Here is a 61,275-nt window from a genome sequence, read left to right as displayed (position 1 = left end):
GTTGATAGGTGCCGTTGAGCTGATTTTGACTCGTAGTGACCCTACTATATACAACTGAATGAAACCCTGCCCGGTCCCATGCCATCCTTACAATCGTTGCTATGTTTAAGCCCATTGTTGCAGCCACTGTGTCAATCCATCTTGTTGAGGGTCTTCTTCCTTTTTGCTGACCCTCTACTTTACCAGGAAACCCTGGTGGTGTAGTGGTTAAGTGCTACATTGCTAACCAAAAGGTCGGCAGTTCAAATCCACCAGGTGCTCCTTGGAAACTCGATGGGGCAGTTCTACTCTGTCCTATAGGGTCGCAATGAGTCGAAATCAACTTGACGGCAATGGGTTTTTTGGAATGGGTCTACTTTACCAAGTATGATGTCCTTCTCCAGGGACTGGTCCCTCCTGATAACACGTCCAAGGTATGTGAAATGAAGTCTCGCCATCCTCACTTCCAAGGAGCATTCTGGCTGTACTTCTTCCAAGACAGCTTTTTTCATTCTTCTGGCAGTCCGTGGTATATTCAATATTTTTTGTCAACCCTATAATTCAAAGGCATCAGTTCTTCTGCAGTCTTCCTTATTTATTGTCCATCTTTTGCATGTATATGAGGTAATCGAAAATACCATGGCTGGAGTGAGGTGCACCTTAGTCCTCAAAGTGACTGCTTTTGAACACTTTAAAGAGGTCTTTTGCAGCAGATTCGCCCAATGCAATACATCGTTTGGTTTCCTGACTGCTGCTTTTATTTAAATCTCTCTCTCTATATTTTTATATATATACGCTTCACTGGCTTTATTCCTCTGGAGGACCTAGGCTGAGATAGATTCCATCAGAACAACTATGATGGCCACGTGGCCATCAGACATGCCAGTGCTGTCAGCAGCCCTCAGGCTTCGTGGTTGTCCATATTGACCAGCTCACCTAGCAATGTGGCCTAGCAGGAGAGTCTGGGTCCCAGCTCACAAGAAATCATTGTCAGCATTCTGGCAGGCTTAGTTCCTTGGAAACAAAACCCCATGCAGTGTTCCAGAGCCAGTGGTAGGCAGACAAATGCCTCTACCCCAAAGATGTTCATGTCCTAATCCCAAGATCCTGTGACTATGTTACCTAATATGGCAAAAGGAATTTTGCAGATGTGATTAAGTTAAGGACCTTGAGATGAAAAGATTATCCTGGATTTTTCTGGGTGGGCGCAATATAATCACAGGGGTCCCTATAACTGCGAGAGGGAAGCAGGAGAGTCAGTTAGAGAAAGAAATGTGATGATGGAAGCAGAGGTCAGAGTGATGCAAGGGGACCAGAAGTCAAGGAATGTGGGTAGCCTTCAGAAGCTGGAAAAAGTAAGGATATTAGTTCTCCCTTAAAGCCTCCAGAAGGAATGCAGCCCTGCTGACCCATTTTGGACTTCCAGAACTGTAAGATGATAGATTTGTGTAGCTTTAAGCCACAAAATTTGTGGTAATTTGTTACAACGGTCATAGGAAATAAATATAGCTAACACTATTTTAGGGTAGTTAGAAAACTTCCAACACGGGATCCCACTCTTCTCACTACTGGTCCCTGGGAGGGCCAGTCCTCCCTTCTGACTTGCCGCACAGCAAGAAGGCAAATAGATACTTGGGAACTAGAATCACAGGAAAGGAAGCCTGTTGATAAAGACTTTGGCATTCATATATTTTATTTAAATACTTGTTTTATTATTTTTGACGTTTCCCCTCCAAACCATAGCTGTGACTGACATCCAACTGTCCCCGGCAATAGCAATATCAGCTTAGGGTCTCCTGGGAATCGCAGATTATGCATTTCTAGAGTTAAAAAGAGATTGTCCAGTTCAACTCACCCACTTGACAGATGAAGAAACTGTGGCTTCAAAGGGAGTGGGTGTTTGGGCGTGGGAAGGGTGAATGGGCAGCGGCAGACTGTGCTGGAGCCACGCCCCCAGTCACCACTCTGCCCCTGGTCCTGTTCTGGCCCTGCCCCCTCACGGCTGCTGTTGGTACTGGCTCTCGGTGGCCGTGTAGAAGTCATCCAGCACACTCTGGATATATTCAAAAGTGGGCCTCTCCTCTGGGCGGTTCTTCCAGCAGCGTGTCATGATGTTGTAGAGCTCCTCAGGACAGTGCTCTGGTCGAGGCATCCGGTATCCATGCTCCAGTGCCCGGATCACCTCAGGGTTCGACATCCCTGAGAAGGAGGGTGTGGGAACAGGTGGACACTGTTGCTTCCCTAGCAACCATTACTCCCCATCTCATCTTGGGAGCTAAGCCCCTCCCACTGTAAAAGCCAAATACTCATTTTCCCAGCCTCCTTTGCAGCTAGGGCATGGGTGTGCGACAAGGCAGGGGACCCAATTTTGGCCAATGGGAGCTGAGAGGAAGCCTGCTGAGGGGTTTCCATGAAAATATTTTCCTCCCTGATTAAAAAAGGCTTTGGAATTAAGTTTATATTAATGGCGTTAGAATAATTTGGAAAAGGATAGAGAGAACGGTTGCACAACCTGAAGAATGTGATCAGTGTCTTGTAGCAATTGCTGAATTGGTGTATGTTTTGTTGTGTATATTTTGCCACCAAAAAAAGAGAGAAAAGCTTTGGAGGAAATACCCTTCCTTCCTTCCTTTGGACACTGCAAGAGGGTGTGCTACATGGAGCTGTAGCAACCATCTGACCATGTGGGGAAGATAATCACAAGAAACTAACTCCAAACCCTGATAGTTGTTGAGCTGCTGAACTAACCAGTCACCTATGCCAGGCTTATTACAATGGAGAATAATAAATTGCCTATTGTTTCATTCGTTCTTAATCTGTTATTTACTTGCAGACTAATGGATTCTAGTGGGTACACAGTTCCATAACTCATTGCCCGGTTTTTACTGGTGTACCCTCAAGACAAACTAGGTGGCCAGGCTCAATATGCCCTTATGAGTGAGCCCATTTCCTCACTCAACATGGGCTCATGTTCGTTATCCATAATAACAACCATTTACATGTCTATGATTCTCAATTTTATACCATCAGTCTTGAATTCCAAACTCGTATATCCAAGCATGTCCTTGAACATCTCTACATGGATGTTTACAAGTCACCTCAAATGTAACATGGCCACAAAAGAACTCTTGAATTTCTACCCCCAGACCACCACCCACCACCCACCAATTGCTCAGTTAAAATCAATAAAAATCAGGAGAGTCATCCTCAATTCTTCTCTTTCCCTCATCTTCCGTATCAGCAAGTCAAATCTTTCTTTTGAAATGTATCAGTTCACCCATTTATCTATGTTACCACCACTACCACCATATCCAAGCCACCACCACTGCTCAGTTAGGCTGCTGCTGCTGCTATTTCATGGGACCACCATCCTCGTCCCCCAATCTATTCTCTATGCTGAATTAGAGCATCATTTAAAAATAGGTATCAGATGATGCCATTTCCCTGCCTAAAACCCTCCAGTGGCTTCCTGTATATTTAGACTAGCCTCCACATGCTAAACAATGACCATGCATGGGACCTGCATGATCTGGCCCCTGCTGACCTTGTCACCTACGATTCTGCTCTCATTTGTTATCTCCAGCCACCTGGCCTCCTTGCTATTCTTCAGACACAGTACAGGTTCTCTGAGCTAGCAGTGCCTTCTACCTGGTATCCTTCCCTAGATCACCACTCAGCTGTCTTTCAGCTCAACTATGACCTACTCAGGCAGGGCTCCCTGCCTGTAGAGTCCTGGGTCATGCCCTCTTACACCCCCTTGCTTTGTGTTCTGTTCTTAGCAGTGATCTCCATCTGAGAGTGTTTGTTCTGTGTGTGTCCCTCAGTGCTGCAACACGAGCTCCTTATGAACACGAGCAGGTACCTCAGTGCCTGACACACAGTAGGGATTCAGTAAATACTGTTGAATGAACCAATTGTCTACATCTTTTATTTCTAATCCTCACAAAAATTTCTGCAAGGTAGATAAAATTACCTCCATTATTTACAGGGGAAAATACTGCAGTATGAAAAGTGAAGTGAATTTCTCAAGATGGAATACAATAAAACCTGCAAAAGCCAGAAATTGTGTAAGGCAGAAACCTGTCTGAGAAGGAAAATTAAAATGTTTTTCACTAAAATGAGCCATAAAAAAGTGGTAAGACTGCATCCTGTCAAAGGTGGAAAACTTGCAAGAGCCAGAAAAATAAGGCAGTCCCACTGAGTTCTGGCTCACACAGGTTTCACTATAATTGATAAGGACAGGATTCAAATTTGGGACTGTAAAGTCGAGCATTCGTTACATTGGTCTTGCTCCCTCTCTGTAGTGCTCTGGCTACAGATACCCCAGGAGACATCACAACTAAAAAAGGGACCCCCCCAAAGAAAAAACCCATCGTCATCGAGTTGATTCTGACTCATAGCGACCCTATAGGACAGAGTAGAACTGCCCCATAGGGTTTCCAAGGAGCGGCTGGTGGATTTGAACTGTCGATCTTTTTGTTAGCAGATGAGCTCTTAACCACTGTGCCACCAGGGCTCCAAAAAAGGGACAGAGGAGATTATTTATTGAGTCTCAGTCACTCTACGTGTTGGGTACATCTTCACATACCCACCATGATATACTCAGTGTAGGGCACTGCTTGTAGGCGTGAGAATAAAGTAGTCCATTCAACAAATAGTTACTAAGCACCCACTATGTGCCAGAGGTAGGCACTATGGATACACTAGTGAGGAATACAGGCATAATTTCTGGCCTCATGGAGCTCAAAGTCTGATGGGAAAAATATTAAACAAATACATACCATAAATACATAGGTATAAATTGTGATAAATGCTATGAATGAAACATTCTAGGCTATTACGAGAGAATAACCAGGGAATGTATGGTACTTTAGATGACTGGATGATGGGGTAAAGCATAAGATGAAGCTGGAAAGGTTGGGAGGGTAGGGTTAGATCACAAAGGACCTGCAGGCCTAATTATAAAGCAAGATGATTAAAGAGTTAGAGGTAGAAGAGAGACAAGATGTGATTCAGAGTTTATAAAGATCCCTCTGGCTGCATGTAAATAGACAAATAGGAGACAGGAGAGAAAGCAGGGAGTCTGACTCGGAGATGATGTTGGCTTGGACATGGTGGATGCTGTGAAGTTGGGAGTTGACAGATTTGGGATATGTTTTGGAGTCATATACCCAGAACGTTGTGAGTGCTTGGATGCAAGGGGTGAGGAGGAGGGAAGGGTCAAGGAAGTCTCCAGGTTTCAGGCTTAATTAAGCAATTGAGCGGATGAGATTTTTGTCTTTAACTGAGATTGGGAAGGCAATGGGACGTTGGGGGTGAGGCTCAAGAACTCAGCCTGGATGATGGACATATTGACAAGAGGAAGGAGCCCAGGCTGGGCCCTGGGATCACCCCCAAGCTGGTGCCTCCTTTCCTACCTGGGTAAGGGATCCGGCCGTAGGTGACAATCTCTGTCAGCAAGATACCAAAGGACCAGACATCTGACTTGATGGTGAAGGAGCCAAAATTGATGGCTTCAGGAGCTGTCCACTTGATGGGGAACTTGGCCCCTGTGGGGTTGGATGGAGCTGAGTCAGGGGGACTGTGGGGAACAGTTGGGGCTGGATCTCTGTTAGGTGAGGGGACAAGACAGTGGCAACAGCTGCCAGAATCTGCCCTCTGAAGAACTATGATTTTCCACAGTCTGGCACCCCTCTGGAACCAAGAAACATCCATTCTGATGACAGATGGCTAAAGTGGGGTGGAGTGGGCAGAGAACATTTTCATAACTCCAAAAAGAAACCTCAAACCCATTAGAAGGCACTTCCATTTCTCCCTGACCCCTACAGCCCCTGGCAACCACTAATCTACTTTCTGTCTCTATAAAAACCTCATTGCAGTGGAGTTGATTCCGACTCGTAGCAGTGCCATAGAACAGAGTAGAGCTGCCCCATAGGGTTTCCAAGGCTGTCATCTTTACGGAAGCAGACTGCCACATCTTTCTCCCATGGAGTGGCTGGTGGGTTCAAACAACCAATGTTTTGGTTAGCAGCCAAGCACTTTAACCACTGTACCACCAGGCCTCCTTTCTGTCTCTATAGATTTACTTAATCTGGACATATCATATAAATGGAATCGTATGTGTCATACGTGGTCTTTTGTGACTAGCTTCTTTCACTTAGCATAATGTTTTCAAGATTCATCCGCGTTGGGGCATGTATCAGAACTCCATTCCTTTTTATGGCTAAATAAGGTCCCGCTGCATGGATATAGCACATGTTTTTTACCCATTCATCAGTGGATGGACATTTAGGATTTTTCCTCTTGGACACTTATATGAATAATGCTGCTATGAACATGCATGTATATGTTTTGCCTGTTTTGAATTTCATATAAATGGAACCACATAGAATGCAGCTCTTTTTTTGGTCTGATTTCTTTCATGTTGACATTATATTTGTGAGAGCGGCTCGTTCTGCTGCATGCAGTAGTCATTTGTACTTTTTCACTGCTGTATAGTATTACATCTTACTGCATTGTATACCACTGTTGGTATATCCATTCTACTGTTTACGGACATTTGGATTCTTCCCAGTTTTTCACTATTATGCATTAAGTTTCTCTTATCCTTGACTTCAACACGCACTTGCTTTGACTAAGTCTAAAACTGATGAGTAGTTCTCTCTCTAGTCTGAAATCTCCCTCTCGAAGCCACTGGGTGAGATTCTTAAGTCCAGGACACTACCCAGAAGGACTCCATCAAGTTTAATGGTACACAGCTAATCCTGGGACAGATCTTTGCGTTTTACAGATCACTTTCACAGGCAATAAACTCTCAACACTCACAGCCCCCTTCCAAGTGGGCTCCACGGGCCATTTGGCAGCACTCCTTACCTTCGCGAGCCGTGTACTCATTGTCCTCAATAACCCGTGCCAGGCCGAAGTCGGCAATCTTACACACCAGGGATGCAGAGACCAAGATATTGGCGGCTCGAAGGTCTCGATGAATGTAGTTCCTCTGCTCGATGAACGCCATGCCTTCTGCAATCTCCCCCCAAAACAGAGACACCCATATCCTCAGGCTCGGCCCAGCCTGGGGCCAGTCCTACCCAAAAGCAGAAGAGGAGTGCCCAAGTGGGAGAAAACTGGAAAGCATGTGAACCACCTCCTCCTTTTCTGTCACTTGGGCCCTCGGCCGGGCTGGTGTTTCTTTATCTACCCATCTAGGTCATGTGTTATGCGGGAGACCCTTAGGGCCTGGGTCAGTTTGGGGCTTCTCTGTAGTACCAAGACTTCCAGACAGCGTTTTAAATGGTTTTCAAGGGAAACGTGATGGGACTTCCCAGGACTTACTGGAAAGAGGAAGAAGTAAATAATCACGCACACACACACAGCAGGATACTATGAAGAGCTTTTATCCCCAAACCACCTTCCCAGAGACAACCTAGGCTCACACTTTGTCATACTTTGCTGTATCTCTTATCTCCAAGTCTGGGTAGTTAAAATTCATGAATTCATTCAACAAATAGCTGCTGAGTGTCTTGTGGCTGTCAGACATGTTACTCGAACAGGTGTTGAAGCAGTGAGCCAGGAAACCACTACAGGTGGTGCTGGGTACCATAAAGAAAAAAAATAAACCAGGGTAATGGGACACGAACTATAGCAGGCTTTTTTGGACTGAGTTATCAAAGACTCGGAGGAGGTAAAATTTTAGCAAAGATCAGAGTAATCATAATAACATACCAGACAGAGAGAACATTAAGTGCAAAGGCCCAGCGGTGGGGATGAGCTTGGGCATTCATGGACCAACAAGGAGGCCAGAGTGGCTGAGTGGAGGATGCCATAGGGAGAGAGAGGAGAGTTGAGGTTGAGAAGGAGGCAGGATCAATCACCCAGGGCCTTGCAGGCCAGGAGAGGAGGTTGGGTTTTATTCTGAGCACAATGGGGGGACATTAGAAGGCTTTGATTTGTAATGTGACATGATCTGATGTATATTTTAAGATCATCATGGCTGCCGGGTGGAATAATAGAATGTGCGGAGGCTGCTTATTCACAATGGAGCCCTGGGAGACTTGAGAGAGAGACTTGGGATTGTGCCTTGGAGAGATTTTCACTTATAAGGGTTTGGACAAAAGAGGTTTCAGGCCAACTCTCAGAGACCCAGAAAACACCATTCATAGTTTACAAACTGGCCTATGAGCCCCTTGAGTCAGTGCTATCACGATACCTATTTTACAGAAGAGGAAACATTTATTCCAGGTCACACCACCAAGAAAATGCTGAATGTTAGCATCCAACCAGTCTGCAGGATCCAAATCTAGAGTTCTGTGCTGCCTCTAAATGAACCAGAACTACAGTGCTCTACAGGACTGTGACGGGGTGCAATCTGGTGAGATTATTTGGCAGAGTGACGTGTCGGGAGAGGGTGCTGTCATCTGGCCAGACAGACCAATCAAGGCACCAGCTGGGTCCGGGCTCAAGTGGAGTGGATGGTGCGCTTGCAAGGAATAGCCAGCAGGGGGCACTCGTGGCCATTGGAACTCAGGTCCTAAGCTTTAAGCTTTCCAACAAAAACTTGAAAGGGATTTGCTGATTTTGTTTGGGGTAGGTGGACAGTGTGTGGAACAAGACAAGGTCTCTTGGCCTGGGTGGTGCGGGCAACTTATAAGGAGTCCTTAGACAAACAATCATCAGCAGCTATTAGGATAAGGACAAGTGTATTAGCTTATTCATGTATTATAAGATGATACTTAACAAACACTTCTGTAGCATTTACTCTGTGCCTTGGGGGAAGTACTATCGTTATTAAGGAGCCCTGGTGGCACAATGGTTAAGTACTCAGCTACTAACAGAAAGCTTGGCAGTTCAAGTCCACCAACCACCCCGTGGGAGAAAAGACCTGGTGATCTGCTCCCGTAAAGATTGTTGTTGTTATATGGAAAGGAAAGAGGTCCCAGATAAACAAAGCATTACTGAAGAAAAAGAACAAAGTAAGAGGCCTCACACTACCTGATCTCAGAACCAACTATACAGCTACGGTAGTCAAAATAGCCTTGTACTGGTATGACAAACACATGGACCAATGGAACAGAGTCAAAAACCTGGATGCAAATCCATCCAGCTATTATCAGCTAATCTTTGACTAAGGAACAAAGTCTACTAAGTAGGGGAAAGACAGTCTTTTTAACAAATGGGGCTGGCAAAACTGGATGTCCATCTGTAAAAAAAAGAAAAAGAAACTGGACCCATACCTCACACCATACACAAAAACTAACTCAAAATGGATCAAAGACCTAAATACAAAACCTAAAATGAGGGGCGGGGCCAAGAGGACAGAGTAGTCAGATGCTTCTGGTGAACACCCTTACAACAAAGACCCAAAAAAACAAGTGAAAAGATTACATTTATAACAAGCTAGAAGCCCTGAACATCAAAGGCAAAGTTAGGAAACAGACTGAGTGGCAGGGGGAGGGAGAGACAGTTCAGAAGTGGAAAGTAGTTGACAGACCTGCATTGCCGGGAACCCTCAGGCACCATTCCTGGGAGTGGCTGCGGCGGGCTGGTGGTAGCGTTCAGCTGCAGTTTCCTCAGGGGCAAACATCCAGCCACACAGCCTACTCACACCTCCAGAACCAGAGAACAACGCTCTCGGCAAAAGCAAAGTACTTGCTTATATTTTACCATGTCCCCCGCCCTGAGGCCAGCATCAGTGGCTGTCGATTTCCCTGAGCCTCAGATAGGTCCTCTTGCATGACCTGAGCCATTCTCCCGGTCTTGGAGAAGGAATAAATTCACAGTTCGGGGAAAAGATAATTTGTCAGCTCCACCAACCTGGGGAGCTCAGGAGAGATGCAGCTGCTGTCCAAGCATAAATGGTCCGTGGACTTTGAATACCTTTCCCCCCTGTATGGACCTGTGTAGGCGTATTTCAGTAGGACATGCCCTTGTTGGCAGACTGTTTCAGCTGTGCGGTGGAGAGGTGGGTGTTTGACGTTTGACACTGCTTTGCCTATTAAACAGGGTCTTCACCTTTTTTTTCACCTACCCACATCAGGGGTCTAAGGACTGGTGGCTCCATTCAGGTCACCCAGCCATCCGTGACTGGGGTCCAAGGATAACTGGTACCTCCCAGCCCTTACAACCAAAAGCATTGGGTGCCCAAGGACCATCTGCAGAACCCACCCACCAGTGTGCTCTAGAGAACAGGGATGTGCTTTCTTCACAGACACTTGGGGGATGGTCGTCAGCCTCTTCTTTGTTCAGAGCATGACCCCCTGCTACAACCAGATACTGGTACCTACACCAATCACCCCTGCCCCTCTAAGACTGTAGGACAGAGCCTGTGCCACACACTTGATGACCAACTACATGGACACCTGAGCTGAATCCATTCAAGAAAAGTGAATGGACTCCTAGGCTCATATAGCTGGTAACGGCTCTAGTCATCTGGTGACAGGACGTTAGAGCTTCAAAGGCTAAAATTATCAAGCTAGCTCACTTAAGCAACCTATTTGGGCATATCAAAATAAAACAAAAAAGCAAGAAGCTAGGATATAGTAAGAAAACATAAAATAAAGTAATACAATAACTTATAGATGGCTCGGAGACAACGGTCAACATCAAGTCACATAAAGAAGCAGACCGTGATTGGTTCAACAAGCTTTCAAAACAAAGAATCAAAGGATCTTCTGGATGAAGGTACATTCCTGGAATTACTGGATGCAGAATACAAAAGATTAATAGACAGAACTCTTCAAGACATCAGGAAAGAGATCAAGAAGGAGATCAGGCAATACACAGAACAAGCCAAGGAACACAAAGATAAGGCAGTTGAAGAAATTAAAAAGGTTATTCAAGAACATAAGGAAAAATTTAACAAGCTACAAGAATCCATAGACATCAATCAGAAATTCAAAAGATTAACAATAAAATTACAGAATTAGACAACTCAATAGAAAGTCAGAGGAGCAGAATTGAGGAAGTGGAAGGCAGAATTTGTGAGACTGAAGATAAAGCACTTGCCACCAATATACTTGAAGAAAAATCAGATAAAAGAATTTAAAAAAAATGAAGAAACCCTAAGAATCATGTGGGCCTCTATCAAGAGAAATAACCTATGAGTGACTGGAGTACCAGAATAGGGACAGATAACAGAAAATACAGAGAGAATTGTTGAAGATTTGTTGGCAGAAAACTTCCCTGATATTGTAAAAAATGAAAAGATATCTATGCAAGATGCTCGCTGAACTCCACATAAGGTAGATCTGGAAAGAAAGTCACCAAGACATACTATAATCAAACTTGCCAAAACCAAAGACAAAGAGAGAAATTTAAGAGTAGCTAGGGATAAATGAAAAGTCACCTACAGAGGAGAGTCAATAAGAATAAGCTTTGACTACTCAGCAGAAACCATGCAGGCAAAAAGGCAGTGGAATAACTTATATAAAGCACTGAAGGAAAAAAATTGCCAGCCAAGAATCATATATCTAGGAAAACTGTCTCTCAAATATGAAGGTGAAATTAGGACATTTCCAGATAAACAGAAGTTTAGGGAATTTGTAAAAACCAAATCAAAACTACAAGAAATACTAAAGGGAGTTCTCTGGTTAGAAAATCAATAATATCAAATATCAACCCAAGAGTAGAACACTGGACAGAGCAATGTGATGTTAAACCATACAGGGAAACCACAAAAATAAACCAAGATTAAAAAACACTCAAAACAGGGAAACAGAGATGTCATTACGTAAAAGAAGACAACATTAAAACAATAAAGGGAGACTAAGAGATGTAGTCTTAGATCTTTCATATGGAGAGGAAGACAAGGCAATATAAAGAAATAAAAGTTAAGTTAAAACTTAGAAAAATAGGGGTAAATATCAAGGCAACCACAAAGGATACTAACAATCTTACTCGTCAAAATAAAATACAAGAAAAAAATAGAGACTTGGCAGAAACAAAATCAACTACAATGAATAAGAGGAAAAGACAATATATAAAGAAAAGCTACTCAGTACAAAAAATTAAGTGGGAAGAAGAAACTGTCAACAACACATAAAAAAAGACATCAAAATGACAGCACTAAACTCATACCTATACATAATTATGCTGAATGTAAATGGACTAAATGTACCAATAAAGACAGAGAGTGGCAGAATGAATAAAAAACAATTCATCTACATGCTGTCTACAAGATACACACCTTAGACTTAGAGACACAAACAAACTAAAACTCAAAGGATGGAAAAGAATATATCAAGCAAACAACAATCAAAAAAGAGCAGGAGTGGCAATATTAATTTCTGACAAAATAGACTTTAAAGTTAAATCCACCACAAAGGATAAGGAAGGACACTACATAATGATTAAGGGACAATATAACAGGAGGATATAACCATATTAAATATTTATGCACCTAATGACAGGGCTACAAGATACATAAAACAAACTAACAGCATTGAAAAGTGAGATAGGCAGCGCCACAATTATAGTAGGAGACTTCAACACACCACTTTTGGTGAAGGACAGAACATCCGGAAAGAAGCTCAATAAAGACACGGAAGATCTAAATGCCACAATCAACCAACACGACCTCATAGACATATACAGAACACTCCACCCAACAGCAGCCAAGTATACTTTCTTTTCTAACGCACATGGAACATTCTCTAGAATAGACCCCATATTAGGTCATAAAGCAAGCCTTAGCAGAATCCAAAACATTGAAATATTATGGAGCACCTTCTCTGACCGTGAGGCCATAAAAGTAGAAATCAATAACAGAAAAAGGAGGGAAAAGAAATCAAATACTTGGAAACTGAACAATACTCTGCTCAAAAATGACTGGGTTATAGAAGACATCAAGGATGGAATAAAGAAACTCATAGAATGCAATGAGAACGAAAACACTTCCTATCAGAACCTTTGGGACACAGCGAAAGCAGTGCTCATAGGTCAATTTAAATCAATAAATGCACACATACAAAAAGAAGAAAGGGCCAAAATCAAAGAATTATCCCTACAACTTGAACAAATAGAAAGAGAACAACAAAAGAAACCCTCAGGCACCAGAAGAAAGCAAATAATAAAAATTAGAGCAGGATTAAAAGAAATAGAGAACAGAAAAAGAATTAAAAGAGTAAACAAGACCAAAAGGTGGTTCTTTGAAAAAATTAACAAAATTGATAAACCGTTGGCTAAACTGACAAAAGAAAAACAGCAGACAAAGCAAATAACCTGAATAAGAAATGAGATGGGCAATATTACAACAGACCCAACTGAAATTAAAAGAAACATATCAGATTACTATGAAAAATTGTACTCTAACACATTTGAAAACCTAGAAGAACAGGATGAATTTCTACAAACACAGCACCTACCTAAACTAACACAAAAAGAGGTAGAACAACTAAATAAACCCACAAGAAAAGAAGAGATCGAAAAGGTAATTAAAAAACTCCCAACAAAAAAAGCCCTGGCCTGAACAGCTTCACAGCAAAGTTCTACCAAACTTTTAGAGAAGTGTTAACACCACTACTACTAAAGGTATTTCAGAGCATAGAAAAGGATGGAATACTCCCAAACTCATTCTATGAAGCCAGCATATCCTTGATACCAAAACCAGGTAAAGACACCACAAAAAAAAGAAAATTACGGACCTATACCCCTCATGAACCTAAATGTAAAAATCCTCAACAAAATTCTAGCCAATAGAATTCAACAACATATCAAAAAAATAATTCACCATGACCAAGTGGGATTCATACTAGGTAATCAGGGATGGTTCAACATTAGAAAAACAATTAACATAATCCATCATATAAATAAAACAAAAGACAAGAACCACATGATGTTATCAATTGATGCAGAAAAGGGCTTTGACAAAATTCAACACCCATTCATGATAAAAACTCTAAGCAAAATAGGAATAGAAGGAAAATTCAAAAGCGCATTTATACAAAGCCAACAGCCAACCTCATCCTAAATGGAGAGTGTCTGAAAGCATTCCCCTTGAAATCAGGAACCAGACAAGGATGCCCTTTATCACCACTCTTATTCAACATTGTGCTGGAGGTCCTAGCCAGAACAATTAGGCTAGATGAAGAAATAAAGGGCATCCAGACTGGTAAGGAAGAAGTAAAAGTATCTATATTTGCAGATGACATGATCTTATACACAGAATAAAGAATCCTCAAGAAAACTACTGAAACTAATACAAGAGTTCAGTAGATTATTGGGATATAAGATAAACATAGAAAAATCAGTTGGATTCCTCTACACTAACAAAAAGAACATTGAAGAGGAAATCACCAAGTAAATACCATTTATAATAGCCCCCAAGAAGATAAAATACTTAGGAATAAATCTTACCAGAGACATAAAAGACCTATACAAAGAAAACTACAAGACACTACTGCAAGAAACCAAAAGAGATCTGCATAACTGGAAAAACATACCTTGCTTATGGATAGGAAGACTTAATGTAAAAATGTCAATTCTACCAAAAGCCATCTATAGATACAACACAATTCTGATCTAAATTCCAACAACATTTTTTAATGAGATGGAGAAACGAATCACCAACTTCATATGGAAGGGAAAGAGGCCCCAGATAAGGCATTATTGAGAGAGAAGAACAAAGTGGGAGGCCTCACTCTACCTGATTTTAGAATCTATTATACTGCCACAGTAGTCAAAACAGCCTGGTACTGGTACAACAACAGATACATAGACCAATAGAACAGAACTGAGAATTCAGATGTAAATCCATCCACATATGAGCAGCTGATATTTGACAAAGGCCCAAAGTCAGTTAAACGGGGAAAAGACCATCTCTTTAACAAATGGTGCTGGTATAACTGGATATCCATCTGCAAAAAATCGAAACAAGACCCATAACCTCAAACCATGCACAAAAATGAACTCAAAATGGATCAAAGACCTAAATATAAAATCTAAAACGATAAAGATCATGGAAGAAAAAATAGGGACAATGCTAGGAGCCCTAATACATGGCATAAACAGTATACAAAACTTTACTAACGATACAGAAGAAAAACTAGATAACTGGGAGCTCCTAAAAATCAAACACCTAGGTTCATCCAAAGACTTCACCAAAAGAGTAAAAAGATTACCTACAGGCTAGGAAAAAGTTTTTAGCTATGACATTTCTGATCAGCATCTGATCTCTAAAATCTACATGATACTGCAAAAACTCAACTACAGAAAGACAAATAACCTGATTAAAAAATGGGCAAAGGATATGAACAGGTACTTTACTAAAGAAGACATTCAGGTGGCTCACAGATACATGAGGAAATGCTCACGATCATTAGCCATTAGAAAAATGCAAATTGAAAGTACAATGAGATTCCATCTCACACCAACAAGGCTGGCATTAATGCAAAAAACACAAAATAATAAATGCTGGAGAGGTTGTGGAGAGATTGGAACACTTATGCACTGCTGGTGGGAATGTAAAATGGTACAACCACTTTGGAAATCGATTCGGCGCTTCCTTAAAAAGCTTGAAATAGAACTACCATACGATCCAGCAATCCCACTCCTTGGAATATATCCTAGAGAAATAAAAGCCTTTACACGAACAGATACATGCACACCCATGTTTATTGCAGCACTGTTTACGATAGTAAAAAGATGAGCAACCAAGGTGCCCATCAATGGATGAATGGATAAATTATGGTATATTCACACAATGGAATACTATGCATCGTTAAAGAACAATGATGAATCCGTGAAACATTTCATCATGGAGGAATCTGGAAGGCATTATGTTGAGTGAAATTAGTCAGATGCAAAAGGACAAATATTGTATGAGACCACTATTATAAGAACTCCAAAAAAAGTTTAAACAGAGAAGAAAATATTCTTTGATGGTTATGAGAATGGGAAGGGAGGGAGGGACAGGAGTTTTCATTAATTAGATAGTAGATAAGAACTATTTTAGGTGAAGGGAAAGACAACACATAATACAAGAGAGGTCAGCACAACTGGACTAAAGCAAAAGCAAAGAAGTTTCCTGAATAAACTGAATGCTTTGAAGGCCAGCGTAGTAGGGGCAGGGGTTTGGGGACCATGGCTTCAGGGGACATCTAAGTCAATTGGCACAGTAAAATCTATGAAGAAAACATTCTGCATCCCACTTTGGAGAGTGGCATCTGGGGTCTTAAACGCTAGCAAGTGGCCCTCTAAGATGCATCAATTGGTCTCAACCCACCTGGATGAAAGGAGAATGAAGAACACCAAGGACACAAGGTACTTATGAGTCCAAGAGACAGAAGGGGCCACATAAACCAGAGACTACATCAGCCTGAGACCAGAAGAACTAGATGCTACCTGGCTACAACTGATGACTGCCCTTACAGGGAACACAACAGATAACCCCTGGGGGAGCAGGAGAGCAGTGGGATACAGACCCCAAATTCTTGTAAAAAGACCAGACTTAATGGTCCAACTGAGACTAGAAGAACCCCAGATGTCATCATTCCAGATCTCCTGTTAGCCCAAGACAGGAACCATTCCCAAAGCCAACTCTTCAGACAGGGATTAGACTGGACTATGGGATAAAAAATTATATTGGCAAAGAGTGAGCTCCTTGGATCAAGTAGACACATAAGGCTATGTGGGCAGCTCCTGTCTGGAGAAGAGATGAGAGAGTGGAGGGGGGCAGAAGCTGGCCAAATGGACACAAAAATAGAGAGGGGACGGAAGGAATGTGCTGTCTCATTAGAGGGAGAGCAACTAGGAGTATATAGCAAAGTGTATATAAGTTTTTGTACGACAGACTGACTTGGTTTGTAAATTTTCACTTAAAGCACAATAAAAATTAAAAAAAAAAAAAAAAGAAAGTGGGGGGAAGGGGAAAGAAATACACAGACTAAGAGGTAAGAGACCTGGGATCTAGTCCTAATTCTACACCCCTTGCTCAGTGAGCTTGGTCCAGTAATTTTACCTCCCCAATTCTCATGTAAACTATGGCATTAGTAAAGCTTGATTTACATTACAGAACTGTTGTAAAAATTCAATAAAAATCTACATAAAAATATATATATATATAAAAGCCTAAAATGATAAAGATCATGGAATTAAAAATAAGGACAACACTACCCAAACCAAACCGAACTCTGTTGCTGTCCAGCCAATTCTGACTCACAGCGACCCTATGGGACAGAGTAGAACTGCCTCATAGGGTTTCCAAGGAGAGGCTGACAGATTCAAATTGCCAACCTTTAGGTTAGCAGCTAAGCTCTTAACCACTATGCCACCAGGGCTCTGGGGACAATACCAGGGGCCCTAATACATGGTATAAAGAGAATACAAACCATAACTAACAATGCACAAACAATAGGAGATAAACTAGATAACTGGGAGCGCCTAAAAATTAAACACTTAAGCTCATCGAAAGACTTTGCCAAAAGAGTAAAAAGAGAACCTACAGACTGGGAAAAAATTTTTGGCTGAGACATATCTGACAAGGGTCTAATCTCTAAAATCTATAGAATACTTCAACACCTCAACAACAAAAAAACAAATAAGCCAATTAAAAAAATGGGCAAAAGATATGAACAGACATTTCACCAAAGAAGACATTCAGGTGACTAACAGACACATGAGGAAATGCTCTGGATCACTAGCCATTAAAGAAATGCAAATCAAAACTACAATGAGAAACCGTCTCACCCCAACATTACTGGCACTAATTAAAAAAAAAAAAAAAGCAGAAAATAACAAATGTTGGAGAGGTTGTGGGGAGATTGGAACACTTATGCACTGCTGGTGAGAATGTAAAATGGTACAACTACTATGGAAAACGATATGGGGCCTCCTTAAAAAGCTAGAAATGGAATGCAGGCCTCAAATTCTTGTAAAAAGACCAGACTTAATGGCCTGAGAATAGAAGGACCCCGGAGGTCATGGTTCCCAGGCCTTCTGTTAGCCCAAGACAGGAACCATTCCCAAAGCCAACTCTTCAGACAGGGAATGGACTGGACTATGGGATAGAAAATGATACTGGTGAGGAGTGAGCTTCTTGGATCAAGTAGACACATGAGACTATGTGGGCAGCTCCTGTCTGGGGGAGAGATGAGAGAGCAGAGGGGGTCAGAAGCTGGCTGAGTAGAAATGAAAACAGAGAGTAGAAAGGAGTGTGCTGTCTCAGTCGGAGAGCAACTAGGAGTATATAGCAAGATGTATATAAATTTTTGTATGAGAGGCTGATTTGATTTGTAAACTTTCACTTAAAGCACAGTAAAAATTAAAGAAAAAAAAAAAAGCTAGAAATGGAAATAACATATGATCCAGCAATTCCACTCCAAGGAATATAACCTGGAGAAATAAGACCCATCACATGAATAGACATAAGCACACCCATGTTCATTGCAGCATTATTCACAATAGCAAAAAGATGGAAACAGCCTAGGTGCCCATCAACAGATGAACGGATAAACAAATTATGGTACATACACACAACGGGATACTACGCAATGATGAATCCATGAAACATCTCACAGCAAGCATGAATCTGGAGGGCATTTTGCTGAGTGAAATAAATCAATCACAAAAGGACAAATATTGTATGAAACCACTATTATAAAAACCAAGAAAGGTTTACACACACACACACACAAAACAAGCTTTGATGGTTACAAGGGAGGGGAAATCACTAACTAGATAGTAGACGAGTGTTAACTTTGGTAAAGGGAAAGACAGCACACGATATAGGGAAAGTCTGCACAACTTGACCAAGGGAAAGTTATAGAAACTTCCTAGATACTTCCAAACACCTTGAGGGACTGAGCTACTGGGGCTGAAGGTTGGGGCCCATGGTCTTGTGGGACATCTAGGTCAATTGGCATAACATAGTTCATAAAGAAAATGTTCTATATCCTACTTTGGTGAGTAGTGTCTGAGGTCTTAAAAGCTTGTGAGTGGACATCTAAGATATGTCTATCGGTCCCAGCATGTCTGAGCAAAGGAGGATGAAGAAAACCAAAGTCACAAGGAAAATATTAGTCCAAAGAACTAATAGACCACAACTACCACAGCCTTCACCAGTCTGAGCACAGAAGAACTAGATGATACCCAGCTACCACCGACTTCTCTGACAGGGATCACAATAGAGTCCCAGGAGAAAAAAGTAGAACGAGATTCAAATTCACACACACACCCATACACAAAACCAGACTTACTGGCCTGACAGTCACTGAAGGAACCCCTGAGACTATGGCCCCCAGACACCCTGCTAACTCAGAACTGAAGCCACTCCCAAAGTCCACCTTTCAGCCAAAGATTAGACATGTCTATAAAACAAACATAAGACACGTCAGGAACTTACTTCTTAGTTCAATCAAGTATATGAGACCAAATGGGCAACACCTGCTCCAAAACAAATATGAGAAGGCAGGAAGGGACAGGGAAACTGGATAAATGGACACTGAGAACCCAGGGTGGAAAGGAAAAAGGGGAGAGGGCGGACACATTGCAGGGATTGCAACTAATGTCACAGAACAGTTTGTGTATAAAATTTTTGAATGAAAAACTAATTTGTGCTGCAAACTTCCACGTAAAACAAAATAAAAATATTGTCGTTGGTGTTAGGTGCCATCGAGTTGTTTCTGAGCTGTACTGACCCTAGGTGCAACAGAATGAAACATTGCCAGGTCCTATATCATTCATACAACTGTTGCTGTGGTTGAGCCCATCGCAGCCACTGTGTCAATTCATCTTGCTGAGGGTCTTCCCTTTTTTGCTGACCCTCTACTTTACCAAGCATGATTTCCTTCTCCAGAGACTGGTCCCTCCTGATAACATGTCCAAAGTATGTGAGGTGAAGCCTCGCCATCTTTGCTTCTAGTGAGCATTCTGGCTGTACGTTTTCCAAGACAGCTGTGTTCATTCTTCTGAAGTCCATGGTATATGCAATATTCTTTGCCAACACCGTAATTCAAAGGCATTTATTCTTCGGTCATCCTTATTTATTGTCCAGTTTTTGAATGCAAAGGAGGCTACTGAAAATACCATGACTTGAGTCAGGTGCACCTTAGTGTCCTCAAAGTGATATCTTCGCTCTTTAACATTTTAAAGAGGTCTTTTGCAGCATATTTGCCCAACACAATATGTCGTTTTACTTCTTGACTGCTGCTTCCAAGGGCGTTGATTGTGGATCGGAGTAAAATGAAATCCTTGACAACTTCAATATTTTCTTCATTTATCATGTTGTTGCTTATTGGTCCAGTTGTGAACACTTTTGTTTTCTTTATGTTAAGGTGTAATCCATACTGTAGGCTGTCGTATTTGATCTTCATCAGTAAGTGCTTCAAATCTTCTTTGCTTTCAGCAAGTAAGATTGTGTTATCTGCATATTGCAGGTTGTTAACGAGTCTTCCTCCAATCCTGATGCCCCGTTCTTCATTTATTCCAGTTTCTTGGATTATTTGCTCAGCATACAGATTGAATAAGTATGGTGAAAGGATAAAACCCTGACGCACAATTTTTACAGATTATAGCCTAGGAAACCCTATTTGGCAGTTCTACTCTGTCCTATAGGTTCTATGAGTTGGAATTGACTCAAGGGCACATAACATCAAAAGCTATTGTTATCAGCTGTATTTCACAACTGAAGCCCAGAGGAGTAAGGAAATAGTCTAAGATTACACAACTTGCAAGTGGCAGAGCCAGGATTGGAACTCGAGCAGCCCAGCTAGAGCACAAGCACTCATTCATTACTCTGTAAAATCTTTTTGCCTTGTATTTAGCACTGAGCAGTACTATTGCTGGTAGTTAACATTTACTTAGTACACTGGCAGACGTTCATATATTATTTTGCTGACTTTCACATGAGCTCAGTGAGTCAGACATGACTAAGGCAAACCAAACCCAGTGCCGTCAAGTCAATTCCGACTCATAGCGACCCTATAGGACAGAGTAGAACTGCCCCATAGAGTTTCCAAGGAGCGCCTGGCAGATTCGAACTGCTGACCCTTTGGTTAGCAGCCATAGCACTTAACCACTACGTCACCAGGGTTTCCAATAACTAAGGCAGAAGAGGGTAATGGCTAAGTGGCTCCAGAGTCAGACCAGCTCAGCTTGAGCCCCATAGCTCTGTGATCTCAAGCAAGCTATTTTACCTCTCCATGCCTCACTTTTCTTATCTGTAACATGGGGCCAACAATAGCACCTGCCTCTGAGGGGTCGTGTGGTTAATTTTCTAAGCACATGAAAGGCTTAGAAGAGTGTCTGGTATGCAGTAAGTTTTCACTTCAATGGTAGCTGTGAATGCTCCCCGTTGAGGAAAGTACAGCCCAGAGAGGTCAAGCAACTTGCTCAAAGTAACACAGGCAGATCTGGGATCAAAAACAAAGACTCTATGTGACTCCTAAGCCCACGTGCTTATGAGTGTCACTTCTCCAGGGTTTGTCCATGGATTGGTTTACCAAATTCAGGGTTGATTAAGACTTGGGTGTTGATGACATGGTGAGATTTCATGACCACCAAGCAGACCACCATGATGCCAGTCCCTGGAACTTGGGTTTACTTCCAAGAGTATCTGGAAATCACAGAATCACAGCTGGTAGGGCCTACAGGGATATTCCAGCCCAGGGCTCTTCAACCTGAATCCTACTGATGCCTCTGGGCTATCCAGGGGTAGGGGGACAAAACTAAGGCCACATGTGGTGCTCAATGCCCACCTTCAATCAGAGCAGCTCTGTTTTGACCTTTTTAAAAATATATTCAGTTATTGTATAAGATTTCATTTGGCCAGCAGAGTAGTGGCTAAAAAAAGCTTTCAGATTTAAAAAACCACAGATGTGGTCCACTTCTCTCAATTTGACATACAGGGAGACTGCAACCCAGAGTGGGGTCCAAGGTCATACATCAAGCTGGTGACAGGGCTGGGGCACCCTCCCACCACATGGTTCTCCCTCTCTGGGACTGGAGGCTCAGACCAGGTTCCCAGGCAGGTCTCTTCATGTCCCTGGGCTCTGAGTCCTCTTCTGTTTCCGGATGTTCAGAGGCCCTGAACCTCCTCCCCCTGGTTTCTATTTTTCTGTCCATGAAATGGGGAGAGTAACTCTGGTCCCAGTCCATGAGCCTCACCCAACAAAATTTCTGCCAATTCATGGGTATAATTTAGCAATAGGCCAGACTATAATTTCCTGGGGAACAGGGCCCATTGGAGTGAAAATGCCAGGTCTTGATTTCCATATTCACCCTCCCACCTCGAATTCCAGGCTCCGAGGGTAGAGCTTTTTATTATACCTTATTGTGGCCCCTGGGCCCCGGGATTTGCATAGTCAAATGAGCTCTGCCATTGACATCTCCAGAAGGTCCAGTCCTGGGTCCAAGCAGATCTCCCTCAACTTCCACCAGGCTGCAAACCACACCTCCTTTGTCTACAGCACCCTTAGGCTCAAGGCAAACAGGCCAAGATTTCCCCTGTGGGCTTTTGCACATTTGCTGTTTCTTCTATCAAAAGCACCCTTCCCTCTCCTCTTCATTTGCCTAACTTCTGCTCATCCTTCAAGGCTCAGCCTAGATGTCACTTCTCTGAAGTCTTCCCTGATTGCTCCTGGATCAGGCTAAATGCTCCGGGTGTGCACTCCCACAACACCCTTTCCTTCCCCGTCTTCACACAGAGAGGATAGAGAGAGAGAGAATGAGACAGGACAGAAGTAAAATGCACTCTGGCTGGGGTGAGAGGAGTTGCAGGGGGTGCGGGAAGGAAGATGAGAAAGAAAGGGGAATTTTAAGACATGTTTCTGTCATTTATGTACACTGTTTACTTTACTGGACACTGTTCTTTGGACCCTGAGTCAGGACCACTAGGCTCATGACTCTCTAAGCGATTCAGTCATTTAATATCTATTTTCCTATCTGGACTGTAAACTCTGAGGATAAGAACACTTTTCCATTTTATTAGCTGTTGTATTCCCTAGAACCAGCACAGTGACTGAGACAAACCACTTAACCTTACTGTGCCTCAGTTTCCTCACCTGTACTCACCTTCTTCTCTATGCCTGAATTTCCTGTTATGTAAAATGAGATGATAATTACCCACCTGTGGCAGCAGGTTACACTGGTAGCCCCCAATGAACCATGCCACCTGGGGTTTATGCCCTTGGGAAGTCCCCTCCCACACAGACTCTGGGCTTGGCCATGTGACTTGCTTTGGCCAAGTCAGGAAATGTGATGCAAGCAGGGGCCTGAGAAGGCTTGCACATTAGGGCTTGGCCTCTTGTACACTCCTCTTTGGAACCTCGTGGCCATGCTGTAAGGAGCTCTGGTTAGACTCGTGAGTGGACAGGCCACATGGAGAGAGACTGCGGAGGATGAGAAGCTGTCTAGAATGCATCCGTATGAGTAATCTCAGCTTCCCTGCTTGGAGCAGAAGAACCCCTGAGCCAATCCCAGTCAACCCACAGAATCAAGAGAAATAATCAATTGCTGTTGTTTTAAGCTACTAAGTTTTGAAAAGGTTTGTTACACAAGAATAGATAACAAAACCCCCACCTCATAAGGCTGATGTGAGGATTAAAGGAGCTAGTATACGTAACACCTCCCCCCCACACACAAATCAAACCCATTGCTGTCAAGTTGATTCTGACTCAAGGTGACCCCATGTGTTATAGAGTAGAACCACTCTATAGGATTTTCTTGACTGTAATATTTATGGAAACAGATCACCAGGCCTTTCCTCCATAGCACAGCTGGGTGAGTTTGAATCGCCAACCTTTAGGTTAGTAGTTGAGCGCAAACTTTTTGTACCACCTAGGGACCTAGCATATGTAACCCAGCGCTGTTGAGTCGATTCCAACTCATAGCATACATGCATGGTGCATACAAAAAGAATGGCACACACTGAGCACGGAATAAATGTTAGCTGTGATTACTGTCATTATTACAGTATGTGCTCAATAAATATCTGTTGAATGAAGAAATTCCTGCCCCTCTTCCCCCATTTTCCCTACTAGACTCTCACCTGGGCTGAGAAGTCGATGAGTTTGGGCAAGGGCTGCTTGCTGCCTTCTTCACTTTTCAAAAAGTCCAGCAGGCTGCCTGTATGGGAACATTATATGACTGTTAGCGTCTTTGTATGTGGCTCAAATTTTTCATAGTAATGGATTTAAATCAACATATTTATTTACCATGCTCAGCATTTGAGAAATAGAACTTGAGTGGTTTTCACATGACTTTTCAATTGCTAGTCTGGTTCTTTGACTGAGTTTTTTTTTTTTTTTTTTAAGCCTGGATAGCTGGGGTCATGGCTTTATGAGGCTGGTATAATTGCATATTTAGAAAATGAAAAAAAAAAAAAAAAGCTGAGATTTCAAATCACACTCAATGAGTTGTGTGAGGTGTTGCTGTCTATCCAAAAATGGGCAAGGGTTGAAAATGACTTTGAAATGGTGGCCTAAAAAAAAAGAGAAATCCTGAATTGTGGCAGAGGGTGGTGCTGGTCTAGAACTAGTGTTTTGCCTTAGTCTCTTTTCCAGAACATTGGTGCTTGCAGAGAAGACAGCTGGTGAGGGACAGAGCCACCGTGGTCTCTGAAGTCTTCTCGTGAACTCATAAGCCTCTTCTCCTATCACCCAAAGGGGTTCTGGCCCCACTCTCCTCTCCTGGGGGCCTTGTGTTCTCCCCTTCTCCTGGTGTCCCTTTAACATGATTTCTTCCCGTTAACCAGGAGCGCTGGGTGGCTGCATCTTAAGATGCTCAATGAGTATTTGTCAATAGAGCTTCTGAGCCCGATTGGGGCATCATGAGGGCAAGATCCATGTCAACTTTGAGTCCTCAGTTGACCAGTGAGGGCCACAGCCCTCATCCCAGCTCCCCAGAGCACCGTACCTTTTGCCATGAACTCCGTGATGATGTAGATGGGCTCCTCTGTCACCACTGCGTGCAGCTTCACCAGCTTGTCATGCTGCAGAGTCTTCATCACGTTGGCCTCTGCCAGAAAGGCCTCCACTGACATGCTCCCTGGCTTCATCGTCTTTACAGCCACCTTGGTGTGCTTGTTGTAGGTGGCTGGAGAGTACAGGAAACAGGGAAAGTGGTCAGACTGCTCTGGTTTCCCCTTTCGGCCCTGGAAGGCCCAGCTGCGGGTCTGCCTCCTCCAGAAAGGCTTCCCTATGCCCTCAGCCCTTAGAAAGGTATGGAATGTTGTTCACCATCTCCTGGCTGTGTGTTCTTGAGCACATCACTTAACTTCTCCAAGCCTTGGTTTTCTCATCTAAAAAGAGCTAATGATAAGCACTCCCTTTGAAGAGCTGTTATAAAGATTAACAAATACTCTCAAAACACAACTCAGATTATTAAACACACACACACACACACACCCCACCTTCACTCATAATGCTCTTGAAAGAAATACTAGATTCATCATGGCCCATAAGGCCTTGCATGATCTGGCCCTGTCACCTCTCCAGCTTCATTATCCACCAAAATCCCTCTTGTCTTTTATGCACCACTCACTGTGTAAGTCACTAAGTCCCTCGAGCACCCATCTCCCCATCCCACCATGGGGACTTTGTATAAGCTGTTCCCTGGTCCCACCCCACCATTGCTTCATCTTGTGGATTCTGTAAATCTCATAATTGCTTGTTTCCTTCTTTGCTTTTCTTGCCAGGAAGCTCAAATCCAGGTGTGTGGTCTTCCTCTAATGACAGTCTAGCACCTTACATAGTATTTATTGTTATACAATTTCACCACTCAAATCTGTCTTACCTTCCCACAGTTTCTCTTTGCCACAATGCCCTATTCAGTGCCTGGCCCATAGGAGGCTCCCAGTAAATGCAGTTGAAATATGTGGATTTTAAACTTACTTTATCTGGATGTATTGTTTGCATCCCTGTAAGCTGCCTTCACTCTCCCTTGGAACACTGTGGTGTGTAAACTCAGTGGGGTGCACCAGGCACTGGGTCAGGTACTTTTGTGCATGGCCTCTACCCCACAACCCTGCTGTTCTCAAGTTACTGGGAGGAAGATGGCAGGGGTAGAACGTGCCTCTTTGGTGCCCTACAATGCCCCAGTGTAGGGCTGGCACACAGTAGGTCTCAGAACAGCTTGCTCATCAGTTGCCAACACTGAACTCCCCTGGACATCTGCAAGCTGCCTTTCTTCACTCTTAGTTTTTACTATTCCAAGAGGCCGTTGTTATCTCAACCCCAAACCGGGAGGCTGTCCCAGCTCCATAGGAGGGAGGAGAGTCCCTGTCCAGGACTCTTATTTTCCAGAAGAAAGTTCTTGTCCCTGAAAGGCCTGTCCTCAAAGGCAAATAGAGGTTTGAATGGGCAGAACAATTTGGTTTGCTATCAGAGGAATTACTCCTTTATGGTTATTATTCAAATCTCCCCTTCTGTCCTGGGTATCCTCCCCACCATTCCCAGTTTGCCTCACGGCGTTCCTGGAAGAAAGTGAATGTCAGCCTCCTCCCCTCTCTGCCCCTGTCCTCTACCCCTTGGCATGTGGGCTCTGGCCCTGGGTCCTTACCCATCCAGACTTCCCCAAACTGGCCAGCTCCAAGTTTCTTCTCCAACTTGAGGGACTCCCGGGGGATCTCCCAGGCATCTTTCTCCCATGGCTTCTGGGGCTTGGAGGACACGCAGGGTACTGTCAGCTTCTGGCAGAGCCCATCTTTCCCCTCTGAAACAGAGCTTCTGGTCAGTTGAGGGCACCAATTCCCAGCAGCCAGAGCCTCCCCATCTGGTCCACTGCATGTAGCCAATGTTCCAACTAGTTACCAACATCAAGGATACTCCCAAGAGAGCAGAGCATGATGGGAAATCACCTCTACAGCTTGGCCACCTCCGATCTCCTGCTCAACAGGCCTAAGATTCTGGAGAATCCAAAGCAACTATGTATCTGGAGAGGCTCAGAAGAACTCATTAGGCCTCAGAGGCCACAGTGCCCTCTTGACTAGGATTCCTGGGAGACAGGCCCAGCCTGGTAGGGCTGCAACCCTGGGGCAGGACTCACTCTTGTAGTGGGCCACCAACTCGTGCAGGGTGCTGAAGGTGCTCCGTGGGGATATGTAGAAGCCCCCGCCATCCAGGGTCCGGATCTTGTAATGCTTCACCGCATCCCCGTGCTGGGGGTCGTAGTCTCGTATGGACAAAGAGTAGCTGCCTGCGTTGGTCAGAGAGAACACCCTCAGGAATGAGACCTTAGAGGCCTGCCACTATCTCATGTCTGCACCTAACACCCCACCTTTTTTTTTTTTAATTGTGCTTTAAGTGAAAGTTTACAAATCAAGTCAGTCTCTCATACAAAAAGTTATACACACCTTCTAGCTGCTCTCCCCCTAATGAGACAGCACATTCCTCCTCTCCACCCTGTATTCTCCGTAACACCCCTTTTTGACATCCCCGTAAGGTCACTGAGGGGAGGGTGGGCTGGATCAGGGTGGGGAGGGGTGGCATCACCTTTGGTGGTCTCACTGTCTCGGATCATGAAGGAGCCCAGCATGTTGCCGGGGGCCAGGAGCTGACGCTCTGCATCCTTGCGGCTGATGCCCTTGAAGAACCACCTGGTAGAAGGGGGAGGCCACAGAGTGTGAGTCTGGGGGCGGGCAGTCCTATCCTCGCTCACACCAGGCACCTGTGGCCACACTGAGGTCCAGGCAAGAGTCAGGGGGTACCAGGATACTGAGGGCCTGGTTTCCTCCAGCATCAATTTTACCCAAAGATTCTTTTGGGAGAAACAACCATTCTTTTTATATTAAAACAGATGTTTTACCAGAGAGAATCCAATTTGCTTAGACCAATGCTTGTACAATTTGGGGGGCTCTCTTTAGGAAAAATAATATTATTTTTATAATATCATAAAAATGAAACCCTGGTGGCTGCTAACCACCAGGCGCTCCTTGGAAACCCTATGAGGCAATTCTACCCTGTCCTATAGGGTTGCTATGAGTCAAAATTGACTCAACGGCAACAATTTTTTTTAATCATAAAAATATTATATTATTGTATTTATAAAATATTATTATACAAACGTAATATTATTATATTTTATAATATCTGATTATTATCTTAAATAATAATAATAAGACATCACAAATACAAAATGCCTATGGACCATCTCAGTGCCCCAGAGTGCGAGGAAAGACTGAATGGAAAGAGACCATGGTTTCAGCAATTTCACTCCTAGGTAGACACTCAAGAGACCTGAAAGCAGTGATGTGAACAGACACATGTACACCAGTGTTCGCTGTAGTACTATTCACACTAGCCAAAAGGTGGAAACAACTTAAATGTCCGTCAACAGTGCTTGGATAAACAAAACGTGGCATAGACATGCAATGGAATACTACTTAGCCATAAAGGGAAATGAAGTCTTGATACATGCTACAGCATGGATGAACCTTGAAAACTTCATGCTGAGCGAAGTAAGTCAATCTCAAAAGGACAAATACTGTGTGATCCCACTTACATGAAATATCTAGAACAGACCAAGGTTTATTAGTGGTTACCAGGAGTGGAAGGGAGGGGAATGAAAAGTCATTGTTTAGGAAGCACTGAGTTTCTGTTTATGGTGACGGGAAATGTGACAAGCGAATATGGGTGATGGTTGCACAATATGATTGATGCCATTAATGTCACTGAATTGTACATGTGAAAAATGTTCAATTGGCAAATGGAGTATTACATATATTTTTACAACAATAAAAAAAAAGAGTGGTGTGAACTATGGTTAAAAATCTTACTTTTGCAAATTTCACAAAAACACATATGAAATCTCAGAAAACTACAACCATCAGGAGGATCGCTCTCAGGACCTTGGAGGGCCACACGAGCAGGGCCTAAGGTTTGCTAGCTTCAGTCAATTCTCCTCTGGGTATATGGAATTGAATATAAAGTCAGAGCATGAATTTGTAAACTAAAAAGTGAGATCTCAAAGAATTTTATATCTGGGGCCACACCCTTGGATCTTTTCTTTGTTCTTGCTGGATATTTGGAATACTGGGTGAAAAAGTTTATGCAGTAGAGGCTGAATCCATTCCTACCTCAGCAAGATGAGGAGTGGATTGTGTGCTGTGATGAAAAAGCCCCAGACCAGAGGTCAGTAGGCCTTGGCCCTGCTACAGGCTTGCTGAGTGACTTTGAGCAAGTCGCTTTTCCCCTCTGGACCGGTGTCCTCTACTATCACTTGAGGAGAAAGACAACTAGCATTCATCAAGTGCTTGTGATGATCCACCCAACAACTCTATGGAATTATTACCTTTATTATCCCCATTTTATAGTTGAAGACACTAAGGAACAGAGAGGACCAGTAATTTGTCTGGGGTTACACAGCTGGGAAGAGGTAGAAGCAGGATTCAAATCCAGGCAGTCTAACTCCAGAGCCCAAGCTCTATTAAACCACAGTATGTTGTCCACTTGCCATCTTTGCTTTCATTTTGTAAAGCGATTCATGCCACAGTAAAATAGTCAAACAGTGTAAAGGGCATATGGTAAGAAACGCCTCCCCAGCAATTCCAACCGTAGGGACTTATTCCACTGATCTTCTTGCACAAGGAAGAAATACACACAAGAAGATTCATTGCGGCTCAAGACTGGAAGCAACTTAAGCGACCATTGACGGGACTGATTGAATAACAGGGGGGTTCTACACGCTGGACACACTGCAAAAAGGAAGGGGGATGCTCTAGGTGCTGCGTGGAGCAACCTACAGGATGAACAGGTAACTGGGACAAAAGGTGCCGAATTGTGTGCATGGTATCTACCACTTGTGCAATTGAAAAGAGGATGTATGTATTTCCTCAAATAGGTATAAAGCATCTGGGAGGGATTGCAAGCGAGGGGCCACTCTGGTTGTTTCCGGGAGGGGAGAGGCTGACTGGGGGCGGGAAGGGAGACTTTTTCACTCTCTACTCTATGCCCTTCCATATCATTTGCATTTTGAAACATTTCAAAGTATTGTCTGTCTCAAGGTGGGGGACTGGCGGTAGGAAGGTTAGGGAGGAAGTATGTTTCTTCCCACCCGATTCCAAATGCCCCAGTTGCCCTGCCTAGAGGCAACCTCTTGTAGAAGTTACTGGATACAGACACATGGACCTGCGAAGAGTGTGCTGCAAGGATCAATATGAGTATTTAGGGTAGTGGTTCTCAAGGTGGGTCCCTGGACCAGTAGCATCAGCCTTGCCTGAGAACATGCTAGAAATGTAAATTCTGAAAAAGATATTTGGGAAGTGGGGCCCAGAAACCAGTGTTTTAACCAGCCCGTAAGGCTGATGCCCACTCAAGTTTGAGAACCACCACTTTATGTTATTGCCTTTTTATGCAAATATAACCCACCATACCCGTTGCTGCACCCACTTAGCAATTACGGTGCCTTGGAGGAATAATACCAGCTGTGCCTCCTCCAAGGCATGAGGCAGAGCCAGAATTCTGGAAGTGTTCAGAGCCCAGAGTAGGGGAGCAAAGCGTGGGATGCCCCAGGATAGAGCCTAGAAGAAGGAGCAAGAAGCAGCCAAGACCCCCCTGCAGTGTTTGAGAGTGGGCAGGGGGACTCCCAGGACAGCAGGATCAGCAGTTGGAGAGGGGGCTTCCTCCTGGCCACGAGATGGGAGACGCCACAGGGCAAAGGGGTTTCATGTGCACCAAGAAGGGGAAAAGTCCAAACTTTTCATTTTTATCAGCCTTCCAACTGGCCAGCATCCTTAAGCCACAGTGCCATCTAGCAGAGGGAGGAAGCAGAGGCGATAAAGCCATGGGAGCCGTCATTTTTCAACCTTTTCACTGGCTGGTTCTTAACTAAATCTTTTGCTGCCCTCAAGTATAATTGTCTTTTCCCTCGTCAATCTCACCTGCCACACTGTGAACACAGGGAGGAACCCTGACTGAGTCACCTAGTGTCTCTGGAATAGGGCCAAGTATACAGTAGGTGCATCTGTTGGATGGTTGGATAGATGGATGACTGAATGACCGAATGAATGAAGAGTGAATTTTTTGCTTTCAGAGTCAAGTTAGACACAAAGAAGAATCTACGGCCAAGAATGATGGGTTACAGGGGCACCTTGAGGGCAGGGACATGACTTTGTTCTTACAGCTCCCGCCTGGTACAGGCCCTGGCAAGGCGCGGTCACTGGCACATGTTTGTTGAATGAATCAAATGAGGGAATGACTGACTAGGTGTGGGCTGGTTCACCTCTTAGAAGACCCTCCTCAGTACACCGTGTGCTTCATTCAACAAATATTTATTGAGCACCTACTGCATGCTAGGAAACCCTGGTGGCATAGTGGTTAAGAGCTACGGCTGCTAACCAAAAGGCTGGCAGTGTGAATCCACCAGGCGCTCCTTGGAAACCCTATGGGGCAGTTCTACTCTCTCCTTTAGGGCCACCATGAGTCGGAAGCAACTTGATGGCAATGAGTGTTTTGGTTACTGCATGCTAGGCCTGTGCTGAGGATCCGGCTGCGGACAGACAAGGCCCCTGCCCCCATGTGCTCACATTCTAGCAGGGAGGCAGACAATATGCATGTAAAACCAAACAAAACCAAACCCCCTGCCATCGAGTCAATTCCGACTCATAGCGACCCTATAGGACAGAGTAGAGCTGCCCCATGCACGTAAACAACTAGATAAATAAGGTCGTTTTTACTAGTGAGACATAGTCAGAGAGAATAAGACAGGGTTCCACAAGGGAGAACCACAGAGGGGACCCACTTTAGATGGGGTGGTCGGGGAAGGCCTCTCTGAGACCTGAAGGATGAGATGGAGCTGGGCAGGCAAAGCCCTAGGAAGACTGTGCCTGGCAGGGGAGATAGTGAGTGCAAAGGCCCTGGGGTAGGAACAAGGCTAGCCTTGCTTATGTGTCCTTCTGGAAGGTGGGAAAATGAAATACTTACTCTTCTGTCTCCAGAGAGTTAACGCGGGCGACATAATTGCTCGGGATATAGCCTTCTTTCTGGGTGACCAGGGATCGAGCCCTCCACCATTCCCCAGACCTGAGGGACAGAAGGGCATGAAGGAGTTAGGGGGCAGAAGAACCATCTCCCTGGTCCTTTTGGAAATCCCGGCCTTGGCCTGAAATAACCCACATTCCCAGGAAGCCGATAGGGTGAGAGGCCAGGCCACGACTGTCCTGGCCCCTAATGTACACCCCAGGATTAGCCAGGGATCTTTACAGCAGTCCCCACTGTGCATCTGAGGTTCTGGGATCAAGGCCCACAGCCCTGGGCCTGCGGCCGCATTCTTCTTCCCATGACTTGCGGCCTTGGCCTTACTAGTCATAACCAAGGCAGGGCCAGTTGCCTGTGGAAGACTCACACTGGTTCAGGTGGGGCCCAGAGTCAGAGGGAGTGGGCTCAGGAGTCCAGCCAAGCATGACCACTCCCATGCTCCAGTCCCAGCGCATCCTGGACACCTCACCCACTTGTAAAGACTGTAGGAAGATCGGAGGTGGCAAACTCAGTGATTCAAAGGTTTCTGAAGGCAAAGTCATCTCGGTAGGGCCTGGTCCATAGGTAAGCCTATAGCTTAATCACAGGAAGGCTTCTCTGAGAAAGTGCTTTTACTTGTTTATCTCCACCTGGGTGTGCACCAGTACCCAGCCCCCACAAGGTGACCTTCATCCATGTTGACAGCAAACCCTAACTCCTTTAGTATGACCACGTTCTTGTTAGTCATTTATACCCTAGTATAAGGCATTCTATCAGGTGCTTTAGTGAAAGCACAAAAGAGCGTATAATCGACTATGGCGGTGGGCATGGCTTGGGGGGAGAGGGGAGGGACACTCACTCTTCCAGGACCACCATCTGGTCCCCCTTCTGGAAGCTGAGGTCTTCACGGTGAATGGCTTCATAATCATACAGGGCAACCACAACAAAGTCCTCAGCACCTGCTGGAAAGGGAGGCACATGGGAGGGTGTCCCTACCACATGCACAGTTCTGGGGTCCCCCACCCTGGCACCCAGCCCTGGATCCACCGAGGTGTCTGTCTCATGATGTAAGTCATGCTGGATGGGATTCTAGAATTTAAGCTGGTGGTATTTTGTTCATGTTACTAACAGTGTTACAGAAACACAAAAGCCTATATGAAGTACTTCGGGGGCAATTTAGGGGATTTTCAAGGGTGCTTTTGACCGTTCAGGATTTTTGTCTCAAGCTCAGACTGAGAATCTAACCTTCTGTATAATTCATGGCTCTGCCACATGTGTTTGTCAAATACTTACCCTCTGAGGACCCTGGCAGTTTGCTGTTGCTGTTAAACCCCTGTGGGGAAGAAATAGGAGGAATGAATCTGGTAGTGTGTATGAAGCCGCAGAAGATCTATGTTGAAAAGGACAGCCAAGAGCATCTTGTCCCAGCCCTGCATGTCATGGCAGGAGGCCCAGAGGTGGCTGGGAACGTGCCCAAGGTTATACGGTGCGTTGGGGCAGAGCCAGCACAAGAATTCAGGCCACTTGAGTTGTGGGCTCTGCCCTCTGCCTTGGACATTGTGGGGGATGCTGGCCTGTCCTTTTCCTTCAGCAGACAGTGAGGCAGTTTGTTTAGATCAGCGTTTTCCAATGTGTGTTTGAAGAAACCATGGGTCCATCACCATGTCCCATGAATAAAAGCTCTGTAACGTATGTGAAGCAACCTAAGTGCCCATGCAAAGGGGACCTGGTGCCTGAACTGTGGTGCTCTAAGCAGTTCTTAGAGCAGGGAGGCTGGGCTTCACTACTAACACAACTAGACCTCAGAGATAGTTATGTGAAAAAAGCTGATTCTGCAGAATGATAAATACGATACATTTATGTATCACATTTATCTAACGCACACGCATCCTAAATATTTTCTCTGGACACACACTATATATGTATGAAAATTCACTGAAGTTCATAAAAATTCATGAAGAAGGGTTCACACCACCCTGACAGCAATCGACACCTCTAGGGAAGGGAGCGAGTTAGGTAGTCAGTAGAAATTGCACTTTTATCTGTAATTTATGTTTTTATTTCAAGGAGACTGTATTGTGTGTCACACTCATAATTAACCACTAATAAAAGAAACAAGTTTTGAAACACTGAGGGGGACACCCTTCTTTGGGAGATTCACACAACTCATTGCAAAGATTCACAAATGCTCTGATGAGTCCTGCAGTGAGCCTGTTAGCCCAGGGTTTCCCAAACTCATTTGACCTCAGAAGCCTTCCTCTGTGGAATGCTTACTAATTTACTGCTGAGCTAACATCTTGCAGGAGGGAAACAGTAAGTAGCTGATGACAGCATCTCTTAACCTGATGCTCAGCAAGGGGAAACAAAAACTGGTGGGAGAAAACCCATTGCCACCTGCTGGAAACAGGCCAGAGGGCCTTAGAGAGCCTGCGAACCTAGAGCCCTCACCACAGAAAGGGCCCAGGGCCGTGCTGGTTAGGAGCGGCGCAGACCTGGAAGTGATTTAGGGTGTGTAGTGTGTGGTCAGCTCAGGACATCACTAGTGTGAGAAGTTGAGGTAATTACAGGCTGCATTAATAGAGGTTGATTGTCAGAGGGAGGGAGGTGACTTTCTTGCTTACACTCTTATTTCCAAAATTAGTCATGTTCTAGACATCATGCCTAGAAAGGGGAAAGCAGGATGGAGAAGACAGGAACCCACACCCAGTGAGAAATGATTGGAAGGTGGGGTAGGTACGTTGGGACAAGAACTTTGCTTTCAACCTCTACAGGCTGTTACTGGGCAGAGTGTGGATGTGTTGGCAGTGGGCTAAGAGGTAGGTTTGGGATGAAGGAGTAAGGGTTATGGGTAAGAGGCCTCCACTCAGTACAAGGATGAGCTTTCTAAGGGACAGCATATCCTGATGGGGAAGGGGCCACCCCAGGAAGGAGTGAGCCCCCATCTGCAGGCAGCGAGCAGAGGCTGCGCTCCCTTAGACACCCTCAGAGAGGGGAATGGACTAAAGAGCCACAGGGTAGAAAGAGCCCCAGCTCTGGGGTTAGAGAGACCTGGCTCTACTGCTTCCCAGCTGTGTGACCCCGGGGAGTCATTTAACCTCTCTGAGCCTTCGTTACCCTCACTGTAAAGTGGGCTAACTCCTGCATCATGGCTTTTGGTGAGAATTAATGATATAGAACACCTCCCTCCAGTGCCTGGAACATAGAAGGTGTCCAAAGAATGGTAACAATTATTGTAACTCTTACTGCTGCTGTTAGTACTGTCATCACTGTTACTATTCACAGCACTGGTTTATTGTTGGAGCCCTGGTGGCACACTGGTTAAGAGATCAGCTGCTGACCAAAAGGTTGGCAGTTTGACTCCACCAGCTGTTCCTTGGAAATCCTACCGGGCAGTTCTACTCTGTCCTACTGGTTGCTATGAGTTGGAATTGACTGGAAGGCAATGGTTTTTTTTCCCCAGATTATTATTGTTACCACCACTATTACTGCTGTTACTGCTCTTTCTACTATTGCTATTGTAACTACCATTACTAGTGTTGCTACTGTGATGGCTACCACTACTATCTCCATTGCTACTACTGCTGCTATTACCACCACTACTACCGGTCCTAACATTAGCATTTGGTTTCGGCCTCTGTTACTCTGTTTCTGTCACTAGTACTTTGGAAGTTGTACTGCCTGAGCTTGAATCCTGGCTCCACTCCTTACTAACCATGTAGCCTGAAGAAAGTTATTTAACCTCTCTGTGCCTTATCTGTAAAATGGGCATAATAAAAATTGTTACTTATACGAGGGTTATTGCGAGGATTAGAGGAATTAATAATTATACCATGTTTAAGACGCTAAATAATTGTACTGTGTTTAAGATATTAAGCTCTGTATAAGCATAAAATAAGTAAATAGCTCTACTAGTATTACTACTTCTCTTATTTACCACCCTTAGTATTGTTCCTGCTGCTAGAATTGCTGTTATACTTCATTATTCTGTTACTATTATTACTCCAATTGTCACTACAGGTATCACCATGAAACTGATTCCACCATTACTGCTAAAACCATCTACTATGATGCTCACTCAGGCCTGGTCGATGCAGCCCAGGCTGATTGGCCAAGATCTGGACCACAAGACAAAGAGCAGAGCCTTCCTGGCCCCAGGTGGTCAGTGCTCAGTGTGGTTGTGTCTTGGACAGTTAGGGCACTGCAGGGAGCTGGGCAGCTCTGTTTCAGCCCCAACACACCCTGCTTACCCTAGGGCACAGTAGGCTGTTAGGGCAATGTTGGGGCAGTGTCGGGGTAGCTGCCAGTACACTGGGCCTCCTGTCCCTTGCCCCCCACTCACCCGCTTGCCCGAGGACGTGGGATCCGGCACGTACGTGGGGCTCTGCTGGGTGGAACTGGGCTCAGTTTTTGAGACCTTGCCTCCTGACCGGAGGAACTTGGACTTCATGCACCCCATCCTGTGACAGAGAGAAGGGAGGTGAGCCCCACACAGGTGAGTCCTCCGATGCTGGCATTCCAGGCCCTCTGCCCCAGGCTGGCTCCCACTCACCTGCCCATCCTTAATTCCCCCCACCCCAGCCAGCCCCACTCACCCCCACCCTCACCACACGGAATTTGTTCTGCCCTTGCCACCTCCAGTCTTCCCCATATCCAAGTCTGCAAAGTGCCCAGCCCGAAGCTGGCAGATGCCATGGTCATGAGTCCTAAGGCCCAGTGTGATGGGGAGTTCATTCAGAAGATAAGTCAAGAGGGTAACAGAAATTCAACAAGTAGAGCTGTGGTACAGAGCGGGTGGTGGGCTGCTGGCTCTTGGCCAGAATGCCTGAGCTGACATTTGGTCCCTCCGCTCTACCAGCACCTCCTTCATCACCCCCACCCTCCTGGTCTCAGTTCCTCATCGCTAAAATGGGGGCAATTATAACACCTTCACACAGGGTTTTGGGAGGATGAAATGAGAAAGTACATGGGGGCGAGATGCTCAGCACAGCATCAGGCTCAGGGCATTCAGTAAAGCAAAGCTATATTATTACTATATAATAAATTAGCTTTTTATATTAAATTACAAAATGAGGTTCTATCATGTAGATGGAACAGTCTAGCTAAATAATAGGGAAAACGGCATATTCCTAGCATCATTTTAGACTTGGCTTATGAGTTCCTTTCTGACTTTTTTTTCCTTGCATGGATTTATTTGGTTATTCATTCATTCATCCATTTATTCATTCATTCATTCACTCAGCAAATACTAAACACCGTTCTAAACCGTGACTACTTGAGTGGCACTTGGCTGCTAACCGAAAGGTTGGCGGTTTAAGTTTACGCAGAGGCACCTTGACAGAAAGGCCTGGCGATTTACTTTTGAAAAATCAGCCATTGAAAACTCTGTGGAAGAGATAATTAGCAACCAACATTAGCGCCTGTGTCAGAGAGACGGTAGGGAGGACAGAGACCATGGCGAATTGGTGAGTGCTTGTGTTGTCTTTCACAGGAAGCTTCTCCTCAGATCCGGCCCTTTAATATATAAGGGAGTGTGGGATATGTGAGACCCTGGGGGTGTAAATGGCACTAGGCTGCTCGTTGGTGGATTAGACACCTCAGAAGAACAGCTTGGAGATCTACTTTTGAAAAATCAGCTATTGAAAACCCTGTGGAGTACAGGGTCGCCATGAGTTAGACTTTACTCTAAAGCAACTATTTTTTTTTGTAGGAATATGAATGTAATGTTGCCAGATTGGTTGATTTAAAAAAGAAGAAGAACAAGAAAAGAAAAACTTGCAGAAAAAAGAAAAATCTATGGAGGAGTTCTACTTTGACCCGCATAGTGTTGCCATGAGTCAGAATCGACTCAACCGCAAGCAGTCAGGTAAACAAATAAATAAGACATCATTTAGCTAGTAAAAAACATGAGGACAATGAAAGAGGGGAAGTGATAGGGAACAACCATGCAGGGCTCCTTTAGACAGAGCCTCACTGAGAAGGTGACATGGGCCTGAGGTGTGAGGGACACTCTGAAGGAAGTGTGTTCCATGCAGAGGGAACAGCACAAACAAATACCCTGAGGCTGGAACGAGCTTAGAGTGATTCAGGCACTGGAAGGAAGCCATTGTGGTGGCGGAGAGGCCAGTACGGTTGGGGAGAGGCTAGGGGACCCCATCTTGTAGGATCAGGGGGGAATTTGGATGTGAGTCTACAGATGATGGGAAACCATGGACAGCTTTAGGCAGGAGAATGGTGGGACTCAGTCTGCACTTAAAATAATTCTGCTGCCTGCTGGGTGAAGCCTGGACTGTGGAGAGCAGGCCTGGACACAGGGAGCCCAAAGAAGAGGCCCCACAGTCTCCCAGGCATAAGCTGATGGCAGCCTGGCTCAGGTGGTGGCTGTAGAGGGGATAAGAAGGGGACAGATTCAGGGGACTATTTGTAGGTAGAGCTGACAGACTTTGCTCATGAATTAAATTCAAGGTCATTAAAACAAATACCTCCACCTGACAGAAGCCAACACTTAATGCCACGAGGGACAGAAATGTTTCATTTCTTTTCTCAAAATGAGCACGCACATGTATCTGCTGTGGCGGCAAGCTATGAGCAACCACATAAGGAAGTGATGGTTTTCTTCATCTCTGCACAATTATAATTTTCTTCTAAAGCAGTTAGAACTCAGCTATACTTATCTTGTTAAAATAAACACATGTTTGTGGCTTAAGAAAACAAAACAAAACCAAATTCCTGGGCTGAGGGGAGTTACTTTTAAAAAATTAAACATTCCTTTTATTCACAAGGATGCTTTTGTCTCTCCCTGGTGGGAATTCGGAGTGATTTACCACCTACACACTCGAGCGGTTTCTGCTTCATTTGCCTTTTGTAAATCAGTCAGGAACCAATTCAGATTCCTGGAGTGCCTTATGATGAATTTGAAAAATTATCACAATTAATGACTGCTTTATAATAAATTGTGTATGGATTTAAAACTGAAACCAACATCTCTCTTTGATTTGTGTTAACTAGGTATTACAGTTCTGGGAAATAAAAGACCATAACCCATTGCCGTCAAGTTGATTCCGACTCATAGCAACACTAAAGGACAGAGTAGAACCGCCCCATAGGGTTTCCAAGGAGCGCCTGGTGGATTTGAACTGCCAGCGTTTCGGTTAGCAGCCACAGCTCTTAACCGCTATGCCACCAGGGTTCCCAAAACAGTGTATTGTGTGGTTTTATATGACAAAATTGTATCACAGTTCATCTATTTTGATAAACATAAGGATATTCTGGTGTGAGCACCACTGTGTGTGACATAGCGCGGGTCCCTCTACCTCTCTAAGCCACCAGCATCTGGCAGCTGTGAGCCCCACAGTTCCCAATCCTGTGGGTATAGCACACCTAGTATATCAGGCAAGGAGCCCTGGTGGTGTTATGGTTAATTGCTTGGCTGCTAACCTAAAGGTCAAGGTTCGAACTCACCAGTCACTGCAGGAAAAAGATGTGGCAGTCTGCTTCTGCAAAGATTACAGCCTTGGAAATCCTATGGGACAGTTCTACTTTCTCATATAGGGTCACTATAAGTTGGAATCTACTCATCAGCACACAACAGTATATCAGGGACTTCACATATTCAAGAAAGGAGCAGTCCCTGGATAGTGCTCATAGTTCAGCACTTGACTATTAGACCCAAGGTTGACAGTTCAAACCTGTCCGGAGGTACCTCAGGAGACAGGCCTAGCCATCTTCTGAAAAATCACCATTGAAAACCCTATGGAGCACGTTCTACTCTGACACACATGGGGACTCCAAGTGTTGCAATTAATCCACCGCAAGTAACAGCAACACGTGTATTCAAGATGGTCCCAGTCTCTGCAGAGATGGCTCTCCAGAGGGACTCCAGGGGTTCTCCGGAGGCCTTGGATTCATCCACAGTCCAAAGCCGCTCCTGAAACCGGATAACCGGTTCAACCACTCTAGCTGTGAGTGGTTCCATTTACATCAATACATCTCAGTGTTACAGAAATGTTCATTGTAACCATTTCCCTTACCAGCAAATGTGGCCCTGCCTTGTCTATCCTGTGATATAACCCAAACACGGTTTGCAATTCCTTTGGCTGGCATGGCAAGCTTAGTGATACGGCAACACCAGAGGAGTTGTGGGGAATTCCCGTTAGTTCAATTTTTTTGGCCAAATACAGTGTGAGCTTAAAAAGTAATACATACTGAGATGGAGTGTGTTTCGCTATGTATATTTTCACCATAACAATAATAAAAAAGGAATATACCAGCGGGAGTAAATTTGTATAAAATGTCACTGTCCCCCTAAACCAAGAGATGCCATGTCTACTTTCTGGTGTGGAGTGGGAATCAGAAACGCCCATTCTTGGGTCCACTAGATGAAGAAATGTAATGTGAGCCACACATATAATTTAAGGTTTTCTAGCAGCCACATTTTTAAAGGTAAAAAAAAAAAGTGACATTGATTTTAAAATATACTTTATTTTACCCAACATATAAAAAATATCAGGAAAACTGTATGGTGGTTCCTCAAAAAAATCTAACACAGAACTACCCTATGACCCACTCAAAAGAATTGAAAGCAGGAACCCCAACAGATGCTTGTCCACCAGTGTTCATTGCAGTATTATTCACAATATCGAAAAGGTGGAAAGGACCCAAGTGCCCATCGACAGATGAATGGATAAACAAAATGTGATATGTCCATACAATGGAATATTATTCAATCATAAAGAGAAACGAAGTTCTGACACATGCTACAACATGGATGAGCCTTGGTGACATTATGCTGAGTGAAATAAGTCAGGCGCCAAAGGACAAATATCATATGATTCCATTTACCTGAAATATCTAGAATAGGCAAAGGCACAGAAACTAAAGTTCATTAGTGGTTACCAGGGGGAATAGGAGGGGAAAAAAGAGGAGTTACTGCTTAAAGCTAAGGGTGAGGAAAAAACTTCGAAATGGTAGAAACTACCCTAACGGTGACGGTTCCGCAACATGGTGAACATAATGAAGGTCACTGAATTGTACTCATAAAAATGGTTGAAATAGCAAATGCTACGTTATATATATTTCACCACAACAAAACTTTTTAAAAGGATCATTTTAGCATGCAGTAAATGTAAAAATTATTAATAAGATATTTTTCATTCTTTTTTTCTTTTTTTGGAGTAAATCTTCAAAGCCCAGGTGGGTTTTACACTTATAGCACATCTCAGTTAGTGCTCACCAACTCCAGGTGCTCATAGCTGTATGGGGCTCAGACCACTGTAATAGACAGTGCAGATATAGAATGTTTCCATCATGCAAAACGACAGAGCTGTGTCTGGGTCATGCTTATGTCTATGTCCCTCAGTACTTAGCTCTGTGCTTGCCTGGCATACAGTACGAGCATAATACACATTTAATGAATGAATACATACCCAGAGTGCCATGTCCTATGCATTGGAACGTAACAGTGTAGGATGTGGTTCCTGTTCCAGGAACCCACAACCAAGTTGGGAAGTGAAGACTGGACACACAGAATTACATTCCGAAGTCACACACAGAATATTAGGGAATGGCAGACACGCAGGGCCATGAAAAAATTGCTAAGATACTTCCTGGGCGAAAAAAAGCAACTGATAAAACATGTATCCTATCAAACCATTAAAAAAAAAAAAAAGGAATATATGTGTGGATGTATATATTAGTGTGTTTATAGAAAAGGTACCCAGTTTATAACAATAATTGAGCAGCCGGATAATGGGTTGAGTTTTAAAAAACAGGGAGGATTTGGCTAAGTCAAGATTTGGGAAAAGTCAAGAATGTTCCAAAGAAGAACTAACTTCCAAAGAGAATCTGAAAAAGCTCCTGGTATGAAGCCATATGCAAAACAGTTCATGACTCAAAAAGGGTTACTTTACACCATTTAGAAAGACAAGATTATTGAACCAGAAGCCTAGAGTGGGGCTGATACTGTCCATGAATACTAGACTTATCTCCAAGTTTACTTACTACTGGCAAGATAAAAATGGAAACTTACCTTGCCATAAGATCCCAGGAAGTACAGCAACTCGTCAACAGAATACAGAAACAAATATTTTGGGGGAACTAAATTCAGAAGAGAATTGATCATTTGGGTTCTCATATAAAGGCCACTGAAGGGCACAGTGAATCTGCAATATGTTGACTACTGGTTCCCAGATTTGACTGCTCCTGGAACACCCTGGGGGAACTTTTAATAAAACTCTGACTCCCACCATTGGAAAGGATGATTCAGTGAATCGGGAGTGGAGCCCAGGAAGCTGGGTTTCTCTACTGCTGCACAGGTGGCACTGACATTCAGGCAGGTTTGGGAACCATGGAGGAGGATGACATAGAGGTTTACATAGGCCCAGACCTCTCTGCAGAGTGGGACCTGCAAGTGCCCTGCCACAGAGGACCTGAAGTGGGTTTAGAAAGGCAGAAGAGTACCTTGCTACTCAGAGGACCAGCAACACCAGCATTATCCGGGAGTTTGTTAGAAGTGCAGAGCCTCCATCTCCCAAATCAGAATGCATGTTTTAACAAGGCCCGCAGGTGATTCATGCACATTCTAGCTGAAAAGCCCTGGTAGAGTGAACATCTCTTGTTTCTGCACGATCAGTGTCTGCCTCTCTTCTGATAATAGCACCTAAATTTACTTTTGGGGAACCAGCTTTCTCCACTTAGTGCATGAGGTTTAGTGGGACTAACCTCACTCTTGCCTTCGGGGGATTGGCAACTTGATGCAGTCTTGACCAATCAGAGTGTTCTGGCTACAGTGATTGGCTCTGATGTGGGCATGTGATCCTAGCTGAGAGAATGAAAGTCAGCCCCAGGATTTTGTTGGAAAAATTAGGAAAAGGGCCCTTTCTATAAGAGTTGTTGAGATGTAGGAACCTGGAGCTCTTGGGAGTCACTTTGACATCATGAAAGGAAAGGCTTTACAGTGAAGCCACCACAGAGGAGGGCAGAGATGAGCAATGGAGACAAAGTGACTCCTGAACACATGTTTGAGCACCTGGATCCAGCTATGCCTGAAGTTTTTTGATCCTAGGATTTTTCAGTTAATGAGCAAATAAATTCCCAGTTTTGCCTAAAGCAGTTCAAATTGGGTTTCTGCCACTCGTACCCAAAGGGTCCTTACTGATTCTTCCATATCTTGGGCCTTGGGCACACTCTGGACTGAATGAACCAGAGCTTCTGAGGATGAGGGTCTGGAATCTGAATTTCTAACAATTCTGCAGGAGATTCTTACACACACTTAAATTTGAGACCTACCAATGTAGTGAAATTAGGGCTGAACTTGGCGGCCAGAATTTTCAGGTTTGGATCCTGATTCTGCCACTGACTGGCTGTGTGACCCTGGGCAAATCACTTCCCCTCTCTGAGCCTCATTTCCTTCCCTGAAAATAGAAGACACTTGCTTCTCAGGCTTGGTCTGAGGTTTCATGTGATAAGGGATGTGAAAGGCTTTTTAAAAACCTCCACATATACATGTTTCTTGTCTAATGTGGCTCTAAACCAGGCTCTGAGAGCGGAAGTGGCCCACTCGGCCCCACGCTAGCTCAGAACTGCTGACCCCTGCCAAATACACTTCTTCAGGTCACTGCCAACTCCTGGGACCTGAAAATTGCTCCTCATCCCCTTAGCCTCTGTGGGTGCTGGGTGGGAGGAAAATGAGAAATGCTTAACCTGGCCACTTTCTATAGCCACCATGCTGGCTGCAGAGGTCCCAGAGACTCCTCCTGTACTCAGAGTCAAACCCAGGTGGAAGAGGCCAGGGCACTGCCAATCCCTTAGAGTGAGCAGAAGACAGTTTTCTGGGAGCTTCTAGGCTCAAGCAGGGGCTTGCAAGGTCCAAGAGCGAGGAGTCCTGGATTCTGGTCTCACTTCTGCCACAAGCTTGCTGTGTGACCTTAGATAAGCCTCAACATCTCTCTGGGCTTCTGGGCTTCAGTTTCCCTAGATATGAAATGAGACATTAGGTAAGAAGATCTCTGAAGGGGACAACTGTGGGGCTTTCCTGTGCAGTGTCTGCTCCCCCTTCTTCTGACCACAGCTCCAAAATTTCCCTTTGGGAACTCTCTCTACCCCATTCGCAGTTCATGGGTTAGGATAGAGTTGACTCCAATCCTTGGCTGCAGGGACGGGTCTGTGACCAACTCTGACCAATTAGAGTTGCAGTAATAGAAGCACCAACGGGGATGTGAGTAATCCTGGCCAGTGAGAGCCAAACATAGGCCTTTGGCTGAAACTATAGGGAGAGAGGCTTACAGGAGCAAGCAGAGCCAAGGAATGGGGAAATACAAGCTTCTGGATATAACCCTACCTGAAGCTCCTGGATCCAGCCCTGCCTGAAGCTGTCAGGCCCATGGACTTTCCGATAACCTCTCTTTTCTGCTTGAGCCAGTTTGAGTTGGGTTTCTGTCCCTTATTGCAAAGAGTCCTGCCAAGTGAAATCTGTGAAGTTTTCCCAGCTTAAAAACCAGTGGATGCATCTCATGCTTGTCTACCTGTCTAAAAAAAAAAACTACCTGGGTTCAAATCCTGGCTTCCCCACTCACCAGTCCTAAGACCTTAAGTATGTTCTTAAAACTTTCTGTGCTTCTATTTCCTCATACATCAAGTGGGTCTACTAGTAATGTTAACAGGATGAGGCTGATGTCAGAAATAAATGAGGTAAGGATTTAAAGGGCTTAGCCCAACACCTAGCCCATAGTTGGTGCTCAGTGATGATGGTGGTGATATATAACCATGATTAAGAACCATTGCTTCAGACCAATCCCTCCTTTGCAGAAATTGAAGAGGAAGAACTTAAATTCCATCCAGTTGGACAAAGGAGGGCTTGGGGCTGGGGTGGCCTTTTCCCTATGCTTGGTGGTTGACTCTGTAACACAATTCAGTTTCATAGGTGCTGAGAAGATTGATGTCTGCAAATATCTCTCCAGTGCTGAAAGGTCACCATTAGTGCATCACTCATAAAAAAAGGCTTTATTATCCATTAACGTAAAGCTCCTCCCACCACCACTGTGGTAGTGAGGGTCACATGAAGCCCTTCCTTCTCTCCCTGAATGATACTTTCAAAAAAAAAAAAACTTTCAAAGAGACTGGGAAATCCCTGCTTCTCCCAGTTGTCTTCTCAACCTGCTTCCTGTTGCCTGAAATCCCACCATTAGCACCCTAAGTCACCACTAGGTGTTATGCATCTTCTGTTTGTGTCCAGATATCCCTGTGATAGCCCCCATATATTAAACTCTTTGTATTCCTTTTCCATGTATTCTGTCATATGGCACATAAAAACCAAAACCAAACTATTGCCATCAAGTCAATTCTGACTCATAGCGACCCTAGAGAGCAGAATAGAACTGCCCCATAGCGTTTCCAAGGAGTGGCTGGTTGATTTGAACTGCTGACCTTTTGGTTAGCAGCCAAATGCTTAACTACTATACCACCAGGGCTCCATCTGGCACATAGTAGGTGGTTAAATAGGCGTTGGTTCTCTCTACTCACCCCCCTGGGTTTACTAGGCTTATTTTTTGGGTAAAGGTAGTGAGGAAAATTCAGAAGCCACTTAGGAAAAAGACCAACCAAGAAGGTGTATCTCACCCAGCACCAGCTCAGTCGTGAGAAATACTGCCTCAACAGCCCTCCTTGCCTCCCTCCCCTGTATTCTCAAGAAATCTAGGACCTAACTCCTCCTCCTTGTATCCTACAGGTTCAGAGAAAAAGCTTCTCTGGCCCCAGTCAAAACTCTGGTTCAGAATACAAATTCCCTTGGCAAAGGAAATTCTTGTAAGGGATTGCAATTCATACTCAAATGTTAAGGGCTGATGGCAAAGTCTTCCCTGATAGCAGGTTTTGATAGAAGAGAAATTAGGTACTAGACCCATCAGAGTAAGGTCAGGATGAATGGAATACAGACCCTATTAAGCTGAGGGTACTGAGCTGTGCTTAGAAAGTACCTGGCACATTGTAGGCCCTCCATATACATTTGCGGAATGAATGTAACATGTTCAGTCCTCTATAGGCCTCACCATACTTGGCTGAAGTCATCAGGACCAGAAGAATTACGAACCTGTTTTTCAGTTGTGGAAATGGAGGTCCATGGGAGAGAAGGTCCCTCAGCTGCTCAGTGGCAGGTAGAACTGGAATCCAGCTCTCCTGCCTCTCATCCTCCATTGGGGTCAGAGGAATGGACGGGAAGGGGAAGAATCCAAACAGGAAGCTGAGAAAAGCAGACTGCCAGGGCCCAGCCTCAAGCCTGCCCAGCTAGAGGAACTTTCCCTTCCCAGAACTGCTCAGCCGTGGGGGTGGGGGAAAGGTCTTCTTCCAACAGGGGCCAATTCCCTAAGGAGTTTCCTTGGAACCCCCTTGGAATAATTTTACCTCTAAGTTAAGCAAGGGGCTGGGCAGTTTGGAAAATGTGGGATGGGATCTGATCTGAAGTCAGACAGGTCTGGATTTGAATCTCCATTCTGCCTCTTACAGATCAGAGCCTTTAAAAATGTAAGTTAGATCATGGCAGGCCCCATAATCTGGGCTCCCTGTGACCTCGCTGACCTGTCTCCTACCAACCCTCCCTTGGTCACTCCATTCCAGCCACACCAGCCTCCTTGCTATTCCTCAACTCACCAACAATGCTTCTTCTACCTCAGGGCCTTTGCATGTACTGCCTCCTGGTTCTTCAGATAGTGTCCTTTACTTCATCCAGCTCTCTTCCCGTATCCCATCTTTTCAGAGAAGCCTTCCCTCATCACCCTGACTAAGACAGGAACTCCCATTCCTAACTTCCATCACTTTCTAGGCCCTTACTAGCTTTATCTTTCATGACTCTAATCGCCACCTATGGTGGCCATGAGGATGTCCCTCTCAGATCTCCAAGTGCAGAGAGGATAATGGAGCGATAGCTCTAGCTGCTCTGCTTTGAAGTCCATCATTGCTCTCAAGGGCTGCTCGCAGTCAATGACTGAGGCAGGCCTGTGCCTGGGGACCTCTAATGGGTGACTTTGGCCCACGGGCTCCCTGATAGCCTCACTGAACTTTCCTTGGAACTGCACTACAGCCTAAGACGCTTCTACCTTCCCTTCTTTCTTCCCTCTCTCGCTTTCCCCCTCCCTGTCTTCCTTCCTTCTCTTTTTCATTCTGGGTCAGACTTGCCTTGGCATCTGATGGCTCTCCCAGCCTCTCCTGGTTTCCTCTCCATATTTTCTTACACGCGTTTCCTATAATAAATTTCTTGCATATTTCATCCCATTTGGAGTCTGCTTCTCAAAGAACTTGGGCTAACACACCTAATACCTCACATATTACTTTGTTTTTATTGTCTGTCCTTCACTAGAATGTAAGGCCCACGAGGGTAAGGATGACTTTGTTTAGTTCATTAAAACTGGGACACACTCAGGTGTTCAATAAATTGAATCAAGATTGAATCAAGTCCCCTTTCAGCTCCTGGATGGCACAGTTTCCACGTCTGAACCGTAGTGATGACTGTGGAGAAGAACTATCCCTATTTGCTCATTTCTGCTTGGAGAACAGAACTGGCTCTCATCTTTCCTTGGCCAGAGTTGAGTGGAGGTTGTCCCCTTCAGAAAGCACATGGTAGCCAGTTTGTCCTGGGGCAACTTTTAACTCTAATTTCCCATGATGCTCTAAGGTAGGCTGCCCCCAAACCTGTCCTCCACAAAGAGAGCACTCAGAGCCACGATAACACATGCTCATGGCCCTTTTTGCAGTATATATATATATATATGGAAACCCTGGTGGCATAGTGGTTAAGAGTTACAGCTGCTAGCCAAAAAGTCAATAGTTTGAATCTGCCAGGTGCTCCTCGGAAAGTCTACAGGGCAGTTCTACTCTGTCCTGTGGGGTCGCTATGAGTCGGAATGGACTTGACAGCAGTGGGTTTAGGTGGATATATATACATTTGTATATACAGTCATATATACAAATATATAGAATTGTATGTTTATATATATTTATTCAAATGTATCATTTACCTTTTATTCCATATAAATATATTATGTATTTATAATATAATATAAATATACGGTCATATTTATATATATGTTATAATAAGAAAAATATATATGATAATATATATATGACAGAGTTCCAGACCTCAGTTTCTTTCATTTTTGTGTAGTGTATGTTTTGTTTTGAAAATTACCTTTTATCAGCCAAAGAAAACATTAGTACCTTCTTGTTAAAAATGAAAACCTTACAGATGAATCTAAGGGACCCTTGGGTCACTCCCTTCACAGACCAGTCTCACCACCGCCCCCATAACCTCTACCAACATTCCACGTGCGTCCTTCCCAGACCCCCTGCCTCTGAGTTCGCATACAGGTAACTGAAGCAGATGCTGCTGGTGCTTCACCTCATCACTCCACCCTTTACCATTTTGGAAAACTGACTGGGCTTCCAACTACCAGCATGTGTATCTCTTGGTCGGAGAGATTTCTCTGTGGTCACTTGAAGCGTGCTCTGCCCATGAGCTTGGCAGGCCAGAAGTGTTAGACAATTATCCCCTCAGGAGAAGCCCCCCCAATCAATGACCCATGGAAGAAGTGGATACATATCCTAATTCTCTCACCTCTGGGACATGTTCTACACTGCCTCCTAGAGTCGCCCAGCAGGACTGAGCTCCATCTGCCCCCCCCACCCCCCTCCATGGTAACTTGCTTGGTAACACATCTTTATTAGTGACCTTTTCTTCTCTGTCTCACTTTCCCAGTCTCCTACCAGACTTTTCGGGCATCAGCTCCTATATGAACTATTTGCACTTGAAACCTTGTCTAGGGTCTGCTTCTGTGGAAACTCAAACTAAGACATATATACCCATAGAAAATATGGAATGTCATTTTATATGTATGTGTTTTATCATAAAAGGAATTGTGCCACATGAATAGAATAGCATCTTTTCTATCCCCATTTTTCAAATGAGGAAACTGAGACTCAGAAAGTGCAGGGATTTGCCCAACGCATCACTACTTCCATGACACAGAGTTAGCACACAAATTCACATCTGTGCTCCATCTGCCGTTCTTCGTTTCTCCAGCAGAGATAAGGGTGGGACTCCTATCTCATGGGTGCACTTATGTCTCCTGGGCCGAAGGACTTCAGGGTGATTGTGGAAGCTCAGGTGGGTGCCGTTAGGGCAGAATTAGGAATACAAGCTGCAGTGCAGCACCATGCAGAGGGCGGCCATAGGCACGAGCCAAGAGCAAGGGCGCATTTTACTTTTGAGCAAGGATTTCCTCTGCATCATTACCCAATGTCTCTAAGTGTACACTGAAACTTCCAGTCTTGGGGTGGGGAAAACTGGAGAAACGGAGTAGGGACCAAATTGTTACAGGGGGTTATTTAGAAAGATAGAGGCTGAGAGAGGTTGTACCACTAACTTGTGTGACTTTGGGAAAGTTACTTACCCTCTCTGTGCCTCACAATTCTTTTCTATAAAAAGGGAGGCCTTGTCACTATTGGAAGGTTGGGCTTAAAAACTGAAGTGGCTCTAGGGGCCTGGAGGGTTTGCACATGAGTGGACCAGGCAACGGTGGTACAAACTCTACAGCCCAGGCCCGGTTCACGGCTCATCCCTATTTAGCTCTACCAGTATTGCCATGAGGGAATAGCAGAGCACAGGAGACCTAGGTTCTAGTCCCAGGACTGCTGCTTGTCTAATTTTTCAGAAGACAGGAATCCAGATTTACGTGAACTCTATTGATTTTAAATGTCAGCAACTGATTAGAAAGAATCACAATATGGCCAAGTGAAATACACCTATGGGCTGAAATATCTAAGGCAGGCGAGGGCAGAGGTCGTTCAACATTCGTTTGTTAACGTTTGTCCATTCAATATATTTTGAGGGCCTAATGAGTGCTAGGAGTCAAAATTGACCCATGGCACACAACAACAACCATGAGTCAGGTGTTAGGGACACAGTGGTTTACAAGGCAGACACGTCCATGCCCCCGAGAAATTTTCTTTCTAGAAGAATTAATTCCAAGCCCTGGCTGCCAGTTCTCTGAGCACAGACACCCTTCTCCTCACCCGCTGGGGCAAGGGCCCTCAGACATCAGTTTTTTGGGCTGACAGTAGAGGTATGCTTCCAGGTTTCAAGCATCTACTAAATGCCAGGCACAGTGAACAAGGTGGATGAGGATTCTTGCCCTTGTGCAGTGAAAATGTGAGACCTGGGAGGTCAGCAGAACCAGATTCTTCTCTCGTTTCTGCCCCAGACTCCCTGGTTGACCCTTCCAGGCCTACCTGTCCTCTCCCCAAGGGGAGGGAGAGAGGGGCCCCTTCAGGGAAGCCATCAGCCCCTTGGCATTGCCCTCAAGTAATACCTGCAGGAACCCTGAGGCTATGGCCCCTGGACACTCTGCTAACTCAGAGCCAAAGCACTCTTAAATCTCGCTTTTCAGGCAAAGATTAGACAGGCCTATAAAACAAATAACCCAAGTGAGAATATGGTCCCTAGTGCAATCAGATATATGAGACCAAATGGGCACCTCCTGCCCAAAAGCAAGATGAGAAGGCAGGAAGGGACAGGAACTGGACCAATGGACACAGGGAAGGCGAGGTAGAAAGGAACAGCATGCTGTCCCATTGGGGGGACTGCAACCAATGTCATAAAATAATATGTTTATAAATTTTTGAATGAGAAATTAACTCGAGCTGTAACCTTTCATCTAAGGCACAATTTTAAAAAGAAAGAAAGAAAAGGATGGTCCCCGCAGCATCTTTTATAGCAGTGAATACCTGGGAACAACCTGAAGGTCCACCAACAGGGAAAAGAGAAACAATGTGGGTGGTCACTCACTGGGACACTCCTCTGCAGTTAAAAGGAATGAAGGGACCATTATTTCTCATCATGGGTAGACCCTGACAGCTTAATGATGTGAAGGAAAAAAAAGAAAGAAAGAAATTGCAGAAGACTCTTACAGTTAGGTAGTATTTATGTAGATGTTAAGAAAGAAAACAATTCTGTGTGTTGTTTATTGATGCATTACATATATATGCAGTAAATTTATAAAAACATGGACTGGAAGGGCTGTAATTTATGACAGTGGTAGACTCAGGAGGGAGAGAAACAAGACTGGGAGGGATATGGGCGAGGGGTTCAATTTCATGTTACTTTTAGTAATTTCATTAAAAAAAAAAACTCGGAAGTAAGCATGACAAAATGCTAACATTTGTTAATTCCTGGTGTTGGGTTCCTGGGATACTTAGTGTATTAGTCTCTTTGCTTTTCTGTATTTTTAAAAATCTCCACTTCCCCAATAAGGGATAGTGACAAGAAAGCTGTGGGATAAGGGAACTGATATCTATTAAGACCTTTCTCTGCACCAGCCATACATTAGGTCAGTGGTTCTCAAAGTGTGGTCCCGGAACCAGCAGCACCAGCATCGTTTGAGACTGCAAATTCTCTGGGGCCCTGCCCCAGACTACTAAATCACAAACTCTGGAGCTGGGGCCCAGCAATCTGTGTTTTAACAAGCCCTCCAGGTGATGCTGATGTATCGCTAAAATTTGAGAACCACTGGTTTAGACCTTAACAGCTACGACAATCCAGCCACTAGTTGCCACCAAGTTCATTCCAACTCATGGCAACCCCATGTGTGTCAGAGAACTGTGCTACGTGGGGTTTTCGATGACTGATTTTTTCTCCCCCAGAAGTAGATTGCCAGGCCTTTCTTCTGAGGTGCCTCTGGGTGGACTTGAACTTGCATCCTTTCTGTTATCCGGAGCCGGTTAATCATTTGCATCACCCAGGGACTCTGATGCTATGGCAACAAATTAAGCATGTATACCTATCAGGCGGTCTCTAAGAGCTTTCCCCTAAGTAACTCAATTTAATCCTCTAAACAACTCTGTGATGGAGGTATTATTATTTTTATTCCCAGGAAACCCAGGCACAGAAAGGCCAAATCCCCTACCCGAGTCCTCTCCCTTAACCACTACACTAAACGGTTTCTTTTTAAGAGGCAACAACCTCACGTACACAACCTCTCACAAACTCTAGCTCACTGTAGCAGTTGAGGAAGGAATTAATAGCCCTGTTTTACCAATAAGGAAACTGGGATTCAGAGAAATGAAGTGACTTGCCCAAGGTCTCATAACATCCTGTGGTCTCCCCAAGAGGTTTTGGGGTTTGACTCAGACCTCTTGGGGGTCCCGGCCAAGACCGGCAGGGAAAGGGAGCTCAAGGAGTTGGCCCAGCTGCTACCCCGCCTGGGTGTGGCTCATAGGTCACGCCCCCACCCAGCTGCCCCCTTCCCCCTCCGGCCTGGGCCGGAGGGGATCTCGAACAGCTGCCAGCCCGCTGTGACTTGTCATCCTCCCCCACTGAAAGGCCCTCCCCTCCCGTCTGCTCATGGGAGCCGCATCCCTTCCTTCTCTTTTTTTTTTTTTTTTGCAGAAGGGGAACCTGGACGGCAAGAGAAGTGGCACTCGAGCACAAAGTCACTCAGCCCTCCCTTTGGGCTACCCAGGCTCCCAGCTGGGCCATGGCAGTTCCTCCTTGACCTGGGCACCCACCTGTCCCCGTTGGTCCTCTATCCCACCGCCTGTCCGCGGCTCCCCGGACGCGCTCTGCTCCCGCCCCTCCGACTGGCTGCACCCACAGGCAGCCCTGCCCAAGACCCCGGGCTCCCTCCGCCGCCCGAGGACCCCGAGCTCACCGGCCAGGTGCTATCCTCCCGCCACCGGCCTGTCCGCGACACTCACCTGGGTGCCCGCTCCTCGTCTCGCGGGCAGCCCGGATTCTCGCAGCTCGGGCGCCCCCTCAGCTTAGCAGCCCCCGGGGTTCCGGGGCGCCCGAGCCTGGAGGAAAACGGAGTGACCTTCGAGAAGAAAATACTGGGGCGCGGCTCCCAGGGGCTTCGGAGCCGCGGGCCTTCTCGGACTTTTCTCCAGCTGAACCGGCTCGGTCCCCTCCCACTCGCCTCTGAGCCTGGGCGGAGCCGGGGGGCTGGAACCGGGGACTCACGGGCGCCCACAGGCCAGAGGTACTTTAGCCCCGCCCCGCCGGTGTTAACCCCTCCCCAAAGGAGCCTGACCCCTTCCCCCAAATTCTAACCCCACGCCAAGAATTCTAACCCTTTCCCTGGGGAGCCTACCCTGGGTGCACTCCTCCCAGGAGCCGGGATTTTTAACTCCGCCCACTGGAGGCTTTTAACACAGCCGTCAAAGGTCCTCACTCCGCCCCAAAGATTTTAACCCGTCCCTCAAAGAAGCTAGCCCCCATCTCCTCCTCCCAGTATCGTGACACCGCCCCTAATATACTCTAACCTCGCCTCGGAAGGAGCCTAATCCAGTCCCCGAAGGATTCCAAACCTTGCCCCTAGGGCTTCGAACCCGCGCTCCAGAGAACCCTAACCCGGCCCCCTCCTCCTAAGATCGTAACTGTGACCGCAGAGGATTTTCGATTCCACTTCTAAAGGATTTTTAGCCTCGCCCACCATAGATTTCTAATCCTGCCCCCAAGGATTTTAACTCCTCTATTTTTTTTTTATTAGTTCTAAAGGAGCCCTGGTGGTACAGTGGTTAAAGCGATCCACTGCTAACCCAAAGGTCGGCGGCTCGAAACCACCAGCCGCTCCGAGGAAGTAAGATGTGGCAGCCTGCATCCTAAAGGTTTACAGCCTTGGAAACCCTATGAGTCGGAATCCACTCTACGGCAGTGGGTTTCTGGTTCTTCCAATGATTCTAACCAGGTTCTCAAGATTTATAGCTCTAACCCTAGGAATTCTAATCCCACTCCTGAGTGATTCCCGCGTTTGTTCCAGAAGGATTTTAACCTCCCCCTCAGGACTCTAACCCTGCTCACCCGAAGGTTCTAATCCGCCCCCCCCCCGCCCCGGGATTCTAACTCCACCTATCAAAGGATTCGAATCCCTCTTTTCAAAGACTCCAACTTAGTCCTGAAGGGTCCTAACCCCCACCTTGTCTCTCCCAGCAGGGTCCTAACCTGCCCCCCCAATTCTAATCCCTCCCTTGTCCACCGACTCCCTAAAGAACCTAACTCGGTTGCCCTCCCTCCTCAAGATTCTAACCTAGTTTCCCCATCTCCCTTCATCCCACAGGAGTCTAACCTGGTACTCCACCCTCCTCTGCTTTAAGTTCCTTCTCTGGGGATCCCGAAGTCCTCGCCACCTCTGGGTCTCCCCATCCACCCGCCTTTTAGCCCAGGCGCCTCTCCCACGCTGCATCCCTGGCCTTCCCGGCCCTTCTGTGGTCAGTGGTTTCCCGTCCACAGGCCCTGCCCTAGTCAAACGCCATGCAAAGCTCTGCGCCCGCAAAACTGCCCTTGGCTGGTTCCTGCCCATTTCCTGGCAGCACAGACAGCTTCCCAAATTGAGAAGGGTGGACAGGAGGCAGAAGGGTGACTGGATGGGATCCGGCTCAGCGCTGGAGAAGAGCACAACCCATCTGCCCCTGGAAAAGAGAGGAACTGTCACCCTAAATTCTACCAGACACAACTTTAAAATGTACTGTGTCTCTCTCTTCCACAGCCACAAGCCAGCTCTGGCTACCGTTGTCTCTTATTCATTCATTCATTCATTCAGCAGTACTGTGTAGGACACTGTGCTGAGTGCTGGGATAAGTCAAGCTTCTCATACTCGGTACTCTGGACTTTTGGACTTAAAATTTTTCTTGAAAGGGGGCTAATCCTGTGAATCGCAGGCTTTTCAGCAGCATTCCTGACCTCTACCCCCTAGATCCACCACCTGTGTACTTGCATGAACAATCAACACCCATGGAGGCAGCAGTCAAGAAATCAAAGGACAAATTGCATGGGGCAAATCTGCTGCGAAAGATCTCTTTAAAGTGTTAATAAGCGAAGATGTCACTTTGAGGACTAAGGTGCACTTGACCCAAATATATGAGGTCTTTTTGACCGCCTCATATGCATGCAAAAGCTGAACAATGAAAAAGGAAGACGGAAGAGTGAATGCATTCAAATTGTGATGTTGGTGAAGAATATTGTTGGAAGAACAACAAATTAGTCTTAGAAGAAATACAACCAGAATGCTCCTTGGGAGCGAAGGAGACTTTGGCTTCTTTATTCTGGACACATCATCGGGAAAGACCAATTGCTAGAAAAAGACATCGCGATTGGTAAAGCAGTTGTTGTTAGGTGCTGTCAAGTTGGTTCCGACTCATAGTGATTCTATGCACAACAGAACAAAACATTGCTCTATCACCCACCATCCTCTCAATCGTTATGCTTAAGCCCATTGTTGCAGCCACTGTGTCAATCCATCTCATTGAGGGTCTTCCCCTTTTTCACTGACCCTCTACTTAACCAAGCATGATGTCCTCCTCCAGGGACTGATCCCTTCTGACAACATGTCCAAAGTATGTGAGACATAGTCTCGCCGTCCTGGTAAAGTGTCTGTTAGTTTGTCATACCGTGGGGCCTTGTGTGTTGCTGTGATGCTGGAAGCTATGCCACTGGTATTCAAATATTAGTAGGGTCACCCATGGTGGACAGGTTTCAGCTGAGTTTCCAAACTAAGACAGACTAGGAAGAAGGACCTGGCAGTCTACTTCTGAAAAGATTTAGCCAGTGAAACCTGGTAAAGCAGAGAGTCAGCTGAAATGAGGGAAACCCTGAATGAGACGGATTGACTCATTAGCCAAAACAATGGACTCAAACATACCAATGATCATGAAGATGGTGCAGGACCAGGCAACGTTTCCTTCTCTTATACATAAGGTTGTTGTGAGTGGAAGCCGACTTGATGGCAACTGGCAACTAACAACAACACACTAGATGCCAGTAGCACACACATCCCCCAGTTGTGAGAGCCAAAAATGTCTCCAGACATTGCCAAATGTCCCCTAAGAGCTCACAACAATGAACAGGAAAGACAATGCCTCTGCTCTTATGTGTTTGGTGTATGTGCTTAAATATATGTATATACTTTAAAAAAAAAAAGTAGGAAATGTTTTAAGTGTGTGTTTAATTTACTTGAATTGTACTTATAAATTTCATACTTTTTTCACTCTATCACTGTGCTGTTAATATCTAGCCACGTTGCTGGAGGTACTGGTTGTTCACTGCTTCTAACTACCATGTAATCATTGTTTACATCCTCCACATTTTATTTATCCATTTCCCTAGTCATGGACACCTAGATTGCACCCAACTTTTCACTAACATAAACAATGCCACACTAGGCATCCTTACCTACATCCCCTAGTGGACCTGTGTGAAAAGTTTTAAGACTTGCTTTTGCCAAAAATGATAGATACTTGCAGAATGGCTGCCACCCAATTTCTCTCCAACAATTTCCCCATTAACTTCATCAACTTTTGGTATCACCCCCTGGTCTTAATATGAATTCCCCAGAACCAAACCTTAGACAAGGATTCAAGTGAAAGTAGCTGTTTTTTTGGAGACAGATAACACTGGTAGAGACGTGAGTGAGATAAGGAAGGGAAGGAAACCAATTAAGGAAGCATTATCAAGTGAGCCATCATAAATTGGAACCAACTCAGTGGCAACTAACAATAACATCAAGCAAGTTACCAGTGTATGCAACTGGAGCTCAGTCCTGCTGGGGAACTCTGGGAGACAGTGTACTATACCACTTGAGAGTTATCCTACCTGATAGATGAGGTAACTAAGACATTTACACACCAACTCCTGTCAGACAGTGGCTAATGGCTACTCCCAGGGCGTGTCAATGCCTGGGCAGAGAGGGATCCAGCCACCAGAGAGAACCTCCAGGAAGAGATGCCGGTCCTGGTAAAGGCTGAGGGGACATGGGAGGGGTGTTATCTGCATCTGCTACATCTCCTTCCAAATGTTTGCCATTCTGATGGCAGAGGGTCACACAGAGCTGAAACATTCTTCTGTTAATGACCAATTTTCTAATTCATTGCTGTTAAAGTAATGTTGCAATAAAAATTCCTGTACATGTTCCCAAATCTCTTATCAACTTTACTGTGGTATAATTTTCATACAATAAAATGCAACCTTTATAAATGTACAGTTTGATGAGTTTTAACAAATATGCACACCAGTGTAACTACCTCCTCAATCAAGATACAGAACATTTTCATTGCCCCCAAAAGTTCCCTTATGTCCTGTTGCAGCCAACGCCTACCACCCCTGGCTTTAGATAACCACTGATCTGCTTTTTGTCATCATAGATTAGCTTTGTCTTATCTAGAATTTCACATAATGCAATCATATTGTATGTTCTCTTTTGTATCTGTCTTCTTTCAATCACATATTGCTTTTGAGATTCTCCATGGATCTCAGTTCTCAGGTTCCAGTGGTTTGCTCCTGTTCACTGCCGAGTAGAATTCCGTAAACACATGTATCACTTTGTTTATCCAGTCACTTGCTGATAGACATTTGGGTTGTTTTCAGTTTTTAGCTGTATGAATAATGCCGTTATAAACATTTATTTACAAGTCTTTGTGTGGACATGTTTTAATTTCTCTTGGTAAACACTTAAGAGTAGAATTGCTGAGTCACGTAGCAAGTGTATGTTTAACTTTACATTAAACTACTAAATTGGTTTTCAAGGTGGATATATTTTATATTCTCACCAGCAATGTATAATTTCCAGTTGCTCCACAACCCTGGTGGCATAGTGGTTAAGTGCTACAGCTGCTAACCAAAGGGCTGGCAGTTCAAATCCTCCAGGCGCTCCTTGGAAACTCTGCAGGGCAGTTCTACTCTGTCCTATAGAGTCGCGACAAGTCGGAATCGACTCGACGGCACTGGGTTTGGTTTTTTGGTTTGGTCCACGTTCTTGCCAACATTTGGCATTGCTGTTCTTTTAAATTTTTTAAATATTTCCCATCTAGATCATATTAACATCAAAAACTTTCATAAATTGCAAATTTTATTCTAAAACTTTGCATTATCAGTCTTAGGGATGGCAAATTTTTTTTTTAATTGTGATTTAGGTGAAAGTTTACAGCTCAGTTTCTCATTCAAAAATTTATACACATATTGTTTTGTGATATTAGTTGCAATCCCCACAATGTGACAGCACACTCCCCCTTTCTAACCTGGGTTGCCTGTGTCCGTTCGACCAGTTTCTGTCCCTTCCTGCCTTCTCATCCTGCTTTTGGATAGGAGCTGCCCATTTCGTCTCATTTATTTGATTGAACTAAGAAGCACATTCCTCACATGTATTACTTTTTGTTTTACAGGCCTGTCTAATCTTTGTCTGAAGAGTGCGCTTTGGGAATGTTTCCAGTTCTGGCTTAAACAGAGCTTCCGGTGGCCATAGTTTTGGGGTTCCTCCAGTTTCTGTCAGACCATTAAGTCTGGTGTTTTTACCTGAATTTGAGTTCTGTTCTACCTTTTTCACCTGCTCTGTCCAGGACTCTCTGTTGTGTTCCCTGTCAGGGCGGTCATTAGTGGCAGCCGGGCACTATCTAATTCTTCTTTTCTCAGGCGATGGAGTCTCTGGTTCATTTGGTCCTTGTAGAACAATTTCTTTTTAAACTATGTTATGCCTGTTGACCTAGATGTCCTCCAAAACTGTGGTACCTAGGCCTCAGCCCCAGCTACTGTGTTTCTTAAAGTGTTTGGATGTGTTTAGGAAACTGCTGTTGCTGTGGTCCAGTTGTGCTGACTTCCCCTGTATTGTATGTTGTCCTTCCGTTCATCGAAGTTGACCCTTGCCTACTATCTAGTTAGTGATTTCTCCTTCCCCTCCCTCCCCACCCTCATAACCATCAAAGAATGCTTTTTTCCTGTTTTTAAACCTTTTCTTGAGTTCTTATAATAGTGGTCTCATACAATATCTGTCCTTTTGTGACTGACTTATTTCACTCAGCATCATGCCCTCTAGATTCATCCATGTTGTTAGATGTTTCTTGCATTCATCATTGTTCTTTATCGTTGCATAGTATTCCATTGTGTGTATGTACCATGTATTGTTTATCTATTTATCTGTTGATGGGCATTTAGGTTGTTTCCGTCTTTTTGCTATTGTGAATAGTACTACAGTGAACTTGGGTGTCCATATGTCTATCCGTGTGATGGCTCTTATTTCTCTAGGATATATTCCTAGAAGTAGGATTGCTGGATTGTATGGTATTTCTATTCTAGCTTTTTAAGGAAGTGCCATATCATTTTCCAAAGTGGTTGTAACCATTTTACATTCCCACCAGCAGTGCAGAAGAGTTCCATTCTCCCCACAGTCTCTCCAACATTTGTTATTTTGGATTAGTGCCAACATTGTTGGAGGGAGATGGTAACTCATTGTTGTTTTGATTTGTATTTCTCTAATGGCTAATGATCATGAGCCTTTCCTCATGTATCTGTTAGCTGCCTGGGTGTCTCTTCTTTGAGGAAGTGTCTGTTCATATCATTTGCCTATTTTTTAACTGGATTGTCTTTTTGTTGTTGAAGTGCTGCATTGTCTTGTAGATTTTAGAGATTAGACCCTTATCCGATATATTGTAGCCAAAATTTGTTTTCCAGTCTGTAGGTTCTCTTTTCACTCTTTCGGTGAATTCTTTTGATGAGCATAAACCCGTTGCCATCGAGTCGATTCTGACTTATAGCAACCCTATAGGACAGAGTAGAACTGCCCCATAGAGCTTCCAAGGAGCACCTGGTGGATTCAAATTGCCCACCTTTTGGTTAGCAGCATAGCACTTAACTACTATGCCACCAGGGTTTCCTTGATGAGCGTGTTTGATTTTTAGGGGCTCGCAGTTATCTAGTTTCTTTTCTGGTGTTTGTGCATTGCTAGTTATGGCTTGCATACTATTAATGCCATGTATTAGGGCCCCTAATGTTGTCTCTATTTTTTCTTCCATGATCTGTATCATTTTAGATTTCATATTTAGGTCTTCAATCCATTTTGAGTTAGTTTGTGTGTATGGTGTGAGGTATCGGTCCTGTTTCATTTTTTACAGATGGACATCCTGTTATGCCAGCACCATTTGTTAAAGAGACTGTCTTTTCCCCCATTTAATGGACTTTAAGCCTTTGCCCAATATCAGCTGCTCAGAAGTAAATATATAAATAAATCTTCATGAACTTGGGTTAGGCAAAGTCTTCTTAGATATGATACAATAGATGACTTGAACTTCATCAAAATTAAAATTTTTGGTGTTAAAAATGCTACTAGTGCCCTCATTTACATTTTTTCATTTAGTCTACGTAAAATAGAGATGATTATAAATGATGACCCAGAGAATTTAAGACACTTACCCAAGGTCACACAGCCAGTGAGTGTTGGAGCAGGGATTCAAACCCAGGCTCGTGTGCCACCAGTGTGCCTCCAAAAGCCGTGCTCATAACCACTACGCAAAATGCAGTAAGTCTGTCCTGGAGATTGAGGAGTATAGAGAGAGGTGTGGAGGACACAACTCAGGGCAGGAGCTAAGAAACAAGGCAGGCTTCACCTTGCAGTGGGTCAGATGCCGGCTCTTTCAAAAATATATTTCCCTATTTCTATGGGCATTTGCATTTCATATTTCAAATTCCTTGGGACAACTGTTCATTGTTCTGCATTCAAAACAGGACGGGGTGGGGGTGGGGAGAGCCATAGTCATTATTTCAGGGCTCAGGTATTTCCCCTTTTTATTGCAAAATAGCCAGTGTTCATATCACCCTACCAAGCAGAAGATCACAGCTGCCCCCATTGTCCAGGAGGGGCAAATGAAAATTCAAGAAGACCAGCCCTTGAATAACTCAAAAAAGCCCCCAGCATGTTCTGACTTCCCTTCTCAAAGCACTCCTTCCTCCTCCAATCTTCCCTAGTCCCCCATCCTAACTTGTTTTTCTCCAGAGAACCTGTCACCACCAGGCATTATAGTATGTACTAACCTGTTATTGTCTGACTCCTCTGCTTTTTTGCAAGTTCCACGCAGGTACTATTTATGTGCCCATTGTACAAGTGAAGAAATGAAAGCTGGAGGTTTATGAAGAACCAGTGAGTCGGGGAGAGCAGCTAGGAGTACATAGCAAGGTGTGTATAAGTTTTTCTATGAGAGATTGACTTTATTTGTAAACTTTCACTTAAAGCACAATTAAAAAAAAAGAACCAGTGATTGGTAGCACTAGGATTCATTTTTTTGTGTGTTTGAATGGTAAAATATACAAGTTGGAATCAACTCGAAGGCAACAGGTCTGTTTTTTTTTTTTTTGGTTTGGTGACATAATATACATAACAAAACATTGGCCTTCACAGCCATTTTTAAATGACATTCAGTGGCATTAATTCTGTTTCCCATGTTGTGGAATCATCAACAGTATCAGTTTCTAAACTTTCTTCTCACACTTAACAGAAGCTCAGTATTCCTTAAGCAGTAGCTCCTCCTTTCCCCCTCCCACCCACCACCCCCGGAAACCTTTAATAAAATTTGGTCTCTATGCTATCTCCTATTCTCAATTATTTCATATAAATGGGATCATATG

General features: G+C 44.6%; 2 protein-coding genes across 7 annotated transcripts; one reads left to right on the top strand and one right to left on the bottom strand.

Annotated features, from left to right (window-relative positions):
• Nucleotides 1-1,671: 1,671 nt before the first annotated feature.
• On the bottom strand, nucleotides 1,672-53,983 carry HCK (HCK proto-oncogene, Src family tyrosine kinase). Of its 6 annotated transcripts, none has more exons than XM_064275945.1 (13): nucleotides 53,960-53,983; nucleotides 36,199-36,316; nucleotides 33,153-33,192; nucleotides 32,719-32,821; nucleotides 31,827-31,925; nucleotides 27,399-27,502; nucleotides 26,953-27,102; nucleotides 26,467-26,619; nucleotides 24,823-25,002; nucleotides 23,957-24,033; nucleotides 6,853-7,063; nucleotides 5,397-5,528; nucleotides 1,672-2,178 (listed from the first exon to the last, which is right to left on the bottom strand). In XM_064275945.1, exons 2-13 carry the CDS (start codon nucleotides 36,313-36,315, stop codon nucleotides 1,976-1,978), a joined length of 1,569 nt encoding a protein of 522 aa, XP_064132015.1. In that variant the 5' UTR covers nucleotide 36,316; nucleotides 53,960-53,983; the 3' UTR covers nucleotides 1,672-1,975. The 6 variants fall into 6 exon arrangements, with proteins under 6 accessions (XP_064132015.1, XP_064132012.1, XP_064132014.1 ...); XM_064275944.1 differs by lacking the exon at nucleotides 53,960-53,983 and adding an exon at nucleotides 52,593-52,753 and having other exon boundaries at nucleotides 1,673-2,178; XM_064275942.1 differs by lacking the exon at nucleotides 53,960-53,983 and having other exon boundaries at nucleotides 32,719-32,818.
• On the top strand, nucleotides 42,202-55,479 carry LOC135228638 (uncharacterized). The gene is made up of 3 exons (XM_064276474.1): nucleotides 42,202-42,288; nucleotides 52,008-52,873; nucleotides 53,951-55,479. Exons 1-3 carry the CDS (start codon nucleotides 42,202-42,204, stop codon nucleotides 54,444-54,446), a joined length of 1,449 nt encoding a protein of 482 aa, XP_064132544.1. The 3' UTR covers nucleotides 54,447-55,479.
• Nucleotides 55,480-61,275: the final 5,796 nt, after the last annotated feature.

The sequence above is a fragment of the Loxodonta africana genome, chromosome 24 (assembly GCF_030014295.1).
Source record: "Loxodonta africana isolate mLoxAfr1 chromosome 24, mLoxAfr1.hap2, whole genome shotgun sequence".
NCBI classification, from domain to species: Eukaryota; Metazoa; Chordata; class Mammalia; order Proboscidea; family Elephantidae; genus Loxodonta; species Loxodonta africana.
This window is presented reverse-complemented; position numbering and strand designations above follow the sequence as displayed.

What these genes read in the sequence shown, in the direction of transcription:
- HCK (XM_064275945.1), bottom strand. Translation starts at nt 36,315, where the DNA reads ATGGGGTGCATGAAGTCCAAGTTCCTCCGGTCAGGAGGCAAGGTCTCA. An exon ending in GTTTGGGGAAGTCTGGATGG is followed by an intron (nt 25,003 to 26,466) that starts GTAAGGACCCAG and finishes TGTACTCTCCAG; the next exon opens with CCACCTACAACAAGCACACC. An exon ending in TGAGTACACGGCTCGCGAAG is followed by an intron (nt 5,529 to 6,852) that starts GTAAGGAGTGCT and finishes CCAACCCCACAG; the next exon opens with GGGCCAAGTTCCCCATCAAG.
- LOC135228638 (XM_064276474.1), top strand. Translation starts at nt 42,202, where the DNA reads ATGGAGGAGGATGACATAGAGGTTTACATAGGCCCAGACCTCTCTGCA. An exon ending in CCTGCCACAGAGGACCTGAA is followed by an intron (nt 42,289 to 52,007) that starts GTGGGTTTAGAA and finishes TCTCCCCAAGAG; the next exon opens with GTTTTGGGGTTTGACTCAGA. An exon ending in CGGGCGCCCACAGGCCAGAG is followed by an intron (nt 52,874 to 53,950) that starts GTACTTTAGCCC and finishes TTCATCCCACAG; the next exon opens with GAGTCTAACCTGGTACTCCA.